This window comes from Ammospiza caudacuta, chromosome 3 (genome assembly GCF_027887145.1).
Source record: "Ammospiza caudacuta isolate bAmmCau1 chromosome 3, bAmmCau1.pri, whole genome shotgun sequence".
Lineage (NCBI taxonomy): Eukaryota > Metazoa > Chordata > Aves > Passeriformes > Passerellidae > Ammospiza > Ammospiza caudacuta.
The window spans coordinates 26,044,474-26,101,403 of NC_080595.1; the positions used below are offsets into that span (position 1 = coordinate 26,044,474).

Sequence of the window (56,930 nt, forward strand, 5' to 3'; positions counted from 1 at the left end):
AAAATCTCACATGCCCATGGAATATTATTCATCCAAGTGATAAGCCATTACTGTATATCCTCCCTAGGTAGACATTTGTAAGATACAGGACATAGTGGTTTTGCTGCAGAACATTTCTGGAAGAGTAAAATACTAGGAAAGAGTGGAGAAACACAAAATCCTATTGTTGATGTGTCTGATGACAATAGGGTTCATATCTCTTTACTCTGCAACGTTTTTTACAAACTGCATGGAGGAATCCTGCATGAAAATCTGGTTGAAGCAAGGCAGGTTGTACCCCACAAAGCTGCTATAATAATTGAAATTAAGACAGAATTAAATCCCAAACCTACCAATTTTAGTTTATGTTTCTACTACTTCCATCTACTTCAATATCCAGAAGTAGGTTAAAATTAAACTAGCAGATTTTTTTATATTCCTGTTTTGCCTAAGATACTAGATCTATTAGGGTAGTCACTTTTTTAAAATCCTTTTTTTTTTAAAGAAGAACTATTAAAAATGCCTGAAGCATTCATAGGATGATGGCCTGTAATTCAGGAAACAGGAGAAAGCTGTCCTGGCCCCTATTTGTACACAAGCGCTCATGCTAAAAGATGCAACATCATAGTAACTACTTTTATTTTTTAAAAAAAGCACATTACACATTTCCTTTTGCTTCATAGCTGTAGCATACCTTTTGTAAAAGCCATTTTCTCTCAAGTAATTTATTTCCTTGCAAAATACAATCTACCACATAAAATACCAGCTTGTTTCCTTCTAACCCCTTTCAGCTATCATATTTTCCAATGTTACTGTAAAGTAGAGGGTAAAATTTAAGATAGAAAACATAAGTTAGTGGAATCATATCCCCTTCATATACTTCAATTCTTCTGCAGTGGAAAAACATAATAGGGATTCAAAGGGTTTGATTGGTTTTGAAGTTCATGGGAATGATTGCACTAGAAAACAGAGTAAATGTTACAAGATAAGATAGAGGTCTTCTGCTAAAAGATCCTAGGGAAAGCATGGCTGAGGAATTAGTGTCATTAGCCAGTGATCTCATTTCAATGACTTTGTTCTATCAGCACTGGGGACAACTTACAATGGCAAAGCCTTTAATATTAACATGTAAATGCTCTCAAGTGCTTTCTAAAATGTCAGTTGCCTCTCCCACAATTTACAAGGTATTATTTTGTAACTACTGTATTATAAAACTGTTATGAAGGTTAAGTTATAAGCAATTACTAATGCCTTTGCTACAGGCTGAACCCGTAAGAGCTGACTGGCAATGGGCTGTTAGGGGATGCCTGTTTAGGATAGATCAAACTGATTTTGTGAACACACCTTGCCAGTATTTTATTTCAGTAAAGAGATAAACTTTTGGTCTTAAGAGCTGTAGTGCTGATGGTTCAAGAGGCAGCTAAGTAGGTAAAAAAATACATTAGTTTCCAGGGTGGAAGAAGAAGGGGGATAACAAGGGGAGTACAGGCATTACATACTTGATTAAAACTTTGTCTCTTCTTACACCATAGTCACCATCAAATGGATGTGGACTATTTAAAAGGTTTTTAGATTTAATTAACACATAGCTAACTTCCTTGCTGGAAGCAGGCAGTCATTGCAGTACTAGAGGAATAACTGTAGAAATGCCATTCAGCATGAAGAGGCTCAGGTGTACCTCCAGTAAATTTCTGTACATACATTCCAACAGTCACTTTTCAGGAGAGTGTAATGATTTACACACTACTCTAAAGGAGTGGCAGTTTGAACAGCAGATTAGTAACATGAACTGACAAGCTGTATGTGCCTGCCAACAATACACAGCAGAGCTGTGTCTGTCTTTGGACTAGAACGGTTGACACGTAAAAAATACTTTGTTTATAAAAAAATACATACCCTAAGTCAGAAAGAGACCATGAGTAAGTATTGTGTAGATTTTACACACTCAGCTCACTACAACTGATAACAACTTTAAAAATGGGAAGTCTATGAAGGTCTGACAACAAATTGTGTAATCCTGGTGCATTGTTGTTGGCATTGGTAAGTCTGGTCTTGATAGCCTGGTGTCAGCATCCCTCAGGTGCAAGTGCTGCACGCTGCTTCAGTCATTCTGTGGCTTTCTGTGGAAGTATGTGCAGATCTTCCTCATGGAAACTGAAGTGGCTGCAGCCTAGCAGGAAATAAAACCAAAATTAGCCTGAAACACTTTTAGGTGAACAGCTCATATGCTGCAGGAATCTCAAAAGTCTCCCCTCCATCATTGCTCCAGTTTGCTCGGCTTCCCAACAAAGAGAGTAAATGAAAGGTTCTTTACTACAATCTGTCTCCAAGGTAAGAGGCTTTCTATCTACAGGAAACACTGTCTAAATCCTGGGGTTGTCCCACTGCCATGAGAAATGCGCTCCAGCTGCAGTTTCAGCTTCCCCACAGCAGGTAAGAGAGCTGCAGATTTCCAAGATACAGCAAATTCAATGAATGCTGTTGGGTATTCCTGGCGTCTCCTCAGGCTATGGAACAACACAGGAGCATCCCAAAATCTGAATCAGGGCATACTGGGCAGGAAAGGCAATTGTTCTATAGTAATCTCCCTCCAGGGCAAATCTCTCTGTCTTGTGTTTAAACATGTACAGCATAAAGCACAAGTAGTCACAAGCAGTTGTAGGTTTCCTATAGTCAAGGTTTCTTGGTACAACCCAACATGAGGAGTCAGGCTGCTATGAATAACTTCAGGACTGGTGCTTTGCCCAGGTTGTATCTGATAAAAGTGGAATTTCATCCCTTGGAACGGATGAAATCAGGTAAGAAAAGAGATAAGCCTCAATGATGGCAACAACTTGAGCATCAGATATCCAAGAGTACAACTAAAGTTTGATGCCTGAAAATTTACCTAACATTTACTGAAATGAGACTCAGACAAAGACACTGGAGGACTTGGGAGTCCAGTTTCAGGGACAAGTCAAGTCTGGTTTGTTTTAAAAAATGTAATTGTAATTTCCTAGTTAAGCCCTCATGCCAACATTTTTAGCTGCTTTATAAGCTTAACTTTAATTTCAGATTGTAGGGTGAGCTCTGTGCCAGCCTTCCTGTACACCAAAAGTAGGATGATGTAGGTCAAATCCTGCCCTCTCACACTTGCACACTTCTTGTTTTCTTCTAGTTTTCCATTGAAGGAACTGAAGGCATTATTTAATGCCCCACAGTTTTAACATGGGTAACAAATTCTTTTGCTACCTGAGCTGGAAGAGAATTTAGCTCATTTTCCAGTGTTTAAGTGGCTTTCCAGTAACATAATCAGGCAGATATGATGGTGATCACATAAACAGGAGATCTGCCAGGAAAGCTGTTGGCATTACTGTGCCTCTCAGAGTAGAGCTGTATTTAAGATGGCTACGTCCTTCTAACATCCAGCTGGGAGCTGCAAGGATCTCTGAGCTCCTGTGTGCTGTAAGTCCCTTGAAAATGAAGGACACATCATAAAAATTCTGTTCCTGCATGGAGAGGATTAGCAGATAACAGCATTAATGTATCTGGCTTATTAGGCCAGAAATCATCCCTTTTGTCCATAGTCACAGGGATCAGATAATTCTCTGTGTCTGAGCAGAAGGGAACAAACAAAGGGAGAGTGGCAGCTAGGAAGAACTTATTTCATGAGGATGCTGTTGGCTGCCCTACTTACAGTTTTTGGTGAAGTGGCCACTGCCCCAGACTCGAGTCTCTTGGCACCAGGGCTGCAGGATGACAGGGGGCTGCTGGACATGCTCTGGCTGCCAGCTCTGCCAGTCCGTAGCTTCTCTCCCAGTGCAGACAACCAATTTTTTCTTTCAGGAGAATCGTTCTCTTTATCTACTACCTCAGTGTCTTTCCCACGTGGAGATCTGAAAAGATGGGGGGAAGTTTCAATGCCTGATGGATTAATATGGCTTCCAGAAAGAGAAAGCTCTTTTGGGCTGAGGCTGGAGCCTTCATGGTCGTTACACAAGTCAGCCAGGCTGAGAGAGTCTTCATCAGAAGCCTTTTGGTCTGGAACCAAGTGACATAAATTCAGCTTGGATTTCTTAGCTGCATGGTCCAGCTCAGTCACACAGCTACAGCCCTGCAGACACTTCTGCCCTGCATCAGCCTCCTTGCTGCAGTCAAGCCTTCTCTTGGCACGCTTTTCAAACTGTGAGTGTGGCACTTGAGGAGGGCAAGCAGATTCCAGGAGGCCCTGGGTGACCTGGGTGACTTCTGCCAGGGCTTTTCTAGGAGAAGGAGCCTTTTTCTCCACTTCTGGAGGAGAAGAGCAGGGAGTCCTTGTAACCCAGTGTTTGATGGACATCCTGGAGGAAGGGATCAGTCTGGGGGACGCAGAGGGGCTGGCTGCAGGTGCCTTGGCTGGGGTGGAGGCTGTGGCACTCGGGGTGTTGGGAGCAGCAGTGGGAGTGCAGGAGGGCAGCGGGAGGTCTCCGCACTGCGTGGGAGCGCAGGCAGCAGGCCGGGGTGAGGAAATGCACACACTGCCCACTGTCAGGGCCTTGGCAGGAGTGCTCTGTGGGCTGGCTGCTGGCCCTGGGAGGGGAGAAAGAAGCAGTCTGATGAGAAACACAGAACAACAAATTAAGGACAGTCATTTTAAAAAACACCCTTTCCAACGAGGAGATGAATCAGTGCTGACCCTGTGAGTCAGATATACTTTTTGAACTAAGAAGTTGTATAAATCCCTCTGATTTTGGTTAAACCGGTACAAGTCCTTTATAAAATCCTGTATCACACTGATAAAGCATAATGCAGTGTATTTGTGTAATGTCTGACATCTATCCCTTTGGAAGTGAGAGTTCTTACATGAGCTACAGCCAAAAAGAACAGACAAAACAAATCTTGAATCTTCCAAGTGTATCTAGCCTTGCTGGAGCTTTGGATTTTGCTTTTCCAGACAACTGCCTGGCAAAAAGGCTGGTCCCCACCTGCCCTGCATCCTTAACAGCTCCATAAGTGAGCTGATGGACAAAGGTACTGCAAGCAGGTCCCATGGCTAATTACAGTACCAAGGGAGCCTTACACTGTGATGTCCTAGCATGTGAATAATGCTCCAGATGTTACTGGCTACAGATTTAAAGATTTTTTTTAGTGAAGAACATTCTTTCATTCTCTTTCTTTTTGCTGGCGGACTTTCTGCAGTGTTGTATTAGAATGGAGCCAGTAGCTATTTACCACACCCAAGGAAGCTTGAGAAATTCTTCACCTGCTGAACAAGGACTTAATTCCAAAGGAAATAAAATCTCTCAACAAATGATTCCCAAGCAGGTATTTCACAGTGGCTTCTGAGCTCACTAGCCAAGATATAAATGCCCCTGCTTGTAAAGGAGAAATTTTGAATATTCAGAAAACACCAGTCATAGGTAGGGACATAAGGACCTCACTAACAACAGTGGGAATCACACATAGCAAGGATCTCAGTCTACAGCAAAATTAGAGTATTATTTTAATTTTTTCAAATCTCCAGCCCCCTTCCACAGGGAACACATTAGTAGGTTTGTAAGATGCCTGCTTTCTTACGGCATTCACATTCTCTGAAAAAATTCCTTCGTCCAGGACTTTTCTCCTGAGAAGCTGAGAAGCCTCAGAGAAAACGAAAACAATTCTTATCTCATTTGCTTCTCCTCTGTTTTAGTCATGTGGAATGTGTTTGGAGATTGTTTACGCACAGGTGATTGTTTCATTGGATTCTGGTGTGAGTTGTTATGACTCTTTGGCCAACCAGGGCCAAGCTGTGTCACAACTCTGGAGAGAGTTATGAGTTTTCATTATTATCCTTTTAGCATTTAGGAAGTATCCTTCCTGTATTCTTTAGTACAGTTAGTATAGTATTCTTTAATATAATATAGTAATATTCTTTAATATAATAAAGTAATAAATTAGCATTCTGAGAACATGGAGTCAGATTCTTCATTCCTGCCTTTGTTGGGACATTCCCAGCAAATCCAATACTTTCTCATTCTCCTAACTCACAGTGATGCAATTAAATGGGGTAGTGCCTTAAGTTCCTCTGTGCACTTCCACTGCTGGGCACAAGAGCACTAAAATTTTTGTGTATACCAGGGGTTTAATCCAAACTGCCCACTCTGAGCACCACACTGCACTATAAAGCACTTCATTAGAACAATGAGAAGTCTAGTGTGAACAACCTGCCAGGTTCTTTACAGTGCTGGGCAGTCTCACAAACAACATGTTGAGTGAGCACCTACAGGCCTGGTTATATACCATCCTAAAACTCTTCTGACCCTTTCACTGTATTATCTAACTAGTATCCAAAATACAAGTACTGCTGCATCAGAGCAAAACTGAATAGGACCCCATATTAAAGGATCCCACTACCAATAACTTCAACACAAAAAACAGAGTTAAAGGCTCCTTTCCTGATAAAATTTGCTACTTCATAATAACTTGCTTCTATCTGGGCTATGCAAATATAACTGCCAAGATTTCTTCTCCTAATCTTTGGTTTAATGAGCACTTACAAGACAATAATAACTCAGCTGGGAAATTAGTTGCACTCAAAAATCTAAGCTCCTGGGGGGAAGAAAACAGCAAGCTCAGCAACTCTTGATCCATAATGATTACTACAAATTCATTGAGCAGAAATATTGCATGACTAGCTGGGTATGAGCACTTTGAATCCCAAACTGGTCTGAAAGTTATGCTGTGGACACGCTGGATGATGGAAAAAGTGTTATCCTGGGAGTAGGATGAGTGTCATGGCAAGAAGCAAACACAAATTTGAGATAAAGAATATGAAGATCAGGCTTTTTTTTCCTAAGACTGCATGCATTATTCAGGTTTCTACCAAGCTAGTTTAAAGCTGTTTCCATTTATGCTGCCACTGCACATGGTACAATACTGCAAATACCTGCAGTCAACCTGCATCACACCAAAGCAGGTTATTTTGGATGTTTCCTACCTTCTCTGCCACAAATCTTCTAGAGTGGTATTATCAATCTCCAGATTTAAGACTCACAAACTGTCCACGCACAGGCCTGCTCTAGAAATTTGGCTATACAAAACCACAGAGAAAGTAGTACAACTTACAGAAACCACAAAAGTAATTGCCAAAGAGGAAACTCTGGTTGCTACACTTGATGAAATAGGTCAACAATTAATACAGAACCTCAATCTCCTAATTTGCTCGTCACAAATGGGTGGGGAACTACCTAGATTCATCCCAGCAGGTCTGAAATAGTCCTCTGCTTGCCAGCTCTGAATTAGTCTCTGCAGATAACTCCTATATTCTACCAGCACGTGTTTTGTGTTCAGGAGCCAAGGTCAGCAGGAAGCCTGCTCTTGTGTTTGCAGTGTCTGTGTACTTCCTCTTCCCTCCTGTGTTATTTTCATGCAGCAAGAGCAAGGAGAAATAAGTAATTTTTTTCTGGTATTATTGCCAAACCTGACTTGTAAAGTCTTAGTGTCTAAGATCCTTTAGATCTCATGTTTTTGGTCTAAATCTATGCTTACTTCTGTTTTTTCACTAGGACACAAAGATATTTTTGAGCCCTCTCTGAGGAGGCTCAAAATACAAAAGAATTTTGCACACACAAAACAATTACCAGCTATGTAGTGGTCCTGGCACTCTCCCTCCCATTGTCCTGCAGACTTCCTGCTAGACTTGTTACTCACCGGCAAAAGGTTAGAGGTAATGTTATCCCATTAGTGGGATTTGGAGACTTTCAGCCTTTATTTGTGCTAGCCAAGATGAAATTCATTTGGAGGGTGGCTCAAAAAGATAGGTGGAATGCAGGAAGTCACAGCAGCAGCTGCTGGGAAGCCATTGTATTCTCAGTTTAGAGCTACTCTACAGAGAAGCTCATCTTACCTCACTTTGGGGGAAGGAGGGCACCTCCTCCTTTCACCTACTCTACTGCAACAAAATGCAGCTTACAGACAAATCAAAGTTAATATTATGATCAGGGTTCCTTTATTCTGCTCTAGTCACCTGCTTAGTGACCCCCTTCTCTACACAGCCCACATCTGCTTGCTGGCTCAGAGCATGCTGCACAACTTGTCTGAGTGCCCAGGCTTTATAGAAAGGTACTGCATTTGTTCACTCATGAATAGATGATTAATTCTGGGACATTACAATCATCACAGTTGTCTACATGTTTTTTTGAAGTACTTTCACCACACAGCATTTCATTTGGCTGTACATGGTGAGTAGCACTGACTGAAGCTGAAGAAAGAGAGACAACACTGATAACTGCACCTGAGAAATAACTCTGTGCACAGTTCAGCCATGGGCAGAAGCAAACAGGTCAGAGTTCCAAGGCTCTCTATGTCCTATCAGCCCTTTGCTGGGTAAACTACCAAACTAGAAAAGGCACACGATCTTACTGCTCTTGGTTAGTACTTGATAGGGAAATAAATAAAGGTGAGTTCTTGCTACAGTGACATCTCCTTCAGCTGTTCAATTATCAAACCCTGCTGAAACCCACTGAAGATGTGGCTGCCCAACAAGCTGTGTCAATGAATATCTGCTTTGCAGTCTGGCCATACAGACTTTGCCATACTTGTAAGCTACTTCAGCCAGCTTGTCCTGTTGATGGCAGAAGTATTTACAGGTAGAAGTGTTTGTCTGGCTATATGAGTAATTGCCCAATATGACAAAAACCTCAGAAGGCTAGTCAGACAAGCCAAAGGCTTTTGTTGGTACAGAGAACAGACAAAATTCAGCAGCTGTGTTGCAGAGCAAGGTTCCTCAGCTCAGGGGCCTTACCTGCTCCATGCTGTTCTTCTGGTTTCTTCTGAGTGACCCAGCCCACCAGGTTGGCTTTCCTGGATACTGATTTCTCTTCCTCAGGACAACGTTGTAGGCGCCAAATCCTCACAGTGTTGTCATCAGAGCATGTGGCAATCTAAGTATAAATGTGTGTGTTAGAGTGACCAGGGCACATCCTATGGATCACTGGCTGAGTGAACTGGAACAGCTTCATCCAACACACCCCACCACTGTGAATGAAGGGGTACAAGACAGACCATTGAACAGTGAAAATAACCCAACTCTGTTTCATTACTGCACCAGACACCAGTATTTGTCTTAAAGCAGGCAAGGCTGCTGCATCCATGTATTTCTGCTCTAGAAATCTCAGCCACCATCAACCATTTGCTTCACATGGCTATGTAAGAGACACTGCTCTGCTCAGGGCATGGCACATTTGGGGATTTCCAACCCTTGGTGAGCAAAAGTAGCCATGATCCTTTGTGCACCTGCTCCTTAATCTGCCTCTTTTGCTGAGGACATTTTCTGCTTGGGGACAAACATTTGCAGCACACCAAGAAGGTGACACTGGATGGCTGCTGCATGAGCTGTGCTCTCTCTCCAGAGTCAGATGTCAGCAGTACCTGGCAGAGAACCCAACTCTACCAGGAACACAGCTCTAGAGCCCTGCTGCAGCATCACATGCTCCAAAAAGATCTCTGGAATCCTGACCAAAGGAGCAGCACCCATCTAACCCACACTTCATGGCTAGCTTCAGGCAGAATAGCTGGCGACTCAGCAGGGAATCAACCAGCAGAAAGAAAAAGGAAATGCTGTGGTGAAAGTTCACAGCAATCAGATTGGGGCAAGTGTCTCTACTCTGACTTTTGTCACAGCAGTGTTGTCCCTACCAAAAGCAACCTTGCTCCTCGTATCACACCAAGCAGCTTCCTGACCTGTGTTAGCTCCATATTTTCCCCTTTTCCTCATGCATTGGCATCTGAACAATGGCTGCCTATTTCTTCCCTGCGTCAGTAACAATTTGAAAGGCTGAATTGGTTTGCATTTCCAACACATCATGATCAGGATGCTGGGCTACCTCTAGATCACAGATTTCATGTGAAATGTCAGTTCTCATGTTGTGCATCTTGCACAATGAGAACAATTCCTGATGTTTCCCTCCAAGACTTCCACCCTCCTACACTGTAATGCTTTTGTGAAAGCCCTGGTGCTGCAATGGAAGCCAGGGGAAGAAGCTGACTTCTTTAACATTGTGGGGTGGAAGGAACTCTGGCTATCCTTAGGACACTGCTCAGGATTTTTCAGGGTTATTTCTAGTTTTGAGCTAGGCCAAACATTTGAGCCAACTTCCTACTCCAGTTGTTTTCCTTTCAGTGACACCTGGTGCATAGCTACTGACCCAATTTCACTGGAGGTTCTTTTTGTCATAAAACCAGCTCAGATTTTGAAAAGAGGTCACAATGAAAAGAGTCCATATGTTTTTAAAGGGCATTCAGAACTTCTTGACACTCTGTACAAGATTAGCAGATGTATCAATGGTCAGAGGGAAAGGAAGATGTGAATATGGAACAACAAAACAAGCCTTTGGCTTATGAAAGCCCTGATTAAATGATTTCATTGTCTTGTCTCTTATAGGTAGTATCAAGCTCTCATCAGGAGAGGTCTTTACTGATTTGCAATTTCTTAGGATTTCTCAATTAGCCAAAATTATTTGGAAATAATAAAAAGGTTCTGATACATTGTACTAATGTGACATGGGTGGATTACTGTCTTCTAAAGGAACATTTTAGAACTGATTGACTAAAAATTTCCTCCCAAAACAACAAATGCTCCTGTCTTTTTGAAAAGCATATGTTGTCACATCACACCTATTGTTTCCCAGTAAAAACCATTTTGCAGAAGACAAACCTTAGTGAAGTCTGAAGGACACCAAGCAATGGAGGTAACTTCCTGAGAGTGACCAAGGAGTACCCGTGGAGGAAGGCTGGGCTCAGAAACCTTCAAAATTCCACAGAAAAACAGGCAAACAGTCAGAAGGCACACAGCCTAATGTACATCTCCAAGAAAAACCCCATATCCCACCTGTGAAGCATATGGGTACTTCCCATCTTTCCTGTATAAAATGCTCTCAGCCTGTCATCATGAGGCAACAACTGAGGAAGTCCTAAGAAGCAGTTCATGGAAACACTTGTTCAATTCCTGCTACACACAGGAATTCTGCCTCCAGAGCTGACAGCCCAAAACATGACACAAGCATTTTAAATAGCTCTACCTGTTCCAGGTAAGATGTTGGGAATTCATATTTTTAATCAGGTTAGGCAAATATATTCTGCTGCTATTTTACCAATGTCCCAATTACAGGTCAATGGTTTATTAAAAAAACAAAACCACTGCCAACAAAATCTCATAGATGAACCTCCACTGGCTTCAGAACTGGCATTTCTGCAACTGCCAAGTGCCTGTTCCTTTTCCAATCAATCAGCTGGACCAGAGACCCTCTTAAGATTCATAGGAAAGTTCTCTCAATAACTCATTGAATCCATTCAACTGATCTCCACTTCTCTCACACTCTTCATAAAAATCTTTCTCCTGTATTGCTACTTATCTTTGACTCCAGCTCCCGTAAGTGACAGACAGAGCTGCAGCCAGCACTAAGTGGCCCAAAGAAGAAAACACACACATGAACACACACACAGTTTTGCTTGCTTTCAGCAGGCAATCCTTTCTGGAGCTGTGAGTCACCATCATTGATGTGACATTATGAGGGAGATTTATCAAGAGGATTTGCATAAATGACTAAGGGAATGAACAGATCCTTTGCTGTCTGGGAAAAGGAGTAGACCTTACATATAGGTTTCAAAGGAAGATGCCAGACTTTGGGGAAGGCTTCTGCTTTACCAACATTTTTCTCTTGTAGATCATCTACAACAGCCTGCAAAACTGCAGCTTCAGAACTTAAGTAGTTTTGATACAAACAGGTTCATCTTAACAGGACACTTTTTTCTCCCTGGCATGACAGAGGCAATCACTTGACTAAATATGCACTAAATGCCTTGTTCAGAGCATTCCCTTCACTGTCAAAACATGCAATGGAAATTAAATCCCTGTTTAGGGAATAAACAGGAGATCTTGGTGCAGAGAACACCTTCACTTACAGTTAATAGCAGTCTTGCTATTATACATTCATAGCAGCCAAAACAGTGGTCCAGTAGCCACTGATTGCTGGAACGAAAGGAATTACTCTTTCTAGGACACGGTGGTTTTACACTATAGCAGTGTAAATTAAAGGAACTATACTATTCCTGTGAAGTGAAGAAGAGTGCAGAGCTATGGCTGTGTCCATGTGTTTGGCAGAAGACTGTAAGGCAGTCTGCATGGTAAGTCAGGATTAGCCCCAGCACAGGCTGCTTTTTGTGCCAGAATTGACAGGATATTGTTGGGGAAGTGAGGCCTATTGTGGAAAAGTTAAAAAGAGAAACCTAGGAAATGAGACCTTTTTTAGTTACTCTCCTCACTGGAAACAGCTGTTAGATCCATTTTCAAGATGCAGCCTAAAATGGTGTCTATGGCTTTGTGCACCATATGACACAGAAGCACCTCCAGTCCAGGGCTGGGACACACCAAAGCACAACTTGATATGGTTTCCTGGGAGTGATCCACATCAAAGGATTGAAAGAACAATGGAAGCACAAATCTACAAATGATACTGTTTTATTACCAGGAAGGTACCTCAGATAGGTACCATCTTTGTGGAGAAAAACCTCTGCTCTTCAGCTTGTATAATCTTATGGTCGTTCAAGAGTGAGAGTTCATCAATTGATGAACTTCTAATTTAAATAAAACCAATTCCAACACAAAAAAGTGTTTATTGCCTGGAAACAACTTGTAGATGAAAATAGACTGAAACAGGATCCTTGTCAGCAATAACTTCTATCCACAGTGTTTCTCACTCAAACACAAACTTAGCACTGCTGCAAAAGTTTCTCAGAGAAATCTTTTAAGTAGAAAAGGTCTTCCACTGCATTTCATTCCTCTCTAGATACAGAAAGAGCTCTTCATTCAGGTCCTTATAATATTACCTGTTAACTACTCATGCATCATCTAACCATGGTTTTCTTCACAGCATAGTAAGTCCTCATGCCATGAAAAGATACATATGTTTCAGAGACAAATCTGTCAACATTTAAATTAAGAAGCCTCTGAATATGACAGATCTTGAAAGAGACAAATGCACTGGAAGTCCCACTTTCTAATATGACTATGGTATTAAAATAAAAAGTAATCATCTGATGATTTATTTTATAAATATGCAATACAATCTGTCACTCATATGTGATAGCAACAGAAGCCTTCCCTACATGAATGCATTTTAAATGTGCTCAAATGCTTAAATTTTGAGATATAATGACATCCTTGAATACTCTCAACTGAGTCCCAGCCTGTGTTCCAAGAGAGTATCAAAACACACAAATGCAGAATGTGCAAGTCAAGTTCACACAGGCATTTTTGCCGAATTTGCACAGAACACGAGGAAGGTTAGAATGACACCACTTGGCACAGCAATCCTGCTACCACACTCCTGCCCCCACTGAGTGAGCCACCCAGCTGCTTCCAAGTGCTCTCCAAAATAAAGAGGCTACGTGCTCAAACCACAGCCTCAGCAGACTGGCCCTCTCCTCTGAGAGGTTTGTATTTTGCTATCAAAATCGTTGTGAAATGGATGCACAAGTCAACATTCCCTAAGAATTATCCCAAAACTGTAATAGGCAGTCACCTATGGTTTCTGTCTGTTCTGCTTCAGTAAGTCCACTCTGTTCCCATATGAGGAACATGAAGAGCAGAACTTGAGGCATGCCTTATTCTGAGGTGCCTGCGGCTATCTTGGTGACATTTGCATTTCCTACACGTCCCTGCAAGATGTTAAGTGACGAAGGCCCTCGGCTGTCAGACAGTGCTTTGGAATTTTGCTGAAGGCTCTGGTGAGCCTTTGCTGTAACACAGAGGCTTTAACTACTGTAAATTAAGCATGAGAAAAAGCCATGTCTGAAGCAGGAGCTGGAAAAGGGAGAGGTGGAGGGAAAGTGTGCCCTTTAAAACAATTAAACTTTTAGGTTTCTGCTAATGTGCTCTGTTGTTAACTATGAACTGAGAACTGTCTGTCTACTTGTCATAGCTGCCTGAATCAACAGGACTGAAAAAGGATTTTAATGCCCATTAAAACCAGATTAAGAACAGCAATTTGCAATAAGCAGCAGTGATGAGAGATGTACTGATGGTAGGAGGTTAGCTCTGTTTTACATTAAACAATTACACAAAGCCTTGACAGCAACATACACACTCCAGGCACAACATGCCAGGAGCTAACCCCACGCTGCTTTGGGAAGGATTGGGAAGCAAGGAGTGTTCTATGTGAACATGAAAAGCAAAAGCAGCTGCCCCCATTGCCTCACCTTCCAGATGTAGGCATTACAGTCACTCGAGCCACTGACCAGGAACTGGTCATCTGGGCTAGTGCTGGATTTGATGTAAAAGGTGGAATTCTGGTGTCCACTGAAAACTGCCACTGTGAAGAGAAAATAAAATACAAAACTCAGTAAAAGCCCCACTCAATCCATAGCCCTGGAGTCAGTTGTGCAAGGAGGGCTGACCATACAGGCTTTTCCTGCCTAGCCACTTATCCTTTGGAGAAAGTGGTTGCACTGCTCCCTTGCTCTGGGGCTCTGGCAGCAGGAAGTTTTTATTATTCAACTGGAGCCCTTCAGGCTTCCCAAACAAACCAATGGCAGTTTCATTAAAGCTCTACCTTGACCTGTATGACAAGCAGGCTCAGCCCTCACCTGGGCTGCCCCACTCCTCTGGTTCAGGTTCCTTGTCTCCTCCTCCCTCAACCACCATCACCAGGCCCGCTCCATCAACAAGGGCAGTCCTGCAGCAGGAGCCTTCTTCCACACAGGTGGCCCAAAGGCACTGGCTGCTCTTTCCTCCTGCTGCCAGCTTTATTTCATCAATGAAACCTGTATTTCATCACTCACGTTCTCCAGTATTTAAAGCCTCAATAGTATCTGCTAAAGCCCTGAAACCATCACCCCAAATGGCTGACATGGCTGTACCACAAGGGCCTCTGCTGGCATGAGAGCCAGGTGGCAACAAAGGCACTGGCTGCTCCTTCCACTGCCAGCAGCTTTATTTCATCAATAAAACCTGTATTTCATCAGTCATGCTTTCCAGTATTTAAAGCCTCGGTAGTGTTTGCTAAAGGCCTGAAACCATCCCCCCAAATGGCTGACATGGATGTACCACAACCAAGTGTGATCTGGAGTGCTTGGCTGCACCACGTCCTGTCCCCTCATGGGGCACAAAGCACAGGGCTCCCAGGGCAGCCCAGGCTGGGCTCTCCTCCAGCCCTGTTTCAGCAGTGGCTCTCACAGAGGAAACAACCCACAGACCAAGAGGACACGCGGCCGCCTTCGGTGGCCTTTGAAGAGCTGCAAGACCCTTTGATTTTTTTTGCCCACAGCTCTCCTGGTGCAGGTCCACGGTGCAGGGGCCATCAGACAGAGAATCCCTCCTAAAGCAGGCAACAAGTGCTTTACAGGAGGAATTCCTGACAAACTAGAGCCGCGTCAGTGCTGGATGGGAGCAGCTGCAGCCGTGGCGAGGGCGGCCCGAGGGCGGCCCGAGGGCGGGCGGGGGGCGCTGCCCTCTGCTGAGGGTGGCCAAGGGCGGGCAGGCAGGCACTGCCCTCTGCTGAGGGCGGCCCGAGGAGCAGCACAGGAGCTCCATCCCGCTGGAGCACAGGGCTGCACAGGAGCTCCATCCAGCTGGAGCATGGGGCAGCACAGGAGCTCCATCCAGCTGGAGCACAGGCCTGCACATGGCTGCACAGGAGCTCCATCCAGCTGGAGCACAGGGCTGCACATGGCTGCACAGGAGCTCCATCCAGCTGGAGCACAGGGCTGCACATGGCTGCACAGGAGCTCCATCCAGCTGGAGCACAGGGCTGCACATGGCTGCACAGGAGCTCCATCCAGCTGGAGCACAGGGCGGCACAGGAGCTCCATCCAGCTGGAGCACGGGGCTGCACATGGCTGCACACACAAGGCAAGAGCTCCATGAGGAGCCCGAGGGCTGCACTGGCCACAGCCTGCTCCTGTGAGGGACAGGACAGACAGCACATCCCCACAGAGCAGCCAGGGTTAACCTCACAACCAAGATGTTAATATTTACTACACACAGCAATTCTCCACTTTGGAAGTGTTCCCACCCACCAGACTGCCTTCCTGAGCAGACAGAAGGACACATTGTTCATCTCATTTCAGTTAACTGAGAGACTGAGAAAAGGAAATGGGAAATAAATTATGTGTCTGGCTGGAATGCATCTAACAAGTTTTGCCACTGGCCTATGGCAAAGCAGCTTCATGCACCAAAGGCTCAGGGCCATCTTGTGCATGTAAAGGTCAAAGCTGCAGAGCTGAAGGAAACCAAAAGGATGAGGAATCTCAATATGCTGAGGATCCTTTCTTCCAGAAACTGTGGTATAAGTTAAATTGAAAGGACACCTTAAAATATCTGAAGATACCAGGTGATTACTTTGAGTGGATTCATATCTAAAAGTCTGACAAACCAGTGACTGCCAGTAAGCAGATGATTCAAACTTGCTTCAGGCTGGATAGTAGCCATTCCTCACTGGATAACTAGAGCTAACAGGCAAACTACCATCAGTCTCTGTCTGGGTGAACCTCTATCTGCCATTAATTTCATGTGGATGGCTTAACATAAAATGTGGATCTGTCTTGCATAGCTTTGGAGATGAGAGCATGGAATAGGTTTCCTTCAAGCTTTGAACCTGGTCCCTGTCTCTCTGTCAGAGGGACACACTTGCCTCTGTAACATCTATACTTTTTGCAGCTATTTCCACAGATATCATGCTTACCTGGAGTGGTCCTTAAACTTGTCATATTGAACATGTAGATACTGTCATCAGTGCAGTTAGCAAACAGATTAGCACCAGTGGAATCCAAAACCAGGCTAGAATATCCTACAGAGAAAGAGAGAAGTTCTTCAGAAAAAAAAAAAAATTGGAAAATAAATAGTCTCAAAGAAATGCCCAGAGAAGGAAATTTGGAAAGGATCTGTAACATGTATGAGACTGTCATGGTAAAGTTTCTATGTTTGACACAGCACTTGCTGAACAAGAAATGTTTCTACAATAACATCTACATTTTCTCATGAGGATTCAGGGAAAGGATTTAGAAAGGTATTGCACCTTCAGAACAGGCAAGTGATTTATGTGATAGCTTCACACAGATAACAGGAACAACCAGTTGTAGAAGCAGAGATGAAAAATAAAGATGCTCATGCTTTGGTAGAGCAATTCTCTGATTTGCTAGTGATTCAGGTTCAAGAAAAATCTTTCCCTTCAGGCAAATTATTTCACAACTACCTCATTGGGAGTGACACTGACCATTACCACATTGATTAGACAAATCATCAGGAATTACTGTGTTGCATCAGAGCATTGTAAGGTATTAAAGGTACAAAGAAGACAGAGTATTACAGCGACCTGAAAAGGTCTCCAGGATGAGAGAAGGACGAGAATCTTGTTTGATGATCAGAAGGCTGGATTTATTGATGTATGATATATAATACATTATAGCTATACTAAAAAGAACAAGGAGAGAAGTTGCAGAGGCTGCTAAGCTAAGAATAGAATAGAAAATAATCTAAAAACAAGAGAGTTCTCTGTCACTGTGTTCCAGAGAGCTTGCCCTGTGATTGGCCCTTAATTGTACACATGGAACATGAACCAATCACAGGTGCATCCTATTGCATGCCACAGCAGCTGATAATCATTGTTTACATTCTCTTTCTGGGGCCTCAGCTTCCCAGAAGATGAACAAATCTGAAAGAAAGGATTTCTATGAAAAAATGTCTGCGACAACAGAGAAACATGGACAAGTGTACTATCATTTTTGATAAGTTTCAAGAGGTGATAATAAAAAAACCCAGTCCAGTCTGTTGTCTTTGCAAGATACAATGCAAAGAAAGTTCAATCTGAATTTTATTCATGTGTCAAAATGACTAGCTAAATTCCTCATCAAGAGCTCTACTGTTCCTCAACTCTGTTTATGAAAATGCACTGCTGAAGCTTCTGCAAGTTTTTTATCATTGGTGCAGTGATAGAAAAGTCAGGCATGTTCACTCTTCAGCTTGAAAATTGATATTAGCAATCAAGATACTCTGCAGAGTTTGCCAATTGGCTATAAAGATAAGAAATGTCACAGACAGTATTTAATTGACTCTGCACTGTAACAAATCCACGTGCAGCACTCACCAAGCCTGCGAGTGCTGGTCCCAGGGTAGCAGAAGGAGCGCAGGGGCAGCGGGTCCTGGCGGAAGGCAGTGTAGTTCCTGCGCAGGTCCCACACCTTGATCACACTGCAAGAGAAAAGCCTTCAGTGCCTTCAGCTTCCTCACTTCCCTTCCCATGCTGATACAGCCCTTTAAGAGCACAGAAATCAGAGTGCTCATGACTGAGGAGTGTCAGTGCTAAGGAGACAACAGCTGAGCAGGAGCAGAGCAGAGCTGTGCTGAAAGCCAAACATTGCTCTGCTGGCTGTGGGTGAGGAGGCAGCACTGCCTTCTGTAACTAACACAAGACAGAACAAGAGCCTAGAAGCCAACTTCCTCCTGTTAGTAAAAGGAAACACATGGATGCATTTATACTCCTGATGACTAGTTTTGGTTTGTAGTTTTAAAAATTAAGTCTTCCAATTTTTTTACTTGCTCTTTGGTAGCAAGTCTCTGTCATGAACCATAGGCAGGACAGTCAATCTTATCTGCCTCAGAAAGGCTCTGACCCCATGGAACCTGCTAAAGAATCAAGTCTAAGAGGATCATTTCCATGCTGATCAATAAGACAGTTTGCTCAAGCTCCAAGATGCTGCAAGGGATCTGGCACCTAAGAGAATGCATCTTTTGTAACTCAAAGCAACATTTTCTCAAGCAGGCCTACACATGTCCAGGCCCTGACCACCCACCCACACCCATACAGGCTGTCTAACAATAGCCTGTCTATGTGTGGTCTCATAGGTCCATGAGAATAGAGAGAGGGAAGAATTGCTCTCATTCTGCCCCACAGCTAAGACTAAAATGAGCATTTACCACATATCACAGTTTGTCCAGTACTGCAATCTCTAGCAAGGGAGTAAAGCCAATGCAAGCTGGCAGCATAGCTGTTGATTCCACCTAGCAGTAGCTCTAGGCGTTGTTGGCCACTGAGTGATCTTAGAGAGAAAATCTCCCAATGTTTCTATGCCACTGAGCACACAGAATAGACAAGAAAGCAGGCATCCTCCCTCCTTACCCATCAACAGCTCCTGCAGAGATAAGAGTATGCTCATCCTGAAGCAGCACCACAGTTACACTCTGCTGGAAATCCTTAAAAAGAGAAGAAAAAAGAAGTTTATTTTCTTTTAAGGTCAGCAAGATCTTAGTTCAAGGCCATGTGAATGCAGGGAAAACCTCCTCCTAGGCAGGCAACAGAACACAGAAACAGCAGATGTCATTTAGGACACAACAATGCTTTGAACACTCCCTCCAGTGAAATTGCCACTGAGAGATAAGTGTTTGGGCAGCAGTTTGAGATTACATCTTTCAGCTCACAGATAAGAGAGCTGCCTTCATCCCAAGGCCTAATAGATTAAAAATGATCAGGTCTTACGCCAGTAAGGCAGTAATTTGTCTGGTCAAATTAAGGGGGCAAAAAAAGGACAGAAAAAATGTACAACTCTCCCTATCTCTCTCCTCAAAAAGGGAATGCTTTCCTCCCTGGGGAGGGGAAAAAAAACCAACATATATTTTCACATAGCATTTGCCCAAAGTTGGCTTTTATGGCATGTGGGTTGTTAGGCAACTAAACAATGTCTAAAATTAGCCACTGCAAATGACCATGACAAAAAACCCTATCTCTGCAAAGATAAATGGAAGCATTTACCATGTACAAACCACATATTTCTCACTATATTTGCTTAGGAAGAATTCTGTGAATAGCACTGTCCCCAGAAAAGACATTTTGTTTGTTGCCCAGACACCCACCACCAAGGGAGCAAGTCCTTTTAAGTTCTGCCTCTTCTTCTTTGGTTTGGAAGGAGTCTGCTTGTCAGCCACGTTGTGTGCTCCACTGATTTGATTTACCTGCCTGTAAAAGCCATCTGATAGAAATCAAAGACATCTCCATTAGTAGTTTACATGCAGTTTTGCTATCACTTTAATAAAACAGGCATCAGCTTGGGATTAGACCTAAAAGGTGGCTTAGGTTAAGCTTGAAAATCATTACTGTATTCTGAAAACAAAAACTAATTCCATACAAAACCAGTGAGAAGAACACACTGCAAAAAACCAGAGGTCAGTGTAGCTTAGACAATGAAACTAAAGCTGATCTAGGCAGGCTGCCTTTGGAAATTGCTACCCCTTGGTCTTTTTTTCACATGAATCCTGATCTGGAGTGTTCAACCCACCACATCCCAAGCAGAACTGCCTCACTGGAACATGCCCAGTGCTTTTCCACTCTATTTTATAATTTCATGTTCAGCCTTTTGTCTGTTACCTTGTGAAATGTACTGCCTTACTAGAGTAAGGCAACTTTTTAACTTTTTTTTCCTACACCTTCCACTTCAATCATGTGGAGTCAGTGAACTTTTCCTTCACTGGCCTGTTTGAAAACCCAGGAAACCTGGGAGAGATGGAAGAGCAAGACAGGCAAAAAAACTGCTGTGGCAGAGCAGGGAACTGGGAAATGGCATAAGGGGAAGGGGCTGGAAAAGGAAAAACTCCAGGAAACAAACAGGAGCAAAATGAGCTCACATCATATTCATAGTAAGTGTTCCCACAATATATTCAGTTGCTACCAGCACTCACAAGCTCTTTTTTTCTACACTTTCTGCCTTCCTTCCTTCCTTCCTATGCTGGCAGGAGCCTTTCCAGCTTTTCCTCACCCCTCTGGATGGCTCTGACCTAAGCAATCTCTCCTGTCTCACCTGCTTTTACACTGCCCATCTGAGCAGTCCTTTTACACGAGACACCAAGCTTTTCTGATACATAACTGAAAGTCTATTTACCTTTCTTGTTGCACCTGGTATCCCAAACCATGATGTTTCCATCTCTCCCTCCAGTACAGAAAACAGCTGAGAGAAAAAAAGTGTTATTAGCTTCCAAAAGCATTTCTTTAATTAAGTGAATGCAGTAGAATGCCATCAGTGTACCTCTGTCTCTCCTGTCCCAACACTTAGGATGCCAATCCTGGAAATACAGAACTCAGGCCATTGTTTTGCCATGCTTTTGACTTGTTCCCTTACTCTTACTATCCTTTTCTCACTCCCACTAGAGAAACCAGCCTATGGAAAGCATATTCACACCCTTGGGTATGGAAGCAGATCTTATCTTTGCCCAAGATCAGAAATGTGCACATTTTAGCATCAGGACACCATCAGGTTCCAGCTAGACAGTTTTGCTTTCCTGGCTGGGTCACTGCTCAGGCCTGTGCTATTGGTACCTGTCAGCTTCCAAAGCCCTTTTTTAACCCTTAAAGTACTTTGCCAGAGGTAAAGAAGAAGGGAAAAAACAGACAACAGGCAGTATCAACATTTACCTTTCTCAAACCTAGAAAAAGCAACTGACTTGAGGCTACACTGGTGACCTTTGCATATGCCAAGAAGCTCGCCAGCTCTCACATCCCACACCTTGGCTGTCTGATCTCCTGAAGCAGTGACCTTCAGAGGGAAAAATAAAAAGCTTCTGTCATTTTCTGTACACAGTTGCCAAAGCATGAAAAAAAAAAGTCAGATGGCAAAAGATTGCTTACAATCCTGTGCTCCCCTGGCACCCAGGCAAGGTCAAATACAGCATTTAAGTGAGCCTGCCATTCTAAAAAGAAAGCAAAAGCCAAGATTAGTTCAGTGCATTGTAGCATGGTATTTTGCAGAAGACTAAATGACATCAGACACTGAAATCAGAAATCTTGTCAATAGTTTGCCTTAGGCATGAAAGACAACACAGAACAATTCACCTACTACTGCTGATTTAAGTGCACATTCATGCTGCTGCTTTGTAAAGGAGACTCAGCAAACTATGTGGAAGAAATAAAGCACTGGCTACAATTTATATTTTAAGGACTTGCAAAAAGCTCTCTTTGATTCCCACAAATCCCACACTTGTCACATCAAATGAAGATCACCTTCTGTACAACATCTACCTTTAAAGATGAGCTTGCTGGTGGTCTGTGCTTCAGTATCATACAGTCTAACAAACCCTTCTTCATTTGCAACTGCCAGGATGTGCTCCAAATTTGGGGCTGAAAAGAAATTGAAATATATTATGTAGCTAATAAAAAATCATGCCCATGCTCTTTGTGAAAACCATAGATGCTTTAAATAGGGAATGCAGCAAACATAAAACTGTGAAATAAACAGCATTTACATAGCAACCTAAGTGTTAAAATAGAGAAACACTGGCAAGCAATTTTTCTAGATGCTCCATTCAGGAATGACTATACATGGGCAATCAAATGGCTCCAGAAGCAACTTTTGGGATAACACCTTTTTCATCAGCTATAACAGTTTTCCAGTTACATTTGTCTGTATCTAGAGTACCTATCATCTACAGCCTCCATCATTTTCTGTGATCTGACTTGGAAAAGCAGAAAGCCACCTTAGAGAAATGTAAAGTCTCAAGCCAAAACTAGAGCACAACAAATGAAGATGTTTTGCCCTAAAGATCCAGGAGCTTCATTGCTTACTCCCTTCCCCCATCATGGGGAAATGCCGTGTGTACAGCACAGCCTGGTGACACCCATCCACATCTAATTTCTACCTAATGCTCTCCACCCTATTATAGCTTTTATATATTTTGAACAAAGCCCAGTTTTTCACCTATGTAGCCTCACACTGTCACCAAGAGGACACACACCTTGAAACACACACAGATGAAACAAAGAGACACTAAAATAAAAGCTTTACAGTTGCTTCTTGGAGGGAAAACTTTCCATCAGTATCTAGGTGCACCACGATCCAAAGTTTATCACGTGTAGGAGCAAGCACACTGTAGCAGTAAGCTCACTTTAAAACAACAGAGCCCATACCCCGGCCCCACAAAAGGGCTTTCAGGAGGTGACTTTACCTGTAGAAAAGGTGCAGCCGAAAGGAGGGACCGGCATTCCCGTCTGCCCGTAGGACAGGTGATCATCTTCTCGGCTGCACTGGTAGCTCTCCAAGAGATGCTGCAGGGGAAGCGCTGAGCACGGACCTACAACGGGACAGATGGACCGTAAGCGCCTCAGACACCACAGGCTCGGGCGCCATGAGCCGCGAGGCGGCCGCCGCGGCTGTACGGGCGGCCGGGGATGGATGGAGACGGGAGGGCCCGCGGGAAGGCGCGGTGGCAGCGGCGGAAAGGCGCGGTAGCGGCGGAAAGGCGCGGTGGCGGCGGGAAGGCGCTGTGGCAGGAGCAAGGCACGGCGCTGGCAGAGGCAAGGCACGGTACTCAGGGGCAAGGCGCGGTACTCAGGGGCAAGGCGCGGTACTCAGGGGCAAGGCGCGGTACTCACGGGCGGGCGCGGCGGCGGCGCGGCGGAGCAGCGCGCGGCACAGCATGGCAACGGAGACACGGCCGGGGCGCACCGCGCCAGCTCCCGCCAAACCTCCAGCCCGCCAAGCGCGCCGCGCGCCCTCATTGGCCAGCGGAGAGGGCTCAGCGCCGCGCCCGCCTCCTCTGATTGGGCGGCGCTAAGGAGTGGGCGGGGCCTCCAGGCCGCGCCCGCCGGTGGTTCCCGCGGCCGCGCCGGGCGGGCGGGGTCAGGCGCGCGGCTGCGCATGCGCGCGGCCAGCGGCAGCAATGGCGGCCAGTGGCAAGTCCTTCCTGGCGGACGCGGGCTATGGCGAGCAGGAGCTGGACGCCAACTCCGCCCTCATGGAACTGGACAAAGGTGAGCCCGCGCGGGCCTGGGCAGCGGGGCCGGGGTGGGGGCTTCGCTCGGTACCGCTTTACCTAGGGAGGACGGGGGGCGGAGGAAGAACCCGGGGCCGGTGGAGGTGCCTGCGGTAATTCTGCTGTCTCCGTTAGGCCTCAGGTCCGGCAAGCTCGGGGAGCAGTGCGAAGCCGTCGTTCGTTTTCCGAGGCTCTTCCAGAAATACCCGTTCCCCATTCTCATCAACTCGGCGTTCCTAAAGCTGGCCGATGTTTTCAGAGTGGGGTGAGTGCCTGAGTGCTGCCCGTCTGCTCCTGTCTGTTCCAGTCTGATCCGTGGGAACGCGCCGTGCCTTGGAGTGTCCTGCAGTGGAGGCTGGCGGGTCTTGCTCGCCTGCCAACACCCCTGCGGTACCCCGTCTGTTGTGGCTGGGCTTCATTGGAACTTGTTTTCCACTTCTTCAGTGGGCGTGAGTGGCTGTGAGTGGTAACGACACAGTTCCGTTCCTGGTTTGGGGATTCTCTCCCTGACTGGTTTAAGTCCACTGGTGTAAGTTTTGCTCTATAAGCACATCCAAATCATAACTCATAAATGGATGGATGATCACATGTGCAAATCTAATCTCTAGTGTGAAAAGTGCATATTATGTGGCTCTCTGCAGATATTTACTATATGTATTTTGATGTATTGATTAGTAGTGCTGTATTAACATTTTAATAATATGATGAATGTAGGCTTGTAGTTAAAAAGGTAACTTTTGTAGTTAAAATAAGAACTATGTAAGTGGGGTTTTTTTTAAGAAAGGAATGAGGCATTCACACCAGATAGCAGCCACAGGACATCTAAATCTTTCAGAGAAAAATAATTTATTGCCCCATTATCAGAAGAAACAAACTTCTTCTCGCCTCAAAGGTGCTGTCAGGATTCAGAGGAAGAAGTTGACACTGACCAGACAAAATCCTGTGTTTGAATGGAATTTATGCATCATGTATGAAGTGTATGAAGGCTATTGCTTTTAAGGGTTAATTCTCTGTAAACGTGGTGCCCTTTTTCGGGCTCGTGCCGCCCAGAAGAAGGTACCCGAACATCCGTAACTCTTTGTCTCTATTGTCTCATATTGTCCTAATTCAGTTTGTCCAACTTATTATTACTCTAATTGTATTACTATTTTTATAACCATTTTATTACTATTAAACTTTTAAAATTTTAAAAACAAGTGACTGGCATTTTTCACATCTAATAAAACTTAAAGCTTTTCTAAGTGCCTGCTGTCTAAGTGATGTATCTATAATGGAATCAAAGCTGCTTCTTAAAAGCTTACAAAGGTGTATGCTATTGTTGTGGAATCTTCACTCTTGTCTTCAGGAAGGAAAATAAATTTGCTCAGCACTTGACAGTGGTAATTAAGACTTCTCTGTCTTAGTCTTGAATGTGTTTTTCCAGCAGATTTGGATCCCTATGTGTGCACAAAACAGGCATTTGCTTACACCCCTCCTCACTGGTGTCAGCAGGTTCATTTCCCTGGAATTGGGCTCTGGTTTGACACTATCTGAACTGGAAAATAAAGCAATAGTATGTTAACAGTCTCTATTTTACTGTATCAGTCTACTCAAATGTTTCTAAAGCATAGCTATCTCCTTGTTTTAATTTGCTCCCAAACGCTGTAGTTAAGTAATTTTGTATTTAAAGTGCTTGAATTTTTGTTACAAAATAGCCTGACAAAGAAATGTTTGTATTTTCTAACAGGAACAACTTCCTGAGGCTGTGTGTGCTGAAAGTTACTCAGCAGAGTGAGAAGCACTTGGAGAAGATCCTGAATGTGGATGAATTTGTCAAGAGAGTTTTCTCAGTGATCCATAGCAATGATCCGGTTGCTCGGGCCATTACACTCCGGTGAGTGTGGCAGGAGGGATCCTCATTTCCTTCAGATCTGGGAATGGTTCTGATTTACTGCCAACCTGTAGGTAACTATCAATGTGCTTGTCTGGAATAACAAGACCAAGTGCAAGGTGCTGCATCTGGGCCAGGGCAACGCCTGGTGTCACTCCAGGCTGGGGATGAGCAGGTTGAGAGCAGCTCTGCAGTGAGAGACTTGGGGTGCTGGTGGATGAAAAGCTGGACATGGCCCAGCAATGTTCACTGGCAGCCCAGAGAGCCAAATGTGCTTTGGGCTACATCAAAAGGAGCCTGGGCAGCAGGCCAAGGAAGGGGATTCTGCCCCTCTGCTCCCCTCTGGTGAGACCCTCCTGCAGTGCTGTGCCCAGCTCTGGGGTCCCCAGCACAGGAAGGACAGGGACCTGTTGGAGAGACTCCAGAGGAGGCAGCTGAGATTAGAGGGATGGAGCACCTCTCCTGTGAGGGAATGCTGAGAGAATTGGGATTGTTCAGCCTGGAGAAGAGAAGGCTTCAGGGTGCTCTGATTGTGGCCTTCCAGTACCTGAAGGGAGACTACAGGAATGATGGAGAGAGACTTTTTACAAGAGTTTGTAGTGACAGGACAGGGGGGAATGGATTCAAACTAAAAGAGAGTAGGTTTAGATAAGATATTGGGAAAAAAATCTGTATTGTGTGTGTGGTGAAACACTGGAACAGGTTGCCCAGAGAAGTTACGGATGCCTCATCCATGAAAGTGTTCAAGGCCAGGTTGGATGGGGCTTTGAGCAACCTGGTGAAGCAGAAGGTGTCCCTGTCTATGGCCAGAGGTTTGGAACTGGATGATCTTTAGGGTCCCTTCCAACTCAGGCCATTCTGTGATTCTGTGAGTGAAATAAAAGAGGCTTTTTATCATTCCTCACAGAGTTAAAAGCAGAGACATCTGTCTTTGAAAAGCATGAATGATAAGGATTAGTGATAGCAAGAACAAGGTTATTAACCACTTATGATGGGGAGAATTTTGTGGGTGGTCCCAGGCAACACAGAATTTGCAGTGTTGAAATTTTGTGTACACCAGAGAAGAAAACTGAATCTGTAGTGTGCATAACCCAGACAGTAGCTATATGCAATATATCACATCTTGCCTAGAATATTTTTAGGCCAAGTGAAAGTGCTCCCTTTTGTGTCAAAATAGTTTTTGTTAACTTGAAACCAAAAGTAGTTGATATCTGATCAATAACTTCCAAGGAAATGCTGTTATATTACTGATTGCTTTGAACTTCTTGGAATCAAGTGGGAAAACAAAATTAATCTGTCGTCCATGCCACCGTCCTGCTGGTTTGGTGTCTGTGTCTCTCATGCTATCCAACATGATCCTCTTAACTGCATCTTCCAGCCCCTGTGCAGGTGAATTCAAATGTGAAGAGAGCACTTCTCTTTCTCTTTTTATATTCTTTTTGTACCTCCATCTGGATCTGTTATTGATTTCACTACTGGGAGATGGGAGGCATTACCAGGGCTTTGGTTTATTAGGTCATGTGTCCACTTCTTTTTTCTTTGAATATTTCATTTGAGATTATGCTTTCATGCCCTGGTGTCTCAGAAATCTGTAAATAAAATATGTCTGCATGTTTTTTTGTAGTCTCTGTTCAGTGCTCCAATATAAGATTGCAGTTGTTGACTGGCATTGAGGTTATCTTCACAGGCTGCTACAAAGTCCCAGGAGTCCTCTCAGTTTGCATAAGTACTTTAATTACTAAATTCACAGGATACATCAAATAAAATATTAAAATAGCTGTTGGTTGAACAGTTTCAATTTAAAATCTTCTGTTGATTTTTTTTGTCATACTTGAATAGTGTCAATAAGGAAGAACGTGTTGAAAGAAAGAGCAGCTTAAACAAAACTTTGTCTGTGGAATTTTATTTCTAGATAACTGTGTAAATATTTGCACAGAGCTGTAGCTAAAATTAGCATAAGTATAAATCCTACATTTATTCTTCTTTTAACTGGATTATGCTAAATATGCCTGAAAGGCATCTTTGAAATATTTCTGGCAAAGTATAGGCTACTTTTTTAGCAGTTACACAAAATGTGATGCTACTTTTTTCACTAATAACCTTAACTAAGATCAGTGAAAGATGTTGGAAATAAATCATGCCATAGTGAACTTTGAATTTTTAAAGAATTTTGGTAAGTTTCTCACTGTATCAATTTCAAGCTAAAAGGTATCAAAATGTAATTTTTATCGAACCACCAGCACAACCTACACTACAAAATCTGTTACATTTAACTGCATGCTTAATTTCAGCATTTGCTTGTTTCTGTAATAGCTGTGAAAGAGCACGTATTTATATAAACATAGCCTTTTAACCAGTCTTTTTTACATTTTTATTTGGTTTCATCATTTCTTCATGCTCACTGTTTGTCCTGATTTTGCTGTGATTTATTTCTGCAGGATGTTGGGCAGCATGGCATCTATCATTCCAGAAAGGAAGAATGCCCATCACAGTATTCGCCAGAGTTTGGATTCCCATGACAATGTGGAGGTTGAAGCTGCTATATTTGCTGCTGCCAACTTCTCTGCACAATCTAAGTAAGAATTATTTTTTTCACTTTTTCACATTACAGAGAATGGAAACTCCATTAACACTGACATTCACAAACCTTTCTATTTTGTGTTGTGCTGTCCTTTATAGCAAACAATTATATGCAATAACGATGTAAGGAAATCTGAATACAAGCTGAGCTGATTTTTTTTTTTTCTGAAATGGAAAGCTCATAACTATGAGAACTGGAATAGCAGCTTTAATCATGAATTATTTGACAGAAATTATATTAGTAAAATGTAGTGCTGCTTGTCAGTTTTTGAAAGCTTTCATTTTTTCATTTGGTTGTGCCTGTGTGCAGTGGTTCTGAAAATACTTAGGTTTTGGCAGGCACTCTTCTGTGTAACTTTTAATTCTTAAAACACAGTGTTTGGTAGTTCAGTTGATTTTTTTTTCTATTTTTAATGACTTAATTTTTTATCTTTCATTTCACCTGATACTTTCTTTTCTCCACAGGGATTTTGCTGTCGGAATATGTAACAAAATCAGCGAGATGATTCAAGGTACATGTGTATGTTGAGTGATAAAGAGGAAAAGCTTTAATTTCTCTGAAAATTCTTTATTATTCATATTTACATATTAGATATCAGAATGCTGTTGCCCTTAGATGACTGCAGTTTTTAAATTAGCTGACCAATAATCTGTCTGGTTATCTTAAATCCTCCTAAAATTTAAGTTTTTGAAGCACCTGTTTGGTACAGAATAAAAGCCCATCTATAGTGTGATGAGCATAGACTCTCATAGGTTGCTTCAGATGAGTTAATTTGTGTGTTACCTGCAGGGAAGCAAGAAGCAGCTTTCTCAAACAGCCATGAAAGTGCTTGATAGTGCTGTCATTTCACACCTAGCTAGAACATGAGTTATTTGAAGCCACTGCAGGTGTTTGCACAATCTCCTTTCAGCAGTGGTAGCAATCCAGACATACTCTGTGCCTCAGAGCTGCCAAAAAAGCCAACCCAAGGACTAACTCTGGTGTTTCTTTCCTTACTGCAGGTTTGGCCACACCTGTGGACCTAAAGCTGAAGTTGATCCCTATTCTGCAACACATGCACCACGATGCCAGCCTGGCCTCCAGCTCCAGGCAGCTGCTGCAGCAGCTGGTGACATCCTACCCCTCCACCAAGATGGTCATTGTCACCCTGCACACCTTCACTCTGCTTGCTGCTTCTTCTTTGGTTGACATTCCCAAGCAGGTAACTCTTCCTAAGGCATGCCTTCTGTTGAAGTACAAAGTACATTTCAAAAGCCCTCAGGTTGTGCCTGCTGATCAAAGCAAACAGTGATGCCTGGGCTGGGTTGGTTGCTCCTGTGTGCTGTCAAGGAAGAATGCCCTAAAAACTGCTGCTACTTTCATGTTTTTTACCTTTTCTGGTTCCATTTCCAGGTGACTGTATCAAACACGCTACTCCTTTTTTACATGTCTTTTACTAAATCAGGGATTCAAATCACAAGAATAGACCAGCATACAGGAAAAGAAATATCCTGATTTTTTTCAGAAAAGAGTTCAACTGGCCTGTGGAAGCCAGGCTTTACTTTGCACTTCTGTATATTGTCTTGGGTTGTGGGTGTGCCTTTTGCCTTCCTTTCATGGAAGCACATGAATATTTCATGCATTTAAATTGTATTTCTTGGAGAATTTTGAGGAATTTCAAACAGTTCCTTAAATTCAGGACTATAAACCAAGTAATGGGAAAGCAGTGATGGAAAAATGCAATGCTTTTTATATTCTGATAATGAGCTTTGTGGATGTGATTTATAGAGCAGGTCTGAACACAGAGTCACTTGAGACTCATCCAGCTAATCATTATAAAGGAGTCATGAAAATCTGTTTGCTTTCTTTCATCCCTGTACAGCCATGCAAGGCTGGTGTCTGTTAGATAATGGCATTGATCTGTCTGAAACTCTCTGCTGTGGCTCACTTCTGTATTTCAGATGATGCTTCTGATGGTGCTGAACCTAAGTCTGCTGAAACAACATGAGAACACTTAATGTGCTGCTTTTATTTTTTTTTTTTTTTTAATGGCAGTAAACATGGAGATTTAGGCTGTATTTCTGCAGCACAACAGCCAATACTGCATAAAACTGATGGAGACTAAAAACCATGGCTGGCATGTTCATACTTTCTCAAGTTAGTTTTGGCTCTGTGTGCTCAACATTTCTTCCTGAGTGCTTTAGAAAATACTTCCTTCTAGTAGCATCACTTTTAAACAATGAATTTATTTTCTTGCAGATTCAACTTTTGTTGCAGTACTTGAAAAATGACCCCAGGAAGGCTGTGAAGAGGCTTGCAATCCAGGATCTGAGGTTGTTGGCCAACAAGACACCACATACATGGAGCAGAGAAAATATTCAGGTCTATTAAATATTCATGTTTTTTAAGCCAAAGTTTATTATGAAGCTTCCCAAGGAGTTGTAGAATTCTCCCCGGAGGAACGATTTGGGAGGTTAAGGAAGGAGTAACATGCATCTCCATACCCTTAAGTTAGGTTACTCTGCCAAGCAGCCTAGCCAGGCATCAATGAGCAGCTCACAGAATGTCTTCAGCTGGATAAATTGACACTACCAAGGGAAGGCATGTGCCATGTAGGAAGCCTCTGTACCATGAGGAAGTAGCTTTTCCATCTGACAAACCCACTTCAGGTAACAGATGTGAGAGCTGAATGTTTTTACCACAGTGAGTACACACCAATGCTCTGGTGCAAAACAGCCTCTGGGATTTGTCAAAACATGTCATCCAGCAAGGGGTACTTAAAAGGACAAATGGGATTTTTGTTTCATTTCTTAGAATTAATGGGGTTTTTGCAATAGTAGCCTTGTGACTCCTGTTGTAGCAGTGAGAAGGTGTTTATAGTGCACCTGTGCTATTTGGGGAAATTTGTGTTATGTTGTAGATGTTACTGCTGCCTTCTTTCAATCACAGTTGCATATGAATTTTTTCTCCTTCCCCTTTTTCTGGTAGAAAAGAAATGGAAAATAACTTCAGTTTAGATTAATGGGAAAGTAAATATTTCAAGAAATTAATGGCAGAGGGTCACAGCTCTACTTTTTCCTGGGTCATTTTTTCTGTGTTTTTGTTACTCTTGGAAGCTACTTGAATCCTGTCTTGTTGGAGCATAAGGCATCTGGGAGAAAAAACGATGCAGGTTTTTGTTAACGATCATGTGAGAAATAAAGCAGGTTCTGCTCTGTCCCCAGTTCCTAGAGATGATGGTTTGGAGTGTGCAGAGCTTTTTGCTTTAGTGAACTGCTTTTTTCTTCATAATGGATTAACTCCAGAAATTTATTTCCTTTTAGGAATTTTAAGGAATTGTGGATTTTTTTTTGTGAAGAAAGTACTACTCTATCCCATATTTCAGTAGTAGTTATGTCAGTACAAGTGAGAGGCATTGATAACGTGGCTTTCATTGTCATGTAGTGTGTTGAAGCAGAGTGGGTGTCCTGATGGTTGAAATGCATAGGGAAAAGTTCCACTGATGTCAGAACTAAACCAGTGGCTAGGTGAAAACAAAGCTAATTGTCTGAAGCTTGCAGAAATAGAGTTTTTCTGACTTCTGAAATAACAAGTTGACAATTTTGTTGGGAAGTTGTTCTCCCAACAATTGGAGATAATATAAACAAAGTACCATGCTTATACAACAAGGACTGGAACAGCCTCTCCTTTTCTCATGGCAAGGCCTGCCTCTTGTACCTTTTTACCAACAAACATTGGTTAGTTTCTTCAGCATTTTAAGTCTGTCCTGAGTAGGTCAGGTGGGAAGTTTGGTGTTTGCACTGTGGAGGCTTCACTGATTTCTGGACATCAGCCTCAGAAGCTGTTGCTGCCTGGAACAGTCCATCCTGCTGACTCTGTGTCCTGGCAGTGTTCAGTCACTGTTTCAGATATGCCCTGAGAGCTGATCTGAGAGCACTGGAGTAAAGCATCAGTGTCTTGGGAAACATCAAGACTCATTTTCTACCCCAGTCATTAGATCCTCTCTGTCTGTTGATGCCATTCTAGTCAGTGGATTAGAAAAATACTAATTGGTACAAATCACGGATATGTTTAGAATTTAACCCTTACACAATACATATACCTGATAAGAACACTGTGGGGTTTTTTTTTTAATGTTCTATGGAACTAATTGTGTTCTTTTTCTTTATTACATTACTGGCTCTTTGGTATTCAGTTTTGACACACTCTAAAGCAGAATATAGTTATATTTTCTATTTATGTCTCATACTACTGTCCCTTCTGTTGACTAAGAAAGCATCCAAAACCAGTGAATAACTAAATTGTGAGCAATGTTAGCATAAGGAATTGAGAACAATGTGCATTTGCAGAGTTATTCAAACCAAATTGTGATAAGACCTGTGATAAAAATCTGGCAAAAGGCACAAAAGTAGGATATGAGTTCTACTACAAATGAGTTAAAACATAAAATACACTTTAATTTATTTATCAAGAATCTTAAACTCCTGTTGGACACCGATGCTGCTAAAGGAAATTACACTTGAAACCTTGCTCTTCAGAGATGTGCATTTATATAAAACCTTGCACATTGTTACAATGCAAGATAATCAGCATGCCTGAAACTGTCTTAAAATCTTTTATAGTATTGGATCAATGAGACCAGATAATATTTTTGCCACTGATTTTTAATTAATGAATGGCTTATAATTGATGTTTTCTAGCATATGGGACCCATTGTCACTTTTCTACAAGCCACATCCTCAGTCCTCTAAACCAGATGCTTGGGGACTTGGCTTTTGATTTTAGTACAGTATTTTCTGTGGAAAAATCTTGATGCTTAAACCTTCCCAGAGAAATGCTACTAAATTTTTCATACAGGTAGCTCATGCTACTTCTTACCTCTGTATTTTTTTCCTGCTGATTTTTAGGCACTCTGTGAATCTGCTCTAAACACTCCTTATGACAGCTTGAAAATGGGCATGTTATCTGTTCTTTCCACGTTATCAGGGACCATTGCCATTAAACAGTACTTCAGCAGTGCTCCAGGTAAGAAAACTGGATGAGATGGTTACCTTTGGCATTCTAATGGATTTGTTTTCTGCTGCTGATCAGTTTCATCTCAGCACTTTGTGGCATTTTCTAAAACTATTTTTGAACTTCAGAAGCTGATCAGTTTCATCTCAGCACTTTGTGGCATTTTCTAAAACTATTTTTGAACTTCAGAAGCCTGAGAGTCAGACTGTGTTCATCATGTATGTAAGCTGAAAATGGGACACTGTATAGTCATGAATGATGATGGTTTTGTTGTGTTTTGTGGGTGCCGTGGTATATTAAAAGGGTTTTTGCCTTTGGGTCTTCAAGTTTTCTTCATTTTATGAAGGAGCATATTGCCTCTCAGATGGCTGACCTGCATTCTGCTTAAGGTGCTTTGAAACCATGGATTTGCCTAATTTTTGAGTAGCAGGGAGGCTTCATGGTGTGAGAGTGGACTGTCATATTATTCTTCCACCCTTGTGGGCTTGACAGTAGTACCAGGTGTCACCAAAATATTGTGACAATATTCTGGAGAAATTTTAGAAAAAGTAGACATTTAAAAGTGATTCAAGGTATCTTGTTCTCAAAATTATGATCTCACTCTTCTTGAAAGCCAGACTGCCCAAATGAGTGCTATGAGCTCAAATACATGGGCTGCAGCAGTGGAAAAAAATAGTACATCCTCTTCAGTCATTCTGGCATGGCTTAATAATTAATAGGCTCACCAGCTTTTTTTAATCAGACATAATATTTCTTAAGGCAGTATTTCTCTGAGTCCTGAAACAGAACATTTGGAGCTAAAGGTTGATTTCTTACGTGTCTAACTTGTGTAGTGCTCAAGAATGAGAGAGTCTCTGGATTTTTCTGAAGAGAGAGCAATATTTTCATCCTATTGTTTAAACATAAGAAAAAACCCTAAATCAATATAATGGTTTTGCAGAAATGTACTTAAAGTTCTGTGGTATATTTATGGACTGCAGTTTCATGTTCTATTTGCCTTGCTTTTATTTAGGAGCAGCAGCTACAACTGCCAGGTCATTTGATTTGGTAAAACTAGCACAGGAGTGCTGTTACCATAATAACCGTGGCATTGCAGCCCATGGAGTGAGAATTCTGACCAATATTTCAGCCTCTTGCCAGGAGAAAGGTAAGGGAAAGCAGGGGCAGTGCAGTGGCTCTGTTTGCAGCCAGGCTTATGCTCTTAGCACAGATTAACTCGTCCTGTCTGTGAACCTGGCTGTAAGTCTGTCTGATCCCTCAGGCTGGTTAGGGAGAATGGGGACTGTCATCTAGTATGGCCTTATGAATGGTTGGGAAGGTTCCATCTTTGTCTCATTTAGAGAAAATTACTGCCCACAATAGAACTGGTGCTAAATGAATGCTTGTTTTACCTTTGCTATAAGATTAGTGAATTGTTGGTCAACCTTTGAAAGCCCTTTGCACAGAGCCTGTTGCAAAATAATAACAGGGCATTTAGAAGTCTTAGTCCCAGGATTTATGCATGCTTTGCAAGTGTCAGTGGGGCTGCTGAATAGTTACCCAAGACATGGAATGGCAGAATTGTTTCTCATCAGAGTAAGGCAAAGCTGAAGTGTTAGGAAGATTCTTAATTGTCATGACTGCAACAGCAGTGCAAGCATTACACCAGCTATGGTCAGAAAACTAACTCTTTTTCCTTTTGTAGATCTTCTGCCTTTGGAGCAAGACGCAGTTTTTGGCTTAGAAGCTCTACTTGTTCTCTGTAGTCAAGATGACAGCCCAGGAGCTCAGGCAACCTTAAAGGTGACATTACTGTTGTCTTCCCCTTCACAGCTGTAAGTTATAATAACAGCTTGTGTGACAGAGAGGCTGGTGTGCACCAGATCCTTTCTGGTGGAAGCACAACAGACTGGAGGGAAAAGATGATTTTTCTGGCTTGCCCATAATCAGAGTTCAGAGCAGTAGAGAAACTGAGCATAGCCATAGTACAACTCCTCTCAGCTCTGGGATAAGAGGATTGTTGCAGGTGGCAGGGAGCATTCCTCTCAGACGAACAGCTGTAATAAAACATGAACATTGGATTGAGGTGTCTCTGGAGGACAAAGAGAATCTTGGAGACAACTTGCTTTTTGGAGATGGAGATGCATTTTTATAAATGATTATTATTTTCCCACTTCAGAAACCATCAGTAATTTTTCTAGTTATTTACCTTACAGGCTAGTGGCGTGAGAGACTATTAATGTTTCTTGAATTTGTGATGTGTTTTAGTGCTGCTAGCTCGGGGACAAAGACTTGGAAAAATCTTTTGTAGAGTACATAGTTGTGAAAATACCAGATGAGTGTTTGTGCAGTCCTGCTTGCAGCCAAGTAGCTGTGCCAGGCTTTGTTGCTTTGAGGCCATTGTGGTGATGTTCCTGTGGGCTGTGTGAGTTGCAGATCACGCTGACCTGCATGGTGAAGCTGGTGAAGTGCCGCCCCCACCTGAGCCAGTCCGTGGTGGAATCCCTGCTGGCACAGCTGCACAGTGCCCAGGACAATGCCAGGATCCTCATGTGCCACTGCCTGGCAGCCATTGCCATGCAGCTGCCTGTCCTGGCAGATGGCATGCTGGGAGACCTCATGGACCTCTATAAATTAATTGGACAATCTGCCACAGATAAAAAGCAGGAACTCTTGGTAAGACCTCCCTTGATGGATAAAGTCTGTATTAACAATTGGGGATGGACTGTATTTTAAAAGGCAGCTAAGGTGTTTGTTATGTGTCCAGGTTGATGTGCCAGTCTGTAGCCACTGGTTTCGATTTTCTTTCAACTTCTGACTCTTTATGTCAGTGTTGAGTGTAGAAATATCTCCTAGATGGAGCTGTGCTATGCAGTGTATTCCATTAGATTTTCCAGCAGATGGCACTGCTTAGGCAAACCTGGCTATTGAAATTATTGGGGTGTCTCTAAAGTAGTGTTTAAAGGCCAAATGGCAGCTAGCTCCATTTATATAGGGTGCTCTGAGGCAAATGACTTAATATACTGTAAGAGAGAAAAATGCTTTCATCACATATATTTGGAAAATAATTTGAATTTTAAAAAAGAAATTACAAGATTTCTGTTAATTTACTTGGAGCATTTGAAATATTTCAGCTAAAAGGCAGAGTTGAGATTCTTTAAATGAAAGTTGCTTTTATCGACAAGAAATACTTGGATTGCTGTAACTATTCAAAAGATAAATGACTGAGAAGTTTTGCAGTTAAAAAAAATATATATGTCATCTTCTATGTAGTTTTGAGCCCAAAATAAAACAGAAATGGCTTTTTTTTCTTCTTTTCTTTAGTTACTGAATTATAACTTTCTTTCTCACTCCTCCACTCTCTACTAGGTTTCTCTTGCCACAGTGATATTTGTTTCCAGTCAGAAAGCTTTGTCCACAGAAATCAAAACTGTTATCAAACAGCAGCTTGAGAATGCCTCCAATGGATGGACAGCCTACAGGATAGCCAGGCAAGCTTCCAGGATGGTAAGTGAAAATACCTGCAGAAAAATGGTTTCTGTGATTGAAGGAATTGCCAGAGAATTCTTTAAATTGGATAAGGGAATAAAGAAAGTTGTAGGACTTGGGAGAAAGAAGTGAATGGGGGAAAAAGAAATAAAAACCACTTTGCCTCTTAATTCTCTGGAATGCAGATTCAGATATATATCATTTGGGACATTCATCCCATCAAATTTTTTTTTACTTACCCTTTTGAAGTATTTGAGAAGGAAGTAAGTGATGTCCTGGCGCTTTCTTGAGCACGTGCTTAATCTGTATTGTCTGACTGCTCTTCAGAATGTGCAGGTCATCCTGATGTATGGGTTCTCTTTCTTCAGTGTGAAGAAAGGAAGAGAAATATACTGTTTCCCTTGTCCCTTAAGTAAATTCACAGTTGGAGTTAGAATTACACAGAAATACTAGTATGAGATGCTGAGGTAAATTTCCATGGTTTTTTCTCATCTTATTGAATTATCTTGTGTAAATAAATACTGTACTTTTTTACAGGCTGGTATTTTTATAAAGTAAGCACTCATGCTTTTATTTATTATTAGCATTGCCACAATCAAATAATTGGAAAAAGTTTCAGAATTTCTGTTTGAAAGCTGGAGATGTTCCTGTTTTCTTCCTTGTGTAAGATCTGTAGAAATCCCCAGCCTTCTTTCACGTCCCCTTTCAGAATCATTCTTGTCATTACAGGGCAACCACGACATGGCCAGAGAGCTGTACCAGAGCCTGCTGACCCAGGTGGCCTCAGAGCACTTCTACTTCTGGCTGAACAGCCTGAAGGAGTTCTCCCAGGCCGAGCAGTGCCTGGCAGGGCTGCAGGAGGAGAGCTCCAGCTCCGCGCTCTCCTGCATCGCCGAGGCCCTCAAGTCCTACCACAAAGGGATCGCCTCGCTCACGGTCAGCACACACCTCTGCTGATGCTTCTGCTGCTGCAGTGTGCCTCCTTGGGTTCTGTTGTGGCTCTCTGAAAAGTTCTTCATTATCTCTGGCATCTGCCAGACTCTGGTTCTCCTCTGCAGGTATCACACACTGCATCTTGAGAGAACACATCTGTAACTCGGCCAAGTGCGATTAGCTAGATTTCTCTTTGCTTTTTCTTCTCCCTCCGCCCCTCATTTCCTGCCTTGATCAGATCAAATGAAATGTGAAAGATCTTGTTTAATTTAAGTTACAATACTTATAGTTTTCCACTCCTTGCTTTGGGTGAATAAAAGGTATTGTAATAGTCAAGCCTGAGAATTGGCCTGAATTGGCTGCTGTCTTCTTGAAATATAGAGAAGGATTCAATTGTCTTCCTCCCTCCTGCTGAGTTCATGTTGCCTTCTATTTGACAATGTGATCTCATGGAATCCTAAAAGCAATCTAGTAAGAAGAGGAAAGACAATTCAGTTTCATCAAATCCAACTGGTACCTGCTTTTATGCAAATACTTTCTGCTTCTCTGAAGTGGTAAAAATACCAAGAAGCTGTGTGATGTCTGTGAACGTAAACAAAAAAAAGCATTAATGATTAGGGACCTTCAGTTCCTGCTGTAAAGTTGCTTCTTAAGCAAAAATGTTCCAGCTTCACACAATGCTTTCTTTCATATTTTAGTTTCTATGAAGCAATCTTTACATACAGTTTCTGTATGCCTTTTCAGTGAAGCTGCATCGTTGCTTTAGTTTCTGGACAGTTAGGGTCATGAAAATTCAGACATTAGCATTTAATAAAGTTCAGATATTAGTATTTATTAATAAAATGTCCCTGAATAAGCTGCAATGACATAGTTTTCCACTTTTGTCCTCTGAAAGACCCATCAATCCTGAAGTGTTTGTCTTTAAGTGTTGGCTGAGTGAATCAGGCTTTTAATTCAACACTTCAAGATTTCTCTTACATCAAGAAGACATTGCAAGGAGGACCTCATCTAATTAGATGTTATTATTTAATACAGACAGGAAAATAACATACTTAAATAGGTCATACTGTGATCCAGTAATCTAATTACCCCTTCCATGGAGTTTGGGGCTTTTTTTCTATTGAAGGATTCCTGTCTTCATCTCTTCTGCTGACTTCAGTTTTCGTTGCACATAGTGCTTTTCTGGGCCCAGTGCCCTCCTTATGGGTGGTTGTGGTCCAGAGGAGTGAGTACAGGATTTGTAGGTTAGAGGGGAGGAAATTGGGTTTTACTGCTGGTTGTTGCTGACTTGTTGCATCACTCTGGACAATTTCCCAGCCATGCTTGAGTGTATCAGCTGTAAAAGGAGCCACTGACTGCTTGTCTACAGAACTCAGCTCCTCCAAGGGGAGCAAAGTGCCACAAAATGCATGTGACAGCCTTGCTGCTGTAGGCTTTTGGTCTCTTTCCTCTGACTGGAGCTCTCCTGTTGCTGCTGTTTGAGTGCAGAGCATGACTCAGCCCTGCTGGTACCACAGAGCAGTGGTGCATGTGATGAGCCTGGTGTAGCTGCTTTACTCTGTAGCTGGGAAACACTGTGTCAGTAAATCTCTTGCAGATGTTCAGCCAGCCCAGTTTACCAACAATGAAATGTTCAGACAGTGCCTTGTCGGAAAATTTCTCAATTCCTCCTTGATAAACATAAAACTCTGTCTTGCACTGCAGAGTGTTCTTTCATTGGAATTAATGCACTTGGAAAAAGTCCCTCTGCTTTATGGATAAGAGCTTCTCCCTGTGGGAGAGCAGGGACTTGTCAGGGAGCACATTGAGCACAGTCCCCATCTGTCTTGCTGTGTGCTTGGTTGTACACTTAGCAAAGGTTTTGAATGGGTCCTGCTCTTTCTGGCACAGATCCTATGTCTCGTTGGATGCATTGGGCTTAGTTTTCCACTGCTGGTAATCTAAAGAAGATACAAAACTTGAACAAAGCCATTTTATACAGCCATTGGTTAAAAAGCACCAGTTCCAAATATGTCAAGTGGTGGTGTTTGAAGGACTTGGCTGAGCCAAAGAAATACTTCTGTCACTTTCAGAAAGAATTGTAACTCACTCACTGCCCATGGCAGATAAGGTGAATTGCAGTATTAATGAGACAGGCTTGTATTTCCATTTACAAGATTCAAGTCCAATTTGTGCTACTAAAAAGTCTGTATTTTCTGATATGAGTACTTTACTCTTTAAAAGCATGTAGTCTCTGTAGAGCAATTACAGTGCAGTATAGCCCTCTTCCAGAGAGGCTTTTCTGAAACCATCCTTGCAAAATAAAGTGAACAATTCCCATTCAAAAGGGGTTTTTTTTTGTGCCCTTGGAGAAGGAAAAGCAAAGTGATAGATAAGAGAGGCTTAATGGTTTAAATATGAAATAGTCGTACTTTTTCAGTTGAAATCTAGTTCAGTAGTTTAAAGTGGTTGCAGTGGCTGATACTTCCTCACTTTAGTCAGTAGTGGGCCAGTTCTCAGATGATGTGATGCTTTGTGTGAAGCCACTTAGCTGGTTTTCTGCCAGCAAAGAAATGGGTCTTAGTAAGGTTTTGGGGTAGATTATAACTTTTTGCTTTGAGAAGTGACCTGGTAAGGAATAAGAAGCAGTGGCAAAGACAGGCATGAGTCCAAGAGGAAGTACTGGTGCTTTGTTTTTGGAGAGGGCTTGTTCTTCTCAAAATCCAACAGTTTAAGAAAAATAAGTAGTGGGTTTTTGGCTTAACTAGTATCAAACCTCGAGTACTGCAGTTTACCCCCTCCTGGGTGTCCTAAGCTGTCATAGATGCTTCTACAAGTCAGATAAGCTTTTAGGGAGCAAAGCTTCATAGAACTGTATTTTCTGAACAATAGCAGCTTATCTACCCTCCTGGAATTCTGTTATTTACTGTTCTTAGTTACCACTAGACTGTGTCTCTTGCCTTCATCAAATGCAAGGTTCAGTGCCTTCATCATGTTTCACAGTTCCAAAAAGTCACCCTTTCCTTGTGCTGGGGGTAACTTGAGCCAATTCCTTCTCTTGTGGCTGATGCAGAGAATCACTTTTTCAGTCCTTGTGTTTCTTGTTTGCCATCCAATTCAGTGTACTTCTTCTTGTGATAAAGACTATCTGGCCTGATGTCATTTGAAGCCTAATGGCTTGGCCTTGGAAAAAGGAAATATGTGCCCTAACAGTATTTATTTTAACTGCTTAAGTCATATTTGTTACAAGGGTGACATGCTTGGAATATGACTTAGCAATTATGTAACTTCTATGTCATTTATATTTAGTGTGATTGAAATTGAGCAAACTTGTTAAATGTAATTTTTAAAAAACCAGCTTTTAGAATTGAACTTGAGGGTTCAGTTTTTTCTGATGAGACTGTTCAGTGACACTGCAGTGTAATTTTATCATTTTTGCTTTTGACCCAGTTTGCCAACATTCCTATTACTGTGTTTCAGGCTGCTAGTACACCACTTAATCCTCTGAGCTTTCAGTGTGGATTTGTGAAACTCAGGATTGACCTTCTGCAAGCTTTTTCTCAACTTATTTGTACCTGCAACAGCCTAAAAACGAGTCCACCCCCAGCTATTGCCACAACCATTGCTATGACATCAGGAAATGATCTCCAGAGGTGTGGCCGCATCTCCAATCAGGCATGTGGTCCTATTCCACTCTTGTGCAGTTGTGTTTGTGACTCTGGTATGAATTCTGCTTCTCAGCAAACATTTTTGAGAAAAGAAATGAAAAGTAGTTGTGAAGTGGCTCTGAAAACACCTGCCTGTAGCAGGCTGTGTTTTGAAGGTGAATGTGCACATGTGTTTTCTCCCCCAGTCACACACACAGCTTCCAGGGATATGCACGTAGCAAGTGACTTGGTACACTCAAACTTGCAGCAAGGCTTTTCACACCTTGCTTTGAAACACCTCAGACACTCTGAGTACACTAAGGAAGAGTATTATGTATACCTGAGGATAATTCTGCAACTCCTTTTGCTGGGAGTTGGCAACTGCCTTGGTACTGTACAAAACTTGCCTTGTACCTCCTTGGAGCACCAAGGAGGTTTGCTTCTAAAGCCAGCCAGTGGGTGGTCACTGAAAGACAGAGCAGTTTGATTTACCAGTGGGGGATGGAGGTTTTTTCTTTTACTTTCTTTTTAACCCAAGGAGATTTTGTTGGTGCAGAAAAAATACCTGTTTAATGCATGGATAACAGTCTGCCACTTTGGTAATCATTATCAGAGTGAAGAAGCAGGAACTTCATAAACTTTTCTCCAATATGCCACCTTATTCCTTCAGTGTTGTATGTTACCGGGTAGTTTTCTGGATTTGTGGGGTTTTGTTTTGCTTTGTTTTGTGTTTTTGCCGAGTAACATTGTCTCTGCAGATGAAACACTCAATGGAGGAATTCCGAAACTTGGCTACACGATATGGAGATCTCTATCAGTCATCTTTTGATGCAGATTCAGCAACTCTAAGGAATGTAGAACTGTATCCTTTAAAAATACTAGGGTTTGTCCACTTTCCTTCTCATGTGCACAGCATAAAGCATAAGAATCCTCTTTTCTTTGAAGACTGCCACAAAGTAATTTTGAAAGTTAATAACGTAAAAATTGTCTGCCAATTGTTTAAAACCTGTTTGAAAATAAACATCGCCATATTATTGTTTGGAATTACTTGATAAACAAGTTATGACACAAAAATTGGAGCAGCTTATAACTTGGTATTTTCACAGTTCCTGCTCTCTGTTCACTAAATGAGTAATGACTGTAGGATTACTTCACAGAAGCAAGGAAAAGTGCCACCAAATACACTGCATTTCTTGCTTTAGGTGCCAACTTTGAAAGTCTTTTAATTCCTTAATATTAATATCAGACAACAGCAGAGCTGCCTGTTGATTTCACATGCAATAGAAGCTCTGATTCTGGACCCAGAATCTGCAAGGTAGGTTTGATAGTTAACTGCATACTCCTTTTCTGCTTGTTAATAAATCCTTGGAGCTTTAAACCTAGGAACTCAAGGAATGTTCAGAAAGTTTCTCAGTAGATATTCCTAATTGTATTCTGAGCAGGCTTGAGGATCTTTTGCTGCTGTGCTGTACCTGGCATATGTACCTGGAACTCCCTTGGGTTCTGCATTTCATACTGATTTTGTTCTTGAGAGCACTATACTGGAGTTATCTTAAATATAGACTTGAATCCCTAATCTCTCCTTTAGCCACTTGTTTCAGTTTGTGTTGTTGTGTGTTAGATCCCGTGCCTGTTGCTTGCACTTGTAAGTGTACCTTAGCTTCCTTCAAAGTTGTGAAAACACATGCAATAAGATAGTTCAAATTTTTAATGTAAAGCCATCATCTCTCGCTCTTTTTCTAACAATGAACTTAAATCCACTAGAAAAAAATGTTGAAGTACTGATGAATTGAATCACTGTTTTAAAACTTCCAGGCTGAGATTAAATGGATAAAATCTCTAAATCTCTCAGTGATTTTATAGCTGGTAATAAAAGTGAACATCCCAAGTGACTGTAGTACTCATTAAGAATTAAGCATTGCTTAGAAGGTGTATTAGTCAATGAGATGAAATTCTATTCAAACAGGAGATTATAAACCTGGAGATTTATTTTTAATTCTGACTAGCTTTCTTGCTTTGTGTTGTGAGATTTTCATGGCTGTTACAAACACTGCAGGGTTAAAAAAGCCAGGGGAAGTAAGTATGCTGAGTCTGTTAGACCTGTCACTGCTTCAGCTGAGAGGGTGGGGACAAGAAGTGGTGAATAAATGGTAGGTAACAAAGATTTAAATGTAAAGGGCAAGTGTTTTAGTGGAAAAAAAATAAAGTAAAAGTAAACAGTCTGAAAGACATTTCTTAATGGATTTCATGTTGTAATGTCTTGTCACATCTGTTTGGTAGTGTGCCTTCCAGGTTATGATGAGTAAAGTAAGTTAGACATAATGAAAAGATGAAAAGTTTCTTTTTTTTTTTTTTTCTTTTTTTTTTCTTTTTTTTTTTTTCAGTTTCCAGGAATATAGCTCAAATGGAACAGCTCATGTTGAAAGTGAATATGAAAGAAGAATGATGTCTGTATTTAATCATGTGCTAGAGGAAGTGGAATCCCTCAACAGGAAGTATGCTCCTGTGTCTTACTTGGCAAGTAACAGTTTTAAATGTATATTGTCTAGAGAAAGGGGGCCAAAACCCCAGAGCTCCATGTATCTGTGGTTGGCAAGAAACTGGGAAGCATTCTCAGTTGATTAACATTACTGACTCAAATGGTCTCTACAGAGACACACTTGTTTAACAATACTTCAAAAATCATTTTGCTAAAACATTTGTAGCCTTGCTGGTCTGCTGAAAAGTAATATTTTTAACGTTTCCATCCTAAGAGCACAGCAGGTGCTGATAAGGTCACTGCAAGAGCTGTCAGACCCCTCAGCACACTCACATGCAAACCCTGCAGCCCATTCTCCTTGTTCATATTCTTGCTATGAAGGAATTGTCCCCCTGCCCAGAGCAGCCTGGCTTTGCTCCCTGAGCTGCTGGTGGTGAGCCCTGTGCTTTGGGAGTGTTGTGTTTCTCTTATCAGTGCAGGGCATCAGGGAGCACAGAGTGAGTGTGCTGGTGCAAACAGTGAGCTGATAACACTCTCCTTACAGGGCTGGTGCCTTTGGCTCTTGCTGCTCTTGAGCATCCTGAAGCTGAAGTGCATGTTAGTGAGAGCAAGGTGGTTTGGCATGGTTGGCATCTGTTTGCCTGGTTTCTAAATCCAACAGTCCTCACCAATTCCAAATAGAACAGAGGAGTAAATCATGTAAACCACAGCAAAGGTAAAGCCTGTACACTTAGCTGTGGCTGGCTGCACACCAGGGCAGCTTGGTGACTCCAGTGGCACTGCTTGTGTTCATCTGAGCCAGAGGCATGAAGCAGCAGGGAAAGGAAGAGCAGACAAGAGCCTTAAAACTTAATTATTGCATGAAGTTGTGATAGATGCCAGGCTTTTTGCTTGGAGGGGAGTTGTTTTTTGAGAGTTTGTGTGTAGGAGTGTTTCAAGCAGATTCCTGCTCTGTGAACTCTAACACTAGGACTGGAAAGATCTGTATTTTTCTTTTGTTTGACCTCCTTGTTTTTTTCCATAGCAGATTGCCTCCTTCAATAAGGGGCAGAACATAAACAGAGAGGCTGAATATAGTCATTGTAATCTTAGTGGCTATAATTCTATGACTGTATTAATATATTTTTGGACTTAAAATGGAAATTCCTGCTGTTTCAGTAGCTCAGGTACATGTATTTCTCCTGTGTCATGAATGATATTTTTTCTCAGTTGTTTTGGCTCTTGTTTCTTGCAGCACACAGCTTGTTTGTGCAATGCTGTCATTGCCTTGTTGAAGGTGCCCCTTTCATTTCAAAGGTACTTTTTCCAAAAGCTGCAGTCTACAAGTATTAAGGTAAGTATTGCTCAAATATGGCTTCAAATTTTAGAAAGTCTTTACTTCATGAGAAAAGCCCTACTGAAGGCACAAAGTTTAAGGATTTTTAGTGAAGATACATAACTGCAAATGGCATTTGGGTTAATGTGTTAGGAGTAACTTGAATAGCATGTGTGCATGGTTGTTCAGAACCACTAGACTGTCACTTAGGCAAGTAGGATTCAGTTCTTTGATTGCAAAGTCTTAAAAGTAAAATGTACCTGGATTTTTCGTTGATTCTGAGTCTGCAAAGCTAAATAATTCTAGTCTGGAATGGCAGCTTTTATAGATTTGTATTTGGTTTTTTTCCTTTCCCTTTAAAAAGCAATGTTCACTATCTTAGAAGAAAATTGCCCTATATATCAGCTCACTAACTAAGAATGACTAAATATGACTAAGGTCATGGGTTTTCTTTTTTTTGTTTTACTCAAGTGCTCCTTTTTTCTGGGAAAAGTGAAAGCCTTAAGTTTTTAATATTTACTCTTACTGCATTTTGCTTCTTTGTTCAGCTTAATATACCTATGGAAGATTTTTTCCACATATTTTGAAGAAATAAATGAAACTGATAATATCTGGTATTGCTGATGATGTTTATTAAATAATATAGTCATGAGTCTCTGATAATGTCTGTGTTTCCATTTGCTGATTTTCCTACCCAACCTCTCTTGGAAATGTTTCTATAAGAAGGTGTCCTGTTTCATCCTTGAATTTTGTTTGCTTTTCTGGAGGTTTATAATTACATTTTGCTCTGTTTATTGTGTTCCAGCTTGCTCTGTCCCCATCTCCAAGGAACCCAGCAGAGCCTATAGCAGTACAGAACAACCAGCAGCTGGCCCTCAAGGTGGAGGGAGTGGTTCAGCACGGATCCAAACCAGGCCTTTTCCGTAAAATCCAGTCTGTCTGTCTCAATGTCTCTTCAGTGCTGCAGAGCAAATCTGGACAGGACTATAAGGTGTGGATAGAACAGAGCCAGGAGGAGCCTTAAGCTGGGTAGCAGAATTCCCAGGATGAGAGGAATGGGGGTGTTTCTGTAATCCTTTCACTCCTGCCAGTTGACTTCCAAGCTCTGGCCAGAGCCAAGCATAACTTCTGGAGGGGATCTGGGATTTTTAAGTCTGCAAGATGTCAATACCTTTTTGTAACAGCTCTTCTTCCAAACAAAGAGGCTTTGTGATGTTCAGAACAAGTCATTAGGAATCTGCCTGAGATGAGGAAAATAGCCTAGTTATATATCATATAAAACACCACAGGGCAAAACAAGCAAACCAGGAGTATATTACTCTCTGCCACAGAGTCACTAGAATAGTCAATTTATGGTTCTTTTATTTTGTTTGTGGAAATCATGAGGACAGGCTGTCCAAAACAAATAGCATCTGAGGAGACACATATTAAACTTAAGTCAACAGTTTTATCAAAGGCTGCATGCCTGAGGTTTAGGTTCTGCTAGCATGTGATATTTAGTGAAAGGCCTGTTTTGGTGGGTTGTGGGGTCAGCTTTTTGTTTGTTTTGTTCTTTGGGGTTTTTTGAGGGAGAATAGGAGAAAGTCAATGACTTGTAAAAGAACAGGGCTAGGAAGTGTGGGACGTTTGACTCACATTACTTTGTGGAAAAGTAGAACCTCAGGTGGAAGATGACTTGTTAGCTTGTCAAGCTGTCCCAAGTATGCACATGTATTGGTTTAGGAGAATTGCAAACAGATTTTTCCCTTTTTTTCTCCTCTCCCCTTCAAGTGGAGACCTGAAAACTTATTTTTGGCAGGTTTATGGTGTTCTAACCTTCCATCTGTGTTCTCAGATTCCTCTTGACAACATGACCAATGAAATGGAGCAGAGGGTGGAACCGCACAATGACTACTTCAGCACCCAGTTCCTGCTCAACTTTGTCATCCTTGGCACCCACAACATCACCGTGGAGTCCTCTGTGATAGACTCAAACGGCATTGTCTGGAAAACTGGGCCTAAAACAACGATTTTTGTCAAGTCTCTGGAGGATCCCTACTCGCAGCAGGTTCGCCTGCAGCAGCAGCAGCAGCAGGGCCCGGCCCCAGCGCAGCAGCAGCAGCAGAGAACGGCGTACTCGCGCTTCTGAGTGCACAGCCTGCTCTGCTGGGGCTGCAGCAGTCACCCCAGCCTGCTCTGCTGGGGCTGCAGCTCTTCTGGACACTTCTTTTTAAAGGTTTTTTTGAAGATTTTTTATTGCAGCCTTCTCCTAGAAAGTCTCAGATGCCAGTTTGTTGCTTCTTACATTATCTGGAGTAAATTCGAACTTGATTCAGCAGAGGCAGCTGTTCAAATCTGGAGTTGTGCTCTTACTATAAGAATGTCTACCTGATCTCTAACTTCTGTTTACAAACCTGTTCCAGCAGGCTCCACAAAGTGCAGTAGCAGGGGACACTAAACTTGTTGACTGGTACTTTCCATTATGTTTTTTGAAGCACATAGGTTCTAATGTCAGGCTTACAGGACATTGGGAATCACTTCAGTTTGGCTGGTTATGCAGAAATGAGTGTAATACCAAGTGTGTGTCTTTCAATGTGAAGCAATTGGCAGGAATGTCCAGAGATTCTTTTTCTGACATTTTAATAGCAAGTTCCAGTATTTGGGTGGTGTATGTATGTTATTAAAATTCTTCAGCACTACTTAATGCATGCAACTGGAAGAAAAAAATTGCAGTTCACTTGTGATACCCAGTCACTGCAGAGGGAGGAGACTGCTTGAGGGGTTGCTGTCTGCAAGAGGCAGAGTTTTACAGGTGGGAATAATCACTGTCTCTCAGATGATATGGAAGGTATTACCATGTTGTTTTTAAATCTTCATGCATCTGTATTTCTGAAACCTTTTCTTTTGTAGGGTTTTTTTATTTGCTCTTTTTAGAGGGAAATTAAAATGAATGACTGCTTGCAAGTAAACAGCTCTATTTTTTAAAAGGAATCCTTTATACCAAAACTTTGTAGTCTTATGTGTTCTTTGACCAACTTGCAAAGCTTAATTGTTAATTTTACAAGAACTTGAAATAGAATTTTGCCAATTCTAGAAATTGATCCAGAATAATTTTGGAAATACACTGCTTCATACATCATTTTCACAGTTCCTTTGTGATATAAAAGGCTGAACTGTATCCAGACTCACAGGCAGTAGATCACATAACATGACCTTCACCTGGTCTGCATAAATAGTCTCTGCTTATCACTCTGTAGCAAAGCAGGACCCACTTGAGTGAGGAGGAGGAGGGTTGGCACTTCTTACATACTTCAGCTTGTTAATCCCTCTCTTGGAGCAGAAATTTTTGTTGTTTTCTCAGCAAAATCCCATGATCCTGTTATTTCTTCAATCTGATTTCATTCTAGAGCTGAATGGAGTTTACAGGTTTTGCTTGCTTCAAGTGCAGAGAATATGATAACGAATTGCTGTAAACTGAGGCTTCTTTGCATAGCAGGATGAAGAATTTTTTGCTGTGTTTTCCCATAGTACCTCTTGGCTGGAGACTATCCAAAAAAACCCAAACAAACTGGAAGTTTGTTACCCAGCGATGGTAACTGGGAGGCAAGGTTGAAACAGAAGACAGAAAATTGGTGAAAAGTTGAGCAGCATCTTCCATGAATGATTTTCCATTTGAGCAGGAGACACAAAGTGCCACTGCCTTCCAAACTGACTGAGCAAAGTGGTGGTTTCTGTCCCACTTTTGTGGTTCCGTGCCCATAGTTTGGGGTGGGTGTGTATATATTCAACTGTGTGTGCACACAGGCATATCTGTACCTGTAGCTACAGCTTGTTGAATGGTCCAGAAGGAGGTACCTGGCCTGCTGCTGTGTGTGCTTTCTGTCAGATTGAAGAGCTGAACTCCTTGTGGTCAGTTGGGTTTTTTTCATTAAAGCCATAGATCAGTTCTTTACCACAAAAACCTCTGTATTTAATGGGGAAAAAAAAAAAAAAAAAAAAAAAAAGAGAGACTTGGAGGTCAAAGAGGTTTTTTTATCCTGCATAATGAATGTGTTTTTCTTGCTCTTATTGACCAATATGTTGGTGGAAACCTTGGATGGTGCCTTTCCAAAACAACTCAGAAATTACAAGACATTTCCATGCTGGGGAACAAACTTTTCTCATAAGTCATGTGGTGTTCAGAGTGGGAAAGCCCTGCTCTGGCCTGAGGCTCAGCTGTCTGTGAGATTAACCCTACTACAGCTGAAAAAAATGTTCCTCCTTTAAACACATCTGCTCAGCTGATCTTAGAGATCTCTAGAACTCCAAGAACTTGCATCAGTTTTAAAGCCCAGCAAATAATATTTGAAGCCTGAGAATCTGGATGTTAGGTATGGGAGATTGCAGGGGGAGGAAAATTACAATTGCTATTTATTGGAAATTCCCTTATATAGGAGGGTGGCTTGCTGTACAAATACCTGTATTTCTAACAAGCTCTGAAGAGTTTCTCATGCTGATTCATTTGCAGGTTAGTTTTATGTGTGTGCTGATCAGGAAAGGCCCTGGACCTATTAGTAAATTCTCCTTCTATGTAAGCACAGTGCTTTATGTTTTGTTGGATTTGTAGTGAGGTAATTTTCTGTGTGGGGAGATTTTTTGTTTTCTAACACAGTGTATTTTTTTATTCCTAATAAGCTGGGATATACACCTGTCAAACAGAAACCAGTGGTTTTATGGCACACAATGTCTCAAAATACCTAAAGAGAAGTGAGGAAGAGTGTTAAAGTTACAGCAATATACAGAAAGCTGCTGTTGTGCTGTTGGAGCACATTCACATCAGCAGTGAATGTGATCCTTCACTATCAGTGGAAGCAGGGAGGTTATTCTTGTTTGAGTCCTGAATTCAGTTTCTGGTGCCTGTACTTGAAGATGCGCAACAAAGAATTAGGAAGGCACTTCTAATATATGGACCCAACTTAAATCTCCTCAGTGTTTCTCAGTAAACAAAGCAGTAACCTGATTACTATGCATAGCTGCACACCGATAATGGAAGACAATTCAGATCTGTTTCACTTACTGGCAGAAGAAAGCAAATACTCAGTGGCTAGACATTGGTCCTGAGACAGCTGCTAAGAATTCCAACAACAGAAGGGCTTGTGCAGACAGCCACGTGGTGATCTGTTCCTAATCACTGAGATATGCCTGCATCTAGCTTGGATGAATGGTTGGGCTGAGCAGGAGGTGATGGAATGAAGATGCCTGGAGGTGCTGGCAATGTGTGCAGTGCAGCATGAAGACAATAGTTTAGTTCTTGGTGCTTAGGCTCTGTAATTTGACCTGACTTCCCACGGATGGTGGAGCCAGTTACCCTCGGAAGTACTTGCCTCTCATTCCTGTGAACATGTGCTCAGGCATGTGTCCAGAAAGTGTCATTTCTGGATTCCTGGCTGATCCCTCGCTCCAGGCAATGTGGAACTGAATGCAGGGCAGGGGAGGAATGTCCTCTGTCAGATTCTGCCTTCCCCTGGAATTTGGAGTGTAATCTCCTGCTAAGGTCATGCAAGTGTATTTCAGAAGTGATTCCCCAAGTTGCACTCATTGTGGGTATTCATGGAATCCTCTATTCATGGAATCTCAGACTTCCTTTCCTGTTTTTGTTTCCTTGGATATGCCCTCATTTTACCCAAGCACTGATATGCCTTAATATAGCTGAAGTTTTTCATAGGGGATATATTTTGACTTAAATCCTATGAAACTGTACAGGAATTGAACAGGTCTGGAAGCAAGGTCAATGGTTCTTTAAAGATATGCATAAACTTTTAAGAATTATTTTATGTAGTGATACAACAACTTTAGTTGAAAACCTCACCAACCTACTGAAAGAATTTATAGGATTTGAAGGAATTTTATTGCAATCCTAAAAATATCTTTTGAGTGGTATTCAGTGTGTGTGTGTATGCATATAGAGAGAGATCTCATACAACACAGTATGGAGGCATCTTGCCTTCAGATAAGCTTAATTTCTTTTCTGGTTTGTTGTCTTTCTGTTTGCCTCAAGTGCTTGCTGTGTCCTTGATCAGCATATTTACACACATGTGTCCTTTTAGTTCCTGACAGCATCTTCTCTGAACAATCTGTTCCTTTTGTGGCAGTGCAGGTGTACTCAGGTGTCTGCAAACCAAGACAGCAGGGGGGAAAACATAGGGTAGAGGGGGGAACCTGGGAGCCCTACCAGCACTCAAAGCAGTTCTGGTTTGAGTAAAGCCCAAGAACTGCAAGTTCTCTCTGCTTGACTCCTGCAGTTCTGTGTCCAGCACTATGGGAGCTGCTCTTGCTTCACACACATAGGTGCCTCCAGGGACACAACCTGAGATGCTAAGCAAGAGCAGACTTACCCAGAACCTTGCTATTTTCACCTCCAGAGCAGAGAGAGTGACTGAGACAAAAACACTTCTTGGAATCAAAGGAAAACCCAGAGTTGCATGCTTCTCTTGCCAGGCATGTTATGCAGTGTTGCAGTTATCCTCTCCTCCCCTGTGAATCTTTAAGCCATGTGCTGTTTTGTGTCACCAGGAAACAAGCCTGTCTACCTTACTGACCCCTGATAGTTCCTGAGTTGTTTGTACTCCAAGGAACATCTCTGTGCTCAGACTCACTCCTGAAGTCACAGATTGCTGCATTTCAGTGAGCACTCATCCCAGGTTGGGCTTCAGAAAGTTGCTCTACTCTGCTGATTGTTAGCTGAGAAATAGGAAGCATTTCTTTGGTGTTCTTATTTGCTTTTAGGATATGGTCTTTATCTCTTGCTTGTGCACCTCCAGGTGATGCTGTCAAAATTAAGGACAGCTTGGTTGTATGTTAATGAAGTTTGCACTTACTCTCAGCCTCCTGACCCAAGGATCTTAGATAAGCTAAGAGCAGCATTCAGTGAATTTTGAGAGGAAAGTCTTTCTGAGGTCAGAAAGAGCCTGGAACAATGCCTTGAACACTTTCTAGTCACTGGACACCTAAATGTAGTAAAAAGCTGATTTTTCTTTTTACCAGTGACCCATTAGAGCAGTCAAGGGGATACTGAAACTGTTTTATTTTATAGATGATAAAAAACTTAGGCCATAGCCATTTCACAGTCTTAAAAATCATCCTTTTCCCCTATAGATAAGGAGTCTTATATTCACATTCCCTCAGATATGATTGTGGAGTTCTCCAGAAGTCTTTTAAAACTTTGATTACCAAAAACAATTGTTTGTAAGGTTTTTTTAGGGATATCAATGGTAACTACACAGCTCCAAGGAGGACAGGATAAAATAAGAGACTAGTGTGGGTTGGCTGATTTAAAATACCTTTGCTCAGCATTTTAAGTATGTGGCTTGCTGGCAATCCATTTTATAGAGCCTGTCCTTGCTTCCCAGAAGCTCTAAATTTAGGAATGCAGTTAATGTGAAATTAAGAGCTGTCCATGCTTAACACACAGCTAACTATGGAGAAAACCCAAGGAGGAGCAGTTGAGCTGGAAGAGACTGGGATAAATATAAACTGAGTGTGATGTGGATGGATGGACTCTGCCAAACATGGTGGGTGAATCTCCAGGGTACAGTTTCATGCTTCACTTGACACCTTCTAGGTGTGTGGCAGTGCTGAAAAGGGACTCTCTCTTGTGCTTATTCCTGACTCCAGCTTTGCTCTTTGGATCACGAGTTTTTCCACTTAAAACAGTTCCAGTTGGCTTGAGTGGTTTTTTCTGCTGGTTTGTAGAGTGACTTGGTCAATGCAGTGAGTACCAGACAGGTGCTGGGGAAGAGAGTGGTGTATCCTGGAGGTACTGGTGAACTGCTGGCCTGTGCACCTGCAGTGTATTTCTGTGTTTAGCAGGAGTCTGGAGGAAACTGTGAGTTCATGTGCACCTGAACTGTGGCTTTTGTGCGTGGGCACTGGAGAGGGCAGAGAGCACTGCAGAGTTCCCAGCCAGCTGCCCGGCCTTGCTGCTGCTCTGAGTCACTGCCCAGAGGTGACACAAGGACAGGAAGGAAGGAAGGAAGGAATGCCCTTTGGAGCAGTGTGAGTGTCAGTCCCTGCTCTGCAGCAGCTGAGGATGCTTGAGTGTGTCCTGATGTGCCAGCAGTGCATGAGGGCAGCAGCTCTCAGTGAGGAACCATGACGGTTTCTGCCTCTCCGTGTTTCACAAAGTCCCACGGTGAGCAGAGGTCTGATTGCTGTTTATACCCATGATATTCCTACAGGAACACTTACAAATCCTGGCTAAAGCTAGGCTTTTATCCCTTAGCCTGAAATCCACTATTTCCATGGGTACGTGTTTGCAGAAATTGGTCTGTGCAAATGACAGTGTCCAAACCAGATCAATTGTATTTGGAGGGAGGATCAGCTCACTGCTTACATACATCAGCTCCACTGATGAGTAGCAATAATTAGCTGTTTGTGGAGGGCTCCACTGTTTTGTGGAGGGCTATTTTTTTATTTTCAGAAATTGGTCTGTGCAAATGACAGTGTGCAAACCAGATCACTGAGTGAAGTGGATGCAGACCTCTCAGAGCTGGTCACCCCCTGCAGACACAGGGGAAATTTCAGCAGTTGTAATAATTGACAAATGTCTGACCTCTTCAGCAGGTCTCTCCCTCATTCCACAAGGGAGGAGCAAAAGCAATTGTAATTAATTAGGCTCATTACTGCTACTCATCAGTGAAGCTGATGTATGTAAGCAGCGAGCTGATCCTCCCTCCAAAGTACAAACTCCAATAGCTAATTTCCTTTATCTGTCTGTCACCTGTAGTGAACTGATGTGCATTTTCACCCTTGCAGAGGAAAAGGTTTTCCTGACAGCAGTCTGTGCCATGTGAGAGAGATGCAGGAGGTTTCCTTTATTCTCCTTGTTGTAAGGGCTTAAGTTTTAGAGTGGACCAAGTCTTTGAGTTGGGTAGGAATTTCTGAGAGTATTAATCCTGACTGCATCTGGGTAGTACTAGCCACATCACAGATCCACTGGAGAGATTGGTATTTCTGTTAGTATGTGTAAATTAGGTCAAGAACAAAAATAAACACTGATTTTCATTTTTGGGGGAGTGGGGCAATAAAGATCACCCAGAAGAACAGCTTGAAGGCTGTTAATTTAGTTGAATTTCAGCCTGACCCTAAAAGAAAGCACCCAATTGTGTTGGTTTTCCTATTTTAAACAAAACAAAACCATATAATGGCAATAACAAGAGTCCTCAAACCCCCAGTTTTGTTTTGCTATTCAGAGTTTTAGGAATTGACTATAGTCATGGAAAATACTGTTCTGTTTTGTGGAGGGATATTTTTTCTTTTTGTATAGGAAAAAGGAGAACACAACCCTCATGACTCTTAACTGTGTTGCAATGCCTCCAGTAGTTCAATTTGGCAAGATAACAAAACCAGTGCACGACTTAAAAGGTAATTAATGAGAAAAAATATTTTTAAATGCCATGCTGATTAATTTTTTTTTTTTTTTTTTTTTTTTTTTTTTTTGTAATTGAACCTTTTTTCAACAAAACCCAGGGTTGCAGATCAGGTACTCATGTTCAGGTCTGCCCTTCAGTGATGTGAGTGTACTAAATGGCAGATGGGAATGTTGATGATTCACTGAGTATATTTATGTGTCAACACTGCCTCACCAGAAAACAGCTTACCCAGAGGGATATGGAACTTAAAATTTGTTTTCAGTGCAGCCTGCTCTGTAGTACAAATACAGGGAGCTCTTGCTGTGAGAGGACAGATGGGAGAGCCCTCTGTGATGCCTGTCTGAGCGCCTGAGAGGGTGATCTTTGCCTTTCTGCTGCTCTCTGTGCATTCTGCCCTTGCAGCCACGGCTAATAACAGCACCCACAGGCTGTGCTGGTTTTGGACATCCACTGCCAAGTCAGCCTCTGTTCACTGTGATGTGGTTTGTCTGACCTGGGAGTTCTCACCTGTGTGTGGCCACTTCCCTCCTCCTGGCAGAGATGAAAATATTCTCTGCTATGGAAAACTGCTGGGAGCTTGACATCCTCTTCCTGCTGTAAATCTTTGACCACTTCCAGCAGCTCCAAGGCAGCCCAGGGAGAGGTTGGCATTGACCACCTCAAATACTCTGCTATGCAATCTGAATAAATTTGAAAAATGCCACTTTTAATCTCTTGAGCTTTTCCTTTCAGCTGCTTCTCTGCAATCATGATAGCCATAAATCATGTTTAGCCTAATCTCATTCCTCATTTTTATTTTTAGTATATGACTCCAGGAAGTGTGGCTTAAAAAATAATTTTAAAAAGTGCCAAATGCTCAGTAAAATCTGTCCTTCCAAAAAAACATAAAAATCTGTCTTTTCAACAGTATTGTTTAGCAATTCAATTAGTTTTGGTTGACCTTCAAATGCCCAGTCTTGCTGGGCTGTGCCTGACATTTTGCCATTCAAGGAGTAAAGGATTATCAGCACAGGAATTTAACGATGGCTTTGCAAGCCAAGTGGCTGCCACTTCATCCTGTGGGAGGGACTGGGGCAGCACTTGTGTGACTTGCAGTCAGCAAAAGTTGATGGCAAATTACCAATTTAAAATTTTATCACTGTAATTATCACCTATTTTATTTCCTCATCTCCTCCCTTTAGAAGAGATAAAAAACCCAGCATTCTTGTTGTGCTCACAGAAATGATTACAAGTAATAATGTTATTTACTTAGTACAGTAGATCATGTAAATAGTGAGATCGCATGTGAACAAAAACAGAACTCATTTTGTCCTTTATCTTTCCTTCAGGAAGACTTTGACCTGTAAGTTGTAAAGAAGCTGTGGAGCAGCCTGGGTCAGTCCCAGCAGCTCAGCTGTTGGAGCAGTGATTCATTTGTACCCATTCTCAGTTCCAGCTGTGGTGCTGATAATGAAAAGCTGACAGCTGAAGGGCAGAGGTGGAAAGGACTTTGTCCAGCAAGACAGCAGCAATCTGCAGCTGGGCTGGGCTGCTTGAGATGTAATTTGTTCACCAGTGATTTGATTACACAACAGTCTGCATGGAATCACAAGCCATTCACAGGATTTGAATTCCTAAACAGAATGTAGACAAAAGTTTCCTTTAATGTAAGACAAATCCCTGTAATGCTGTAGTAGGGGGGACACAGGGCACAGGATCTCTGCCACAGCTCTGTGTTGGGCTGCTGTTAAAATCAGGTGCATAATTCATGCTCAGCAGAGGCAGTTGAGACCATGACTCATTTGTGCCTCTCTAAAATATTAAACTTCCAGGCCACTTCAATTACAAGCCTGGCAAGACATACAACCTGATACAGTAAAATATTTATCTGTGTTACCCAGGTAATGGCAAAAGAATCCAGTCATTACAAAGAATGCTACTTGTGATTAATTATTTAATTAGTTTCTTTAATCATTTTGGGCTGCCTAGGAGTAGAAAGAGCTGCAGTTGCATGGACATTTCACTTACTAAAGTATTTTGGAGATGCACAAAAGCTTTGCATCTTCAGGAATATAAACCTTTAAGGTATTTGTGCATGTGTAAGCAAGTGTTAGTCTGAAGGAGGGTGAAAGTTAAAAGAAACTGGACAAACTTAACCTTCTGTAATAGCAAAGAATAAAGATGAATTCTAAAAGAGAATTTGAAAAAGATCTCAAGGTATTTTGAGTTTTGAGGAGGGGGAAATACTAACAGTGCATTTAATAAATGCACTCAAATGTTAAGCACATGTTAAGTAATGAAGATCTCCTGATGAGAGACTAATTTAAATGTTCTTGATGATTAGGTGTAATGTAACAGAATTAGTGCTTCCAAACGGCTAAAATGAGAACCTGGTCCATGAGCTTTCTTTTTAATCTAGATGGTAGCAAGAGCTAGATTTCACATCCATTGTATCACAAGTTCAAAATTCAATTTTTAGTGTTTATCTAGGCAGCCCTGTAGAGCTCTGTGTGCAGACAACAGATGTACTTAGCAGTGGACTTTGCCTGGAACTGCATCCATGCAAATGTCTCTAAATGTGAAACTGTAGA

General features: G+C 42.1%; 2 protein-coding genes across 3 annotated transcripts; one reads left to right on the top strand and one right to left on the bottom strand.

The window, feature by feature from the left end:
* Positions 1 to 423: 423 nt before the first annotated feature.
* Positions 424 to 23,391, bottom strand: DTL (denticleless E3 ubiquitin protein ligase homolog). The gene is made up of 15 exons (XM_058802318.1): positions 23,328 to 23,391; positions 22,901 to 23,026; positions 21,978 to 22,076; positions 21,588 to 21,649; positions 21,375 to 21,495; positions 20,845 to 20,910; positions 19,823 to 19,938; positions 19,092 to 19,165; positions 18,060 to 18,163; positions 16,659 to 16,763; positions 14,176 to 14,288; positions 10,634 to 10,723; positions 8,723 to 8,861; positions 3,656 to 4,527; positions 424 to 2,149 (listed from the first exon to the last, which is right to left on the bottom strand). Exons 1-15 carry the CDS (start codon positions 23,371 to 23,373, stop codon positions 2,081 to 2,083), a joined length of 2,202 nt encoding a protein of 733 aa, XP_058658301.1. The 5' UTR covers positions 23,374 to 23,391; the 3' UTR covers positions 424 to 2,080.
* A 223-nt stretch (positions 23,392 to 23,614) lies between these two features.
* On the top strand, positions 23,615 to 48,077 carry INTS7 (integrator complex subunit 7). Of its 2 annotated transcripts, XM_058801850.1 has the most exons (20): positions 23,615 to 23,705; positions 23,843 to 23,972; positions 25,434 to 25,580; positions 28,016 to 28,153; positions 28,623 to 28,669; positions 29,160 to 29,359; positions 30,397 to 30,519; positions 33,045 to 33,162; positions 34,163 to 34,297; positions 34,835 to 34,932; positions 35,566 to 35,805; positions 36,499 to 36,636; positions 37,348 to 37,554; positions 41,011 to 41,205; positions 41,936 to 42,039; positions 42,424 to 42,492; positions 43,562 to 43,694; positions 44,891 to 44,989; positions 45,777 to 45,962; positions 46,806 to 48,077. In XM_058801850.1, exons 1-20 carry the CDS (start codon positions 23,615 to 23,617, stop codon positions 47,097 to 47,099), a joined length of 2,892 nt encoding a protein of 963 aa, XP_058657833.1. In that variant the 3' UTR covers positions 47,100 to 48,077. The 2 variants fall into 2 exon arrangements, 1 of the variants encoding a protein (XP_058657833.1); XR_009274548.1 differs by lacking the exon at positions 46,806 to 48,077 and having other exon boundaries at positions 43,562 to 43,672; positions 45,777 to 45,960.
* Positions 48,078 to 56,930: the final 8,853 nt, after the last annotated feature.

Coding starts and splice junctions, on each gene's coding strand:
- DTL (XM_058802318.1), bottom strand. CDS start 23,373: ATGCTGTGCCGCGCGCTGCTCCGCCGCGCCGCCGCCGCGCCCGCCC. Junction 20,911..21,374: donor TTTTTCTAGGTTTGAGAAAG/GTAAATGTTGAT, acceptor TTTTTCTCTCAG/CTGTTTTCTGTACTGGAGGG. Junction 10,724..14,175: donor GTAATGCCTACATCTGGAAG/GTGAGGCAATGG, acceptor GGAATTTTGAAG/GTTTCTGAGCCCAGCCTTCC.
- INTS7 (XM_058801850.1), top strand. CDS start 23,615: ATGGCGGCCAGTGGCAAGTCCTTCCTGGCGGACGCGGGCTATGGCGAG. Junction 23,973..25,433: donor GCCGATGTTTTCAGAGTGGG/GTGAGTGCCTGA, acceptor ATTTTCTAACAG/GAACAACTTCCTGAGGCTGT. Junction 33,163..34,162: donor GTACTTCAGCAGTGCTCCAG/GTAAGAAAACTG, acceptor GCTTTTATTTAG/GAGCAGCAGCTACAACTGCC.